At 46.4% G+C, this 72,089-nt stretch overlaps 1 protein-coding gene across 1 annotated transcript; it reads left to right on the forward strand.

The window, feature by feature from the left end:
• The first annotated feature begins 19,165 nt into the window (after positions 1–19,165).
• On the forward strand, positions 19,166–29,618 carry LOC144103560 (uncharacterized). Its single transcript, XM_077636247.1, has 4 exons — positions 19,166–19,184; positions 24,327–24,452; positions 26,951–27,180; positions 29,014–29,618. Exons 1-4 carry the CDS (start codon positions 19,166–19,168, stop codon positions 29,197–29,199), a joined length of 561 nt encoding a protein of 186 aa, XP_077492373.1. The 3' UTR covers positions 29,200–29,618.
• The last annotated feature ends 42,471 nt before the right edge of the window (positions 29,619–72,089 follow it).

The raw sequence follows: 72,089 nt of genomic DNA on the forward strand, positions 1-72,089 counted from the left end.
GATTCTGATCCCGACAGGTAAACAACTAGAAGAATAAAAATGGGGTTGAGTGCATATGCAGGTTCTCTGAGATCATGAATGACAGTTTAGCAATATCCCTCAAGAGAAAAGTATGCAACCGTATCTCACCGGTAGCCACCTATGGGGCAGAAACTTGTAGGCTAACGAGAAGGGTTCCGCTGAAGTTAAGGACAACGCAGATACCATTTGAAAGAAAATTATAAGTATAACGTTAAGAGAGCGGAAGCTGGTAGAGTGGGTGAGGGAACAAACGGGGATTAATGACATCCGAGTCGAAGTCAAGGGGGAAGAAATATTCGCTTTGTGGGGTTTAACGTCCCAAAGCGGATGGGCTTGGAGAAAAAACGCATTGCAAAGGCAAGATAACCACTGGTCCTCAAGGGTGACTGACTAGATTCCAAGGTATAATTCAACTGTAGCAGAGGGTGGCCGAAAATTGGAGGGGGAGGGGGCGAATGAGATTAAGAAGCATGAAAGGATACGGTGCCCGCAGCCGGCAAAAGACAGGGTTAATTGGAGATACATGAGATGAACCTATCTATGCTCTGCAGAGGGCCTAGTCAGGCTGATTACGATAATGATTCGCACTGCACACAAAGGATCATTCCAATGATTTTTTGTTCAAAGTTCAGAAATAAAGTCATTGCAGATATGAAAACAGCAACAGAAGCAGCTTTACAAACACTCATCATACTCCTCGCGCTCATAGCCCCAGTCAGTTATTTATATAGGAACAAAGTAGTAGCTGCCCATAAATATAATATCGGGACATTAACAACTACAAAACAATAATAATATTGGATAGACTTATGTACATTTAGTTGCATAATTTTTTAGCAGTACACTGAATGGAAGTATTCAATATGTATTTCAAATGTACCAATCCAATATAGCATAGCGATGCTGATTGTAAACTACTGAGTACATGCCGTAAGCAACAAGAAATAATCATGGAATGGCAAAGTGCCATACTGCAAGTATGGAGCATGTGGTATGTTTTATCGGCTCAAATATTGCAGTCAGCTACTGCACTATGGTCTCGGGAACCTCTTTAAGATTTACCGCAATACACAACAGAACAGGGCACCACAAAAATTGGAGAATTATTGCATTTGCTCGCACCACTTACACACATGCGCCCATTACCTCAAGTATTGAACTTATCTCAAAAGCAGCTAAACATTGCACTTCAAGCACCTTTCAGTATATTAAAAAAATAACAAAACTGATGCCTCACACTGTCTCTAAGGAACTCTTTGGTATTATATTCAGACCTACCGCTGGTACACACAAGATTAGGACCACAGCACGAGAATGAAATTTCGACAGCCATTTTTAATAAACAGCATCAATTATCATATTGCCTTTTTCTGCGGAGCGTACATTTATATTTACTTCTTTCCTGGTTGTTTCTTTTGTTTACCTTATGGCCCTGTTGATGCTTTCCTTTTGTTATCCTGCGCCCTTTCTTTCTGCACATTATCCAATCGTGGCCCCAATCAAATAGAACTTGGCCTGTGTGCCAGGCTGTGTTGCAGAGATCATGCCATTTCGATGCAGGTACGTTAGGTTGCTTATTTTCTTTTGCGCGCTAGCTTTAATGTGTGTGGCTCCGTAAAAAATTCAGTTGAAATTCGGCACGGTCTCAAGTTGGTAGCGGTACAGTGAAGCGTCTGAGACCTGGGCAATGAGGCCCAGGGTTCAAGCGCCTCACGCTTGACACCAAAATGCGGTAATGAACGACCCCTGGATGGTAACTCCCCGGTTTTATGACGTAAGCCCTCAGGTGCTGGAGATAGGAATTTCTCGTCCCCCTTTTTGTTTTCTGCCGTTTGCTTCTTCCAAGTAGCTGCCACCATGTTAGGAGATCGCCTTTTCAAGTTGTCATGGATTTTCTTTTTCCTTCCTCCCCTTCCGAAGCCCCATTTGTTATGCCACGGTGCCAAGGGTATCCAAGTTTTTAAAATTCAATAAATTGATAATGATATCACCTGCAGTGGTCTACGCGCGTTCTTAAAAATTAAGGATTATGACAGTGACAGTAAAAAAGTTAACACTTTAGTATTAGTTAACATGCTTGCTAGTTACACGTCTTTGTTGAACTCTGATGAACTACACTGCTGACAATGCTATGCCGAAAAAGCACTCTCCTAACCTAAAAAGCCTATTTTTAAAAATTCTGCTAGTCCTACGTGTAGCACCTTGTATATTTCCGGGCGCTTCAGGGGAACTGTTGACAATTTTTTTTAAATAGGATTTTTTACTTAATGACATCTTTTTCTGCCATTGTATTACCAGTGTTCGCGGATGTCCAAAAACAGGCGAATCATGTTAACTAGTAAAACGATTAACTATATTCTAATAGATGATTTTTACACTAGTACCACTCGGTCCATGATTGCGACTTGAAATTCGTAGCCGGCCGTGAGCAACAGCCACATCCGTAATTTAGAATTTCGAAAATGCGATTACCTTCGCCGCTGTGGCTCAACAAATTCTGGATACATCCACCGTGCCAGAAAAACATGAGCTTTTCAAAAGCATGCAGGCAAAGCAACTCCTCCAGTGCACTTAAGTAGTAAAAATAGCCAATTGATGTCGACCCATAACGCCGAGGGTAATCGCATTTTCGAAATTCTAAAAATTTATATGGCAATCACTAACGGCCTGCTACAAACCTCTTATTGCGACTAGGTGTATACCGGTAATGCTAAGAAGTTTACTGTTAGAATGTAGTTAATGCCTTTACTAGATAAAATGGTATGCGCGTTCTTGACGTCCACCAATACTGGTATTTCTATGCCTCAAAAAATCTCTTTACCTAAAAAATAGTACATTTAAAAATTCTGATCAGCGTCAATGAAACATCGGTTATATATGTATTAAGTAATATATGTATTATCGGTTATATTTATAGTGTTGTGCTCGCGCTTCCTTCCTGCCGTGGAATTCGGCGAAGTGGACGTGACTTCAGGGCTGCCAGAGGTAACGACGACAGTTGCGTCCCCACGTGTTCGAACAGCAATGCCGGAAGCAGCGAGGATAGCGTCCCCACGTGTTCAACAGGAATGCCGGAAGCAGCGACGATAGCGTCTCCACGTGTTCGAACAGGAATGCGGAAGCAGCGACGACAGCGTCCCCACGTGTTCAACAGGAATGCCGGAAGCAGCGACGATAGCGTCCCCACGTGTTCAACAGGAATGCCGGAAGCAGCGACGATAGCGTCCCCACGTGTTCAACAGGAATGCCGGAAGCAGCGACGACAGCGTCCCCACGTGTTCAACAGGAATGCCGGAAGCAGCGACGACAGCGTCCCCACGTGTTCAACAGGAATGCCGGAAGCAGCGACGACAGCGTCCCCACGTGTTCAACAGGAATGCCGGAAGCAGCAAAGATAGCGTCCCCACGTGTTCAACAGGAATGCCGGAAGCAGCGACGATAGCGTCCCCACGTGTTCGAACAGGAATGCCGGAAGCGGCGACGATAGCGTCTCCACGTGTTCGAACAGGAATGCCGGAAGCAGCGACGACAGCGTCCCCACGTGTTCAACAGGAATGCCGGAAGCAGCGACGATAGCGTCCCCACGTGTTCAACAGGAATGCCGGAAGCAGCGACGACAGCGTCCCCACGTGTTCAACAGGAATGCCGGAAGCAACGACGATAGCGTCCCCGCGTGTTCAACAGGAATGCCGGAAGCAGCGACGATAGCGTCCCCACGTGTTCAACAGGAATGCCGGAAGCAGCGACGACAGCGTCCCCACGTGTTCAACAGGAATGCCGGAAGCAGCGACGACAGCGTCCCCACGTGTTCAACAGGAATGCCGGAAGCAGCGACGACAGCGTTCCCACGTGTTCAACAGGAATGCCGGAAGCAGCGACGATAGCGTCCCCACGTGTTCAACAGGAATGCCGGAAGCAGCGACGACAGCGTCCCCACGTGTTCAACAGGAATGCCGGAAGCAGCGACGATAGCGTCCCCACGTGTTCAACAGGAATGCCGGAAGCAGCGACGACAGCGTCCCCACGTGTTCAACAGGAATGCCGGAAGCAGCGACGACAGCGTCCCCACGTTTTCAACAGGAATGCCGGAAGCAGCGACGATAGCGTCCCCACGTGTTCGAACAGGAATGCCGGAAGCAGCGACGATAGCGTCCCCATAGCGACGATAGCGTTCAACAGGAATGCCAGCGACTGCCATAAGCGTATTCATTCCGGTCCTCGCCACGACGAAGTGCGGTATCAGTGTGGTATACTTCAGTCACGCTGGATTTGAACAATTGCCCGAGTGCCGCACCTGCGACAGAGCCTCCGCTTTCCGGTCACCTGTCAAGTTCTTTGGAAACCTGCAGGGAGACAACCAGCATTCCTGTGTCATGCAGCTGCCCTACGGACGCACTTGCGCGGCCACCTGGAAGCCGCGGAGACAACGTCACCGGGTCCTGTTCCCTTTCCCTCGACCGAGCTGCGAAGAAACATCAGGACCGCCCTGCCGTGGGTGGTACCATCAGTGCCATCGTATGATTGGACATCATTCTTCGAACTGTATTCCTCAGCTAGGGATCTGGGGAATACGAAGAGTATTTAAGGAGCTGCTGGTTTGATGCCAGAGAGCCCCCTTCTTGAGAGGTATCAGAGACTCCCGACTCCTTAGAATCTCTCTTCACTGAGAAGCACTCTCATTTGCCCGTACTTGTACATAATGTAAATAGTCCTTGTATTATGTTTTCCCAGTTTTCTTCCTCCGATCGTCCTCGTCTCTTCTCCAGGCCCAGTCACGCTACCTGAATCCCAACAACTGGTGGCAGCGGTGGGATGCTGCTACCTGAATCCCAACAATATATGTTCTAAGCTAAGTGATTTTCAAAAAAGAGCTTTTTGAGGTAAAACACGGCTTGGCGGACGCCAGTGTTGGCGGACACCAGAAAAATGGTGACTCGTTTTGTGTAGTACGGTTTGGTTTGGTATATGGTGGTTTAACGTTCCAAAGCGACTCAGGCTATGAGAGACGCCGTAGTAAAGGCCTCCGGAATAATTTTGACCACCTGGGGTTGTTTAACGTGCACTGACATCGCACAGTACACGGACCTCTAGAATTTCGCCTCAATCGGAATTTGACCGCCGCGGCCGGGTTCGAACCCGCGTCATTCGGCCAGCCGCCAAGCGCCATAACCACTCAGCCACCGCGGCGGCTTATGAGTACGCTATTTACCTTTTTTTAATAATGAACTTTTTAACTATTAGAGCTAGGCGCCCATTGGCAGTTATAGATTTCTTGCTTGTCGTTAGTAATAGCCATACCAAAATTGAGAATTTATAAGAAGCCGTTACTCTTGGTTCTGCGGATCAACGAAATTAGCTTCGTTTTTTACTCGTAACGTGCCCTGGAAAGGTTGAGCCGTGGCACCACTGCTCCACCAGCTGTGCGCTTGCGCCGTGACGTCATAGCCCGCAGCTGGTGTGAGCGCCTAAAGGTGGAGCAGACGCTGCCCACCTCGTCAGTTGTGCGTATGCGCGGAGTGACGTAAGAGCACGTAGCTGGTGTGCGCACCGCACGCCTACATTACGCTAGCATTTCGAGCCTTCAGCGTGGCGGTGCCGTGGCCGCCGGCGAAACCGAGTAGGGGAGGATTGGGGTGGGGTAGAGAATGAATCCACCTCCAGGGACGAAGATTGAAGATTATGAAGGAACACCCACCGAAACGCAGCGGCGAAAGACTGACTGCATTTCGACTGAGCGAGTTCCACTCGGCCAGCTGTCACTCCAGCTTTAACCAGAGCAAACCACCGCCATTTTTTTGTGTGAGCTGCACTGGCCGAGGTTCAGCAGTTTCGCATGGCTCGTGGATAGCCGTGCTGAGCAGGCACGAGGAGGAGTGACGTCACATGGTGCACAGCTGGCGCGCCGGAGCTGCCGCCTCCGCGCGCTCATCGCTGTCTGCGCATTCTAGAGTAGTTACATCATAGCCAGGCAGACGGACTGGCACCGGCACGTGCCGAGCTGTGCGCCTCCGTTGCGCAGTAGCCAAGTCTGACGCTGCGGCGGAGGCGCTTGATAGCGCCTATCATTTTGTGCGCATGCGCCGAGGTATCCGTGGGGGTATACATATAGCTGGGCGTTTGCCAGTGTGGTATAGCCATGGCGAAGGAGACCGAAATTGCTGCTCAGCGGCAATTGATGCTCACGGGCGCAGGACAGCTCATGCTACGTATATCCTGGCATAGCCCGAGATAAGCCACTGTTAATTTTTTCATTAGTAACAACATAAGCAATATTTTTGCGCTTTCCAAGTGAACAGCCTATAGATAATGCAGTTCAGCGTTAAAAAAATTTTCTGGTTAAAGCTGAGTTAGCCTGGTGCTTGCGGTCAAGAGTTGACGCGATCGGAAAAGCGCGCGCTTCGTCCGTGGCAAGACTAAGCGAGCAGCGTCGGAGAAGCAATGGTTAAACCCCGCTTGTCATGTGGTACTGCAGCAGAGAGGCTCCGATCGCCTCTGCGAGACGACTCTCCGCAGCGGGTCACGTGGCGTGACGTCATCGGACACGCCTCCGCTCCGCCGGCTGAAGGTAAACGCGCATAAGATTTGATCTTGGGAGTTTGCCTCGAGGAGTAGAGCTTTCGCTCCAAGAGAGAAATTCGTATGTTCTTCTGTCTCTCCGTGAATTCCTTCCGTGTTGGCACAGTTCAGGTTTCTAGAGCTGCGCAGACTCGGGTATTGATGTCAGCTGGTGGGCAGGAATATCCAGAACTGTTACAGTACGTTGCATTGCAGCGCGCTTAGGCTGCACTTATTTTTCAACCTTCCTGGGTAAAAGTGGCACACTATCAACAAAGCCACAACGAGGTTAAACACCCTACATCTGCTAAAGTGCAAACTCACAAAGCAGAGATACAGCATACCACTGGCCATCCAATATTAGAAATTGATGACTTCACTTTCACGGCTAATAACCATGTGCCAAACAGAAGACACCGACTAGAATCATATTACCGATATTGCAGCATTTCTATTCTCTAATTGCCGAGAGTAATTAAGAGCTTTATTGAACCATTGAAGGGTGCGTTTTAATTGGTTTATATTTCAACGATCAGGCTATGCAACGCGGCGTAAGGACCAAGTCCCGGAACAAAAATTTCAGCTTGCGACATGGCTTCTAATTTGCAACGGAGAAGTTTTTATTTTCAGCAGAAATAAAAACCATCGGGGTGTCACAAAAGGCTAGTGGCGTTTTGTTTCTCGCTCCCGTCACGGCGCAATCTCTGTTGAAGATGCAGTTCCTGAAAAAACAAAATGAAACACCGACAAGTGCTTAACAAAGCCCCAGAATCGAACCCTTTCTCTCTTTCGCGTTATGATCAAAATATCGGTGCTCAACCAGTTACCATTTTAGGAGTGTACATGCGCATGCCTGCGCATTAGTACTCAGCAAAGTGACCTGAAAGTGCTGACACCACGTAGCAAGGAACCGGAAGAGGTGTCTGCTGTGCCTATCAAACTAATCTTATCCTCCGCGACGGGCAAAAAACAAAACCGAATGAGAGGGGGAGAGACACAGATATAGCGGAACAAGCATTCACGGATGCACAGAGCATTTCCATCATCATTTAGCGCTAGCAAGACAGCAGGACAGAACGCCTCCCGGAAAAGTGACCTACACGCTGGTCGGGTTCACTGCTCAACTGGACTGGAGGCCTGTGCACTTCTTGAAGCCGCTTCTACGCGTCCGAGTGTGCAGTGCTTGCTGACTGGTGCGCACAACGACGGCGGTTCTTCCCTGCCCACACGTCCTTTGCAAGTCCTGTTACGAGCAGTGCACACAGGGCGGCGAGCGACTCTGTCCCCTGGATGGCCTGCTTTGTCCGGAAAACGACGTCAAGTGGATGGACTTTCCTGCCCAAGAACTGCTGAATAAATAGGTGAGCCACGAGGTCGAACAGTACAGTTGTCTCATGTCTGATACTTGTTGTTTGGGATGTAATAAGAGCTGCGTACGTGTGACAAAGTTTACGCGCAAGCAAACGATAGGACGATGCCCTCATATAATAAAAGTTGAATGCACAGTTATTCACTGATGCGATTAAACGGCGAGCCGTGAAGCAGTGACTGTTCGAGTATGTTCCTTTTACTCTTGCACTTTAAAGAAGCTTCCTGCCAATCAGAAGTGCTAATGTGAGGGCTGACTTGCCTATTGCTGTAGGTGAGAGGGTTCAGCGCTTCCTGTCCTCAGTCCAGCCCCGAGATAATAGTAAAAACTTAATCGAAGTCTCTCAATGTTTATTCTACGGATGGCTGCGACTATGAAGAAAATTGCAAATAAAAACTTGGCCGGCATCACAAAAAGTTTCATCCGCGGAATGCCACGACAGCTGAGAAGCCGTTTTATTGGGGTCGAAAATTGAATTCCATTCGTTCATCTATGCTTTATAAGTTTTTTTGTTTTTTTTGTGGTCTGTGCAGATAAAAAGCAATTCGTAGAGCCCGGAAGGTTTATTCGCTAAATTATTTTTTTCCGATAATCATATATACTGTCAAGCGCCGAAATGACTTATTCACCTTACGGAAGGCATCCGTGCGTGATGAATCTAAACAGCGACTTTTGGTATCGCCGGTGATTAAAAAGCGCTCCGTTATACTAAATTTGCAACACATGTAATCCAGTCTGTTTTGTGACGTATACCTTACCCACCACCCAGGCAGCACAAGCCATTGGCCCAATATTGGGATTGTGATGGCAAATGGTGGTCCTACATAAGACCACCATCACCACTATTACCCCAATATAGGCAATGCCTCTTTCCGACAGTTCCAATGATGGCCCTACATGATCTATGTGTCCCCGATATTGGCAGTGCCGCTTAGTTACATCGCCAGCAATGGCCCAAGCTGGGCAGTATTTTCCCGATATGGGCATTGCCACTCACTTACATTTCCAATAATGGCCGCAGTGAAACTGCCCACATTTAGGGCCACTGCACAGAATGCCTCCACGACAAAGTAGTCCGTTGTTAAAAGTTCTTTTAACGCAAGCTAGAAGCTAAGCACAGGAAACATTTATAAGGTCTGTATTCTAGAATTTTGGTGCCTGGCTGCATTCAGAATTCAATATAGTTGCACATTAGGAAGCTGATTTCACTTACTGTTCTGACTGGCCAGAGGAGAAATACAGGATTCTGTGCATTATGGCCCAGCGTTACAAACTGCCGTTTTTTTACGTTGTATCCTACTATAATTGAGTGCACAAGCTGTAGTTCGTAATGTAGTGGTACTTTTCGATCTGAGTCACTATCTTTCCAACATCTTCAGTGCTTGGCAACGGATTTGTTAAGGGGTTAAGCTAGTGAACTGATGAGTGAAACACTTTGCAAGACAATGAGGATTACATGAATGGAGTGTAGTGCTAACTGGCAACCCATTGCATGGTAGATGTCAGCAGACAGTAAGTGCAGTCCTCCTCGGTTGAGATGGTTCTGGCGCTTCACCCAAGTAATGTGCTGGAGTTAGGATTACGCCAGCTATTCGGAGCACCACGGACGTGAAATTTCATTACAATGGCCAGCATAGAATTAAGTTGCAGCAACATGTTTTCTGCTTGCCACCAACCACATATACCATATATATACATGGTGTCATAGTGTTTCGCACAATATGTGTACGTGGTCATTGCAAGCCCATGCGTGTACAGGGTTGTCCAATTGAAGTTTGAACACTGCTTCGGGCAGCCGGCGCTCTGCGCAGCGCCTCTCGCGTGCCTGTGTAACTAGCGCGCAGGTGCAGTGAAAAACATAGGCATGGCTTTCGCCGCGTCGTCTGCTACAGCATGCCAGCACTGCTGGATTAATCTCGCCTTGCAGCGAAGACCACTTTCGCATTGAGCGCAGAGCGCCCGGGGAATTACTGTTTCTGATGCAGCAGCTTAGAAACCCAGCACCTGCGCGTGGTTGAGAGCTGCATCCACAGGTGAAAAAGCTTTTGCTTATAGTTTCTTCTTGCGATCAACACATAATGAAAGGCTGATACGAAGAAAAACTTCATCCAAGTGTGATTTACAGCAGTTTACTTGGAGCCTTCCGCCACTTAGCTGCGATATTTTATAATTTGAAGCACTTCGTGCCGAGCGGCCCGAATAGGCCGATTCATGGGTGCTTTCATCTGCTCAAAGTGCCGCACCCCAGTACAATGCCAGTGCTGAATTTATTGGCTGGTAATACAGGTGCAGGTTCGGCGAAATGTTTTATTTGCTTATTTACCTTAACACACAATGGACTAGGCTGCTAGGGAGCTTCACAATTTTGATCAAATAATGCCTGATGAATTCACACACCGGAGCATTCTTGTGGAAATGATTTTCAGTGGTCTCAAAGCCGGCCTTGGTTGCTGCTCATACGCGGCCACTGTTTTGCCGTAGATGAGCAAAACATGCCCATGTTTTTCATTCTCTTTTTTTTACCATTTTTACGGTGCAGTGTTGGTGTTCATACTAGCTTTGTATTAATCTCCCTCCATGGCAGCACACCATATATTAAGCACTAACATTGCCGAGCGGCGCTTAGAAAGGATGAATGCACTCGTGAGTAACCGGCTTATTCTGGCTGCTGGGCAAGAAGTGCTTGAAATTATAAAATATTTCAGCTAAGTGGTGGCGCTAGCCTCCAAGTCAACCACTTGAACTCACACTTGGACAAAGTTTTTCTCTGTATCTGCCTTTTATTATCTGTTGATTGCAAGGAAAAAAACGATAACGAAAAGCCTTTGCTACCAGGGATGCAGATCTCAAACACGCGCAGGTGCTGGACTTCTAAGTTGATGTGTTGAAAACAGTAATTCCCTGGGCGCTCTGCGCTGAATGCGAAAGTGGTCTTCACTGCAAGGCGAGCTCAATCTAGCGGTGCTGCGCGCTGCAGCAGAGGACGCGGCGAAAGCCACGCCTGTGGTTTTCACTGCACCTGCACGCTAGTTACCCAGGCACTGAAGAGGCACTGCGCAGAGCACCGGTTGCCCGGAGCAGTGTTCAAACTGGAGGTCGACGAATCTGCACTTCATGTGAAATTACTAAGCTCGAAGCACCTACCGCTCTTGTGAAGCCAATAAACTTAAATTGCACCTTAAGGTCCCAAAATACGTAATCAAAACCTCACCACTGTTTGGCTTCCTGGCCTTTTGCCTGCTGTGAGGCTGCTAGCCACTGCAGCACCACCTCGTTATTTTGGAAATATGGCGGAGGCCTATTCCAGGAAGGGCACCACTTTAGCGATGTCTTGGCCCTTGGCACCTGCTTTCATTCTGTCAGGTTAATCATATATCATGCTTGCTCCCTTCAGCTTCGGACACATGTGACAATGCAATTGAAGAAATGGGCATGACTATTGTGATGACCCCCATAATGCGCAGGTCCACACGGGACGGAGAGGCAAAGAGACACCGTATGGCTCAGTTTAAACAAACAGGTATATTCAATAATTACACATGGTTAAGGTTATACATCAGAGGCTGGGGCGTCCGAGCTTACGTGCCGACGACTTCATGGGGGCGATGGAGTGGCTCCGGAGTTGGGCTCGAGCGGTTGCTGGCAGAAGCTGCACGCTGACGGGTTTCGGCGCTGAAGGCCCTCTTGGCAAACGATGTCGTCCTGAGCGTGCTTGCAGTAGAATTTCAATAGTCGTCCGTTTCTTCGAGGATGGTTCACAAACCCTTCCTCTAGTGTCGTTCGGCTTGGAAGATGAACAGGAGGCGAGCTTGTAGATGATGACAGCAGAGCATAATTTTACAACAGAACAAACTTTGCACTTCTTTACTCATCGACCGGGCAGGTTAGTGCCTAAGTAGCATCACATTACATGCTAAGCATGGAGCCCCAGCTCAGACTGAACTGCATCCGTTTACATGCGCTTTTAAGCACTTGATTAACAAAGGACTAAGGGCGGTCATTTCCAGTGGCCCGCCCAAAGCATCAATTCTCCAATCCAAAATAACATGCGAGATGGGGACCACCCCTTGGGCTGGGCTTAGCCTCGACCCCAGAGTCTGTTAACAATACAAACTAAATAAACAACAAAAACGCCACCACTCTCTCTCAAGTGAGAGTATACACAGGCTCTCTCTTCGGAGCTAATTCACTAGCGCCTGTCTTTCCACATTCTTGGCGAGTACTGCCTGTCCGCCATGACAGGTGTCCGTCGCGGCCCTTCTGGGAAGCTGTGGGTGCCTTCCCGGCGATAGCCCACGACAAAGGGGGGGGGGGGGGGGGGGGGGGGAGGGAAAGAATGTCGTCTTCGCGGTTTCGCATAGCGTCGGCTGTGGTACGGCGCGCTCTGGCCCGCTGACAGCTCCCTTGTCCTGGAATGTAACCGGAAATTGGGGAGGACAAAGCCCGTTTCCCCGGGGCGGCGGCGGGACCGGTTTTTCTGGTCGTCACCCAAAGAGCATGGCTGGGCAATTGATGATGCCGCTGTCACGGGTCTCCGTCTACGCCGCGCCGTCGAACGTGGACCCTCGCAGCACACACGGAATGTCACACTCGCTCACCCTCCAGAAGAATGTTCTCCGAACATTTGAGTCCACGCAGCTCCCCTTGTCTTTCTGAATCGCCTCGCACAGTGCGTCCGACAAAACACTTTTCGCTGCACTCAACACCACTGCACAACACCATATGCCTCCGCTGTCAATACTGGCGTCTCCAGGGGCAGCACTGATCTTCTTTTACAGATAAACATGAAACTCAGCACCCAAGCCTCTCCTTTCTAGTCCAAACTGGACGAAATAAATTTACCACAGTTACAAAGGAGCTCCCACTTCTAGCACGATCACGGCACAGACAAAAATATAGATAACGAAAGGAAGTAGGGCAGGTTCTGCATGCGCTCCGCATGCTCTCCTGTGCAGGTGTTACTTAATGGCAGAAAGGTTTTACTACCAACTCCGATAACTTAACACATAAGCACATAGCAATGTTATGAGCTGTGGCATTACACAATTCTAACCAGTTCAAAACTCCGCTCTGTTTACGCCATTAGTCCGACTTAGCTTTCCGATTTCGCAGCGGATATCGGTCTTCATGAGTCATACTAAGTAAGTCTGTACCCCTTTGTCTGCTTTGGGACTCGCGAGGGCTCGTGGCAGGAGCCCCTCCTGGCGTTATCTGCGCGGCAACCTCGCGCGCTTCTTCTTCTAGCAATGCATGAAGTAAATCCGGTGGCATTCCGGCCGTCACCTCGGGCGCCTGCCGAACAAATGCAGGAGAGGGCGTTTCTTGCGAACTATCTGCGCGCTCCGCTTCACTTCTGTCCCCATCAAAATCCGCGCTTTCCCTTTCCTCATTTCGTGAATACTGAACCGGTGCCGACTTGAGGCGATTTGCGTGTATCCTTATCAAACGCCGGTTCACGTCTCGGACTCTGAAGTTTACCGGAGAAAGCTTCTCGACAACCTCGCACGGTCCTCTCCACTTCGTCTGGAACTTACGAGCTAGCCCAATCTGCCTTTGGCAGTTTTCAATGTACACGCTGTCCCCCACATCAAACGGCGCGTCTCTAGCACTGCGATCGTGCACCTCCTTCCTGCGCTTCGCCGCTTTCTTTAAGGACTCCTTTGCGATGTCCCTCGCCACTTGCAAGCGCGATTCTAGCTCAACCTTATAGTCGTCCAGTGAAGCGTATGGGACACGACGGGGTCCCTCTGGCACTTCACTAGGCTGGTCCGGGTCTCGGCCGTAGAGAAGAAAGAATGGCGATTCGCCCGTGCTCTCGTGTGCTGCGGAATTGTAGGCAAACATTGCATACGGGAGCCACAAGTCCCAGTCCCGCTGGTCGCGCGAAACAAAATGCGACAGGAACCCGGCCACGGTTTGGTTCAGTCGCTCCACCGCGCCGTTGCAAGCCGGATGGTACGGTGTTGTCTGCTTCTTAGCGATCTTAAGCAGCTCGCAAACTCTCCTCATTAGCTGCGACACGAAGTTCGTTCCCCGATCTGTCAAGAGTTGCCTCGGGGGTCCATGTCGGAGCACGATCTGTTCGACAAATGCTCTTGCAACCGTGTCTGCCTTCTGATCGGGGAGTGCTACCGCTTCCGCGTATTTTGAAAGGTGGTCGACAAATACTAAAATGTACTTGTTTCCGGAAATGGTCGTGGGCAATGGGCCCATTATGTCCATACCTGTCCGCTCGAAGGGAGCCGAAACCTCAGGGAACGGCTGAATTGGAGCTGGTCTTCGTCCCTTGGGTGTTTTTCTTTCGAGACAGGAATGACACTTCGCACAGTAGTCTCTAACATCCTGTCGCATGCCCCTCCAAAAGTACAAACGCTCCACACGCCTGCGTGTCTTCGCTACGCCAAAATGACCGGCGCATGGCGCATCGTGAAACGCGCGAAGAACCCTTTCTGTCCACGACCGAGGTATGACGACTCTCTCCCAAGCGGTTTTCTCTGGTCTCCCTTTCCTGGTTGGCCTCGTGCGCCGACACAGGGTGCCGTCTTTGCCAATGAAATAACCTAGCTGTTCGGGGTGAGACGGTGCGTCCTCTAAGCTTTCGATTATTCGCTTCAGGTCCGGATCTTTGCACTGCTCTGTGCGTAATTCGGCGGGGTCGACTACGGGGACAAACTCATCTATAGCTGCCACGGCAGCTGTGCGGCTGAGTGCATCAGCATTCAGATGCGTCTTTCCTGACTTGTGCTCAACTTCAAAGCAGTATTCCTGCAGGTGTAGATTCCATCTAGCGAGTCGCGAGCTAGGGTCCCTGACACTCATCACCCATTTCAGAGGATGGCAGTCTGTGACTAGCTTGAATTTGCGGCCGTAAAGGTAGCATCTGAAGTGCTTTACTGCCCAGACAACGGCGAGGCACTCCCTTTCCGTAGCTCCGTACTTTTGCTCTGTGGGGCTCAGCTGTCGGCTAGCAAAAGCAACGGGATGTTCTTTGCCCTCGATAACCTGAGATAGCACGGCACCCACTGCGAACTTTGACGCATCTGTGGCCATAACGAAGGGCAAATTAAAATCCGGGTGGCGCAACAGCGGTGCACTCATTAGCTTCCCTTTCAGGGCCCCAAAAGCATTCTCCGCGTTTTCGTCCCAGCGAAAGGCGACATTTTTGGCTGTTAAGGCGGTGAGCGGCTTAGCGAGCTTGGCGAACTCCTCTATGTGCCTTCGGTAGTAACCGATCAGGCCGAGAAACTGCCGGACCTGGCGGACGCTAGTCGGGGATGGAAAATCCGAGACACACCTTAGTTTCTCAGGGTCCGGTCGCACGCCGTCAGCTGAAACAACGTGCCCGAGGTATTTCACCTCGTTTTTGAGGAATTGGCACTTAGAGGGCTTCAGCTTGAGACCCGCTGCTCTTAGTCGCACCAAAACCTGCTCAATATCGCGCAAATGGTTATCAAAACTGCCACTGTATATGATAATGTCATCCATATACACAAAGCACAGCCTCCCCAGAAGACCTGCCAGGATAACATCAGCGGTTCTCTGCCAGACAGCAGGGCTGTTGGCCAGACCCATCGGCATTCTTTTCCATTCATAGTGCCCTGAGGGCGTGTTGAATGCCGTTTTCTCGGCATCTGCCGGATCCATTGCTATCTGCCAGAATCCCGCCGCCATGTCCACTACCGTGAAGTACCTGGCAGAGCCCAGCTGAGATAGCGTCTCCTGTATATTGGGGATGGGGTATGGATCGATGCGAGTTACGGCATTTAGTTTGCGGTAGTCCACTACCAATCGATACGAGCCATCTGGCTTTTCCACCAATAGTGCTGGTGCTCCCCAGGGTGACTTTGAGTGTTCGACAATGCCGCGATCAATCAGGTCCTGCACCTGCCGCTCCATCTCCTCACGTTGGGAGTAAGGAATCCTGTACGCACGCTGGTAAACGGGCGATGAAGTTCCGGTTTCTATCCTGTGCTTTATAACGCCACAGCAGCCCAAATCCAGGTTGGACGCGGCGAATACCTCCGAGTAGTCGTTCAGCAAACCAGCCAGAGCCTCCCTCTCCCTGGATTTTACGTGAGAAAGATCGAACGACACCTTTGGAGCAGCCGAAGGACTAGCATGCTCTACAGTTGCGAGTACCGTATCGGTGGGCTCACGTTGCTCTATCGCAGAGGTGAAGAAAGCCAATGTTTTGTTCTTGGGAAGGCTCAGTGGCTGCTGGCTACAGTTAACCACCCGTAGGGGCACTCTGTGGGCGTCATTAACTGTCACGAGGCACGCGGCTGCCTTCAGGCCATTGCTGAGAGAGTCGACCGGCTCAAGCACTCCCACGGCGCCGCTCTCTACATCTGAAGGCACAAACGCGTACAAAATGTGCTCCGACCAAGGAAGGACGACCGCCTCATCGACCAGCCTGACGGCAACCCGCGAATATACCTTCTCCAATGATCCCACTGTTTGACGGGTGTCAATATCGGTAATGCGAATCTCAGCCCCTCTCCTGTTCAAAAACGGAACTTTTGATCCGCCCGCATTAACCTCTTCCTCAGAGAATGAAACTACTACCTTCCCTTTTCTCAAAAAATCCTGCCCTAATATACCTGACACTCCGTTTGGCAGAGACACCGTGTCCGGGCATACGTAGCAGGGGTGCTCCAATGCAATTCCGCCGAGAGAGAAGTGTAACCGGTAGAGTCCACTTATGCCAAGAGGATCCCCCGTTATGCCTACAAATTTGGTTGCCATACCACCAGACGCTTCCAACACCTCGCGGTCCCCCTTCCTTCGAAGCGTGTTAAAACTGCTCTCCTTAAGCAATGTCACCTTTGACCCCGTATCTATCAACAATTCCATACAACAACCATTTAACTTGCAACGCACAACAGGGCATGCCTCGTCGGCCACACAAACTACCACCACCTCATCATCTACTGCTCCCTCCCCACGCTCCTCAGGCTGGGGAGGACTAACTAGTTTTTTGACTCGGTATCTGGAGCCCCGCTGTAGGCTTGCTTAGGGCGTGTCTCGCCTGCTTCTCTTTGTGGCTCCCCACGGCGCACGTTTTGGCAGAACCTGGCGATGTGTCCGCGACCCTGGCAAGCGAAGCATACGATTTCTTCAAAATCTCGCATACCGCGCCTGTAGCTTTGTGGCGGTCTCCGGTTTCCAGCGAATGGGCGCTGTTGAGCGCGCGCTTCAACCTGGCGTTCTACCTGCTGAGTTAGCAGCTGTTCCAAGCGATCTAACCGCTCTGTCAAGAGAGCAACCTCAGGGTTGAGCACCGCTCTCTCTATGACGCGTACTCTCGCTGCGGCTGTCGTTAACGCCTCATTTCGTTCCTCATCCAATGCGGCCTCCACGGCTTGGTCGAAATTGCTCGGCTTGCGCGAGAGCACGAACCGGCGCACGGGGTCTTGCAGACCAGCCACGAACAAAGCGGTCATTTCCTCTTTAAGTATATCCTCCGCGTATTTCTTCCTTAACTGGTCTCCTTCCTCCTCCCTGCTTAACGTATCGCGTGCTAGGCGCTGAAGCCGCGACGCAAATGTTCGCACGTCCTCCCCTACCATCTGTCCGGCGTCACGGAACCTCTGTACCCGCACGTGACGTGGTTCAGTGTCGAAATGCTCAAACGCGAGCTTCTTAAATTCCGCAAATGATTTTGTGGATTTTACTTTTTCGTCTCGCCAGGCAAAATCATGAGCAGCTCCTGCCATCTTACACCTCGCCATTCCCAGCATTTGAGCATCGGACCATCCCCCCATTTTCCCAATCTCTTCTAGCATGGAAAAGAAATCGCAGATTGGAACCCCTGTCTTATCTCCCGTAAACGTCGGAATGACGCTTCCTAATGCCAGCATGCTTGCTCCGAGCGACGGCTGTGGAGTGGGAGCTCCCTCAGATACAGTCATTTCTTTTTTCAAGCCCTCCAGTGCCTCAAGCCTCTCAAATGGGGGTAAAAGTCCCACAATCAGTCCCGTGATTCCCTTTTGATTACAATTTTGAAGTCATGAATGTCACAGCATTCAGAGGACATTTGCTTTTGAGACCCCACTTCTGACACCAGTGTGATGACCCCCATAATGCGCAGGTCCACACGGGACGGAGAGGCAAAGAGACACCGTATGGCTCAGTTTAAACAAACAGGTATATTCAATAATTACACATGGTTAAGGTTATACATCAGAGGCTGGGGCGTCCGAGCTTACGTGCCGACGACTTCATGGGGGCGATGGAGTGGCTCCGGAGTTGGGCTCGAGCGGTTGCTGGCAGAAGCTGCACGCTGACGGGTTTCGGCGCTGAAGGCCCTCTTGGCAAACGATGTCGTCCTGAGCGTGCTTGCAGTAGAATTTCAATAGTCGTCCGTTTCTTCGAGGATGGTTCACAAACCCTTCCTCTAGTGTCGTTCGGCTTGGAAGATGAACAGGAGGCGAGCTTGTAGATGATGACAGCAGAGCATAATTTTACAACAGAACAAACTTTGCACTTCTTTACTCATCGACCGGGCAGGTTAGTGCCTAAGTAGCATCACATTACATGCTAAGCATGGAGCCCCAGCTCAGACTGAACTGCATCCGTTTACATGCGCTTTTAAGCACTTGATTAACAAAGGACTAAGGGCGGTCATTTCCAGTGGCCCGCCCAAAGCATCAATTCTCCAATCCAAAATAACATGCGAGATGGGGACCACCCCTTGGGCTGGGCTTAGCCTCGACCCCAGAGTCTGTTAACAATACAAACTAAATAAACAACAAAAACGCCACCACTCTCTCTCAAGTGAGAGTATACACAGGCTCTCTCTTCGGAGCTAATTCACTAGCGCCTGTCTTTCCACATTCTTGGCGAGTACTGCCTGTCCGCCATGACAGGTGTCCGTCGCGGCCCTTCTGGGAAGCTGTGGGTGCCTTCCCGGCGATAGCCCACGACAAAGGGGGGGGGGGGGGGGGGGAGGGAAAGAATGTCGTCTTCGCGGTTTCGCATAGCGTCGGCTGTGGTACGGCGCGCTCTGGCCCGCTGACAGCTCCCTTGTCCTGGAATGTAACCGGAAATTGGGGAGGACAAAGCCCGTTTCCCCGGGGCGGCGGCGGGACCGGTTTTTCTGGTCGTCACCCAAAGAGCATGGCTGGGCAATTGATGATGCCGCTGTCACGGGTCTCCGTCTACGCCGCGCCGTCGAACGTGGACCCTCGCAGCACACACGGAATGTCACACTATGCTGACATGTACTACGACTTTGGAGGTACACTTTGAAGGCCTACAGGCTCTGGTGCAACAGATAGGGCTAGCAGTGGGGCGTATGTGTGCACCCAAGTTTATATCCTCCAAATACTTAAGCTGCCTCTTGCCTCTGTGGCACATGCACAAGGAATGGTGCTATTAATAGCTTGTTTCTTCAGACTTCTTTAGCATGTGCATTCTACCTTGTAGCAACCCGGACCTCTACTGCTGCATGTAAATAACAGGCCAGTGATAGAGGCATCACAGAAGGATGCATACTGAGCATAAACTAATTGCAAAATAGCATATCATTGTCAATCAGAGAAAACTTGTAGTAATAGTGCTGACCACGCAAACGGCATCATTATTTAGCATGCATGACACTTTATATACTACGATCAAAACTGCCGCACTTCAGGTTTTTGTTCACATACTCATATGTTATCGGCACACTGCCCAGATATAAAAACAGGAAATATTTGTGCCACTGATCGGTATCGATGCAGAAAATTTCTTTACATATGTAGTTGTCATTATCAGTCTAATTACATTGACTGCAGAACAAAGGCCTTTCCCATGTCCCTCCAGTTGACCCTGCCCTTTACCAGCTGTGGCACCTTGTGCGTACAAATTCTAGTGGAAAACTGTCGTGCATCATCGTTTACCACCTTCTAGCCTAGCAGGAAATAAACCACATATGCAGCAAAGGCCACTGATGCTACCACAGAGGCTGTGTGCTTGGCCACCAAGGTCACATGATAATCTACATCCCTTCCCTACATTTCCTTTCATAGTCCACAGGCTGCTTCAAGATGTTCAACCCCAGATGCCTACTGTAAAGTGTTTGTGTTTGTAATAGCCAGGAATTATTGCTTTAAAAGTAATATCGAGGAATTGTTGCATTAAAAGTTTGCCTTATTTTCATGTGAAGCAGCAATTTTAGGTTGGACTTCACTTTAGTTGGATGTTTGATCTCTAATCTTTTGTAGCATCATACAAGAATGCGGAAAAAAAAAAGCTAGAAAATATGAGATCAGCTCTGCAGTCGAAAGCTCTGCAATTTCTGGTAAGTGGAAAATCCTAAATTTTTAAACATTTGTAAAATAATGCATATTCAAAATATGCTTGCATTTTTCTAGTTAGGCAATGAAGGTCCGGATGGCCTGAAGTCCGGCTCCCATCGCCGCTGAGGCTGCCATCCCCACCACCCCAGCTGCCATCGCCACCCCGGCGGATATCACCATCCTGTAAGCCTTTATCTGTGTCTAGTCTTTAGATTTGCATTGTTTCAGTTATGGCTTAGTGAATTTATGGTAATATCACATGGGAGAAAGGGGCGACACCCACCCTCTAGCCGTGCCTGCTTTTTAGTGATCGCAAAAAATGCATATGGGTGACTCATGAATTTGAGCTCAATTAAGACCCTGTTGCAAAACTGCATTAAGTCTGCTTTCCTGCATAGCAAAAACCCCTTTACCACAGAGTCCATGCGAGTCCTTGAAAACCTTTAAAGAGGGAGAAGTTATTTTCAAGGGCTGAAGAACAATTTGAGGTGAAGGCAACGGAACAGATTCTTTCAGTTGTCAACACGTGTGCCTTATCCTTAGACGATGTCATGGCCAGTTGATACAGAGTGTTAGGCGGTAGCTTTAGTGATCACTTCTTGGTTTTTATCGTTGTTACAATGTTCTTTTGGGTCCCTTTAAAATCACCAGTCACACCTGTGTAGGCATGCGCTGTACCCTCAGAAGACTGAAGCATGCGCTGGTTGATGTCAGACGTTCTTTCTGAGAAAAATGTACCCTGGCGTTGTTTACGGCGTCCCGTGTTCCGAATGTGACAGTGTTTACATTGGCGACACTGGCAATTTTAAAAGGCACCTAAAAGAACATTGCAACGATAGGTTTGCCGAGAAAAGCAATTGTAGTGAGGTACTGTAAAAATTGAGTCATTAAGTTTAGCATTTCACGGTTTTCAAGGAAAGGATGGAAGGTAGAATATAGTTTTTGTACTGAAAATTTAAAAGTGCACAGAAGACAGGGACAAGAGGACTGGATGGGACAAACGCTGCTCATAACTGGGTTTATTCAGAAACATTTTTCATTAACAGCCCACATGTGAAGTCATAGTCAGCATTGACTTGCACAATGTAACTGCCAAAGGCAGGAGAGAATTTAAAAATTGTAATTCATCAGAATGTAATCAAAGGATAGTGCTACGTGTGTACAATGCTTGCTGACACCAAAGCATGTACTATAATAACCATATGCGACTTGCCCATGAACAGCAGCTCTTTTTGAAGCATGGTCACAGAGCTTTCGCTCACACACTTGACACACAAATTGCCGCAATGGCTTTGTGGTTAAGGTGCTTGGCTGCTGACGCGAAAGGTGCCGGCTCAATCCCGACTGCAGTGGTCTCACTTCAGTGGAGGTGGAATGCTAGATGCTCGCCCGTGTACTGTGCAATGTCTGTGCACGTTAAAGAACACTAGGTGGCTGAAACTATCGGAGCTCTCTACTGAGTTGCTGCAGCTAAGGTGGTTTGGGACATTAAGCCTCGTAAGTCATGACTAAGAGACACTTTCGGTATCTCCCTTTCAGTTTTTTTTTGCCATATGCAATCCTGTGCACTTCAGGGAAGCATCTGTGGCATTCCCCACAATGAAGTGGCAGATTCAATCCACCGCCTGTTCCAAAGGGCGTGGGCGCTCTCTGAGGCGGTCGTTAATACACCAGCCAATTTGGCTGATGAACACTGCCACACCTGTGTGGTATTCGATAGATGACACCAGTGCAGCAAGGAACATGCACGTTTTGGTGCTTCTTCCGGCAGTCAGTATGGCGATCCGGCCTTTCATCTACAAGTCTAGCATAGCTGCGACAGCTTACATGGCGTACAAAAATCCCAGCTGTATGCCATACTTAAAGGCAATTTTCTTCGGGCTATGAAAGCTTTGTGCTGTAGGGCGTAACCTAATACCTTTTTTTCTTGGAACCTCATATATTTTGATCTCGAAAAGTATGAGGTTATGTCCTAACTGCACAGTCTCATAAGCTGAGGATAATTGCTTCTCAGTATGGCATACGGTTGGTGCCACGTAAGCTGTTAGTTATGAAGACTTGTATAGGAAAAGCCATATTATCGTACTAGCTGCCAGAATAAGCACCAAAACATGTACGTTCTTCCTGCGCTGGTGTAGCCTATAGGACACCACTCAACTATAGCAAAGTGTGCATCAGTAAAACTGGCCGGTGTATTAAGAATATAGATACCTTCCTTTTGGGTAGTGTTTTCATCTTTAAAATATTGTGTAAGGCATTGTTACACATGGATTACCGTGTGGTATTTTTGCTATATACTTTACAATCCATTTTCTTGTGCTGTTTTGGCTTCAGTTTAAGCAGCTAAACAATGACCGCGACGTCAACATGTGGTTACAGGTCACGTGAGGCAGGAAAAAAATGGCAGTATAATCGCTACTCCTACATTTGTTATAATTCAGGCTCTTAGGGTGAAAGTGCATATTTCGCTTCTTTCCTTGTGATGCATCAGTAATCACGGTTTCCTTTTTTCAAAGGTCCCATGCCTGCCCCACTCCCAAGTTTTGCAGTCCTGCAAAACCATATATATACAATTTTTTTGTGTTATCTATGCGTTTCTGTCCTGCATTGTTGCAAGTGTTTGGTTTGGACGCGTTTCTGAACATCACTGCACGTATGACAACGTATTACTCCCCCGATAACAGAGCAGCAAGCTTCCACACAACCGACTGAAAGGCACTTCTAGCATTACTTTTTTTCGAACTGAGCTCAGAGAGGAGGTGAAGCCTTAGAGAAAGGCGCATGCCGTGATCACCGACGCACCACAAGGAAAGAAGTGAAGTGTGTGCTTCCGGCAGAGCAGGCGGATTGGTGCATCACCCGTTCGCAGCAGTCTCACAGAAGCAAAGACTCCTTGGGTACTTTTATTTGTTTGGGCTTAACTTACAGCTGTGCTGTGTCGACTGCAAGGACATTTTAAAGGAAATCCCAGGGCCAAAGTAAAAACAAAAATGAAGTTTTCCAGAATACTCTTTTGGAACAGACAGCGGATCAAAACTTCCTTGTGGTAACTGCCTTGAATGCTTTCCTGGACTGCACAGGATTGTAATCGTGGGATGAGGCAAAAAAAATGAACTTGAGAAGGAGGTACTGGAAGCATCTCTTTTTATGGCTTGGGTGATAAGTGCGTGAGCGAAAGCTCTGTGACCGTGCTTCAGAAATTGTCCACGTGCAAGTAAAATATGGTAACTATTTAGTACATGTTTTGGTGTCATCGTACATTGTACACACGTGGCACCATCCTTTGATTGTATGCTGATGAGTTGTAATTTTCTTGTTCGGCATTTGGCGATTACCTTATGCAAGTCGATGCTGGCTACAGCTGCGCTGGTGGGCTGCTATCAGAAATGTCTGAATAAACTGCTATGAGTAGCGCTTGTCCTCTCCGGTTCTACTATAGTAGTTCTATGACTATAGTAGACCATAGTCCGTTTCCGGACTATAGTCTACAGTGATTGAATGTGTGCGTAGATGGTGCCTTCTGGAGTGGACTATTTTATACTGTGAGTGAGTGCGTACATAGATGGTGACTGCGGGAGAGGAATATGTACTATTATAAGTGACTGTGTGCATAGTGGGGAAGATCCGACAGGTTTTAGGTCGTTGTTAACATATAAGTGACGCTACGGTGGATCAATTGCCAGCAGAATAAGCAAGGCTAATCCCACCTGTAGCATACAACTCAACTCTCCTGTTCTCTCATTCAAGTTGTTCTTGTGCTTTCAAATTTGCAGCATGATACCAGCTGGGGCAGCATACAGCTTCGTTAAGGCTTTTTGTGTTTTTGAGGGTCTGCCAGAATAAAGGAGCAGTTTAAATTATTAAATCTGGTAGAATGAGATGACACCCTGAACAAGCATTGTCTTAATGAATGGGAGCTCATAAATGCTTAATGCTCATTCTGTACGAGGCAGTTACGGTGTATATGTATGTGTCCTTTCAGCAGAAGTGCTGATGTAGCATTTTGGCATTATCTTTGTAGCATTACCTGTGTTGTACTGAGTAATTTTTCCGTTCTTCCTGCATCAACACTAATGCTTCATGTTCGTGTGCAACTTCAGCCCTGCTTAGCCACTCAACGGAGGCGGCCACAACACCAGCTGGTGCAGATTTCACTGCGGGCTGCCCGGCTAATTCGGCCTCCACTGCAGGCGACCTTGAGGATGTGGAGGAAGCGACTAGCGATCGTAAGGCTTTTCGCTTTCTTTACTTGTATATGAAGAGCCTGAAAAGACGAGAATGCAGTGAGAAAATAGGATGAGAATCTATTTTTTTTGAAGCATGAGCCTGAACAGGCCTTGGTAGAAGTTCTGTTTTGCCTTAAAGGAGACTTAGCTGGTGGATATTTCAAAACGTGTGCTTTGAAAATGACCACTGTTTGTATAAATATGCCTGCTGCTAGTAATTCCCAATAGAAGTCGTACTGAACCTAAGCGGTGATAAAATTTGCTACTTGACACTTCCACAGCTCTATCTCATTCCTACTAACTAGTTGCAGTGTGTCTTCCCGGCGAGCAGCAGTTTGTTTCCTTTAATTTCTTTCTTTTGGTTCTGGATTGTGGTTTTGGTCCTGTTATTGTTGTTTCTCTTGGCCTACTAGAAAGCCACAACCTTTTAAAGACAGACCAATAGAAATAAAACAAAACATTACAGATTGTGGCTCAGGACTGCAAAGTGGTCACTGTACTCTATACAGTTTCTCTAGTTTTTGTGCATATATTTTTTATGTGCCCAACCTGCTGTGCTTTCTCACTACCAATGGCAGCTGTTGTCACAATGGAAGAATACACTTAATTATGGCTGTTTTCATCCTTGCCATGATGTGACAGCAATCAAAAAGGCAACCAAGCTGAATAGAAAACGGGTGGTACATAGAAGGAACAGTATTCAGAGCGGCTATTTTTAACTAAGGCATTATCAGTGCATGGTGCATTTGTGATATTTAGATCTGCAAGGGATAGAGCAGTTTTACAGAACAAATACCTTTGTGTTTAGCTGTGCCTTGTGGTGGAATCAATGGCAATTTAGTAGCTTAATGCAGAGTACGTTGACGCCCAGTGTTGGCTTACATTACCATCATCGATGCTGCAGTCCCAGAGGGTGTTAATTGTTCTGACGTCCAGTGAAATCCTCCACAGCAGTTCATCGTCCTGCAAAATCTCGCACACTTCACAAACAACCTCACCATGACATCGTGTAGAACAGCCACAAATATGTTTCCTCGAGGCAGCCACCACATTTGCATTACCCTTTCTGATATGTCAAACTTGCGGCCAGGTGCGCAGTTGTTCTGTGAAGGATGGCAGCCATCTTGAACATATTCGTGAAGAAGCACCGAATGCTTATGGGGCATTCACTCTTGGACACTCGTCGGAGAGAGCAAGCGAAATCTTCTGCCACCGAAAAAACTGCATCGTTCACACTTCCCGGCCACCTCGTCTGCGCTCATCGTCTGTGTGTCGTCTGCTCAAGGCGTACACAGATATGGCAAGAGGTTAATCCATGCTGTCTACGTACGATAACTGTATGCACGCTTACTTACGCTAAATGCAGCTATTTTGCCAGACGTTACGCCATTTCTAGCATTGTCGCTTCTAAATACATAAGATTAGCCTAGTTGCGCCATCTGGTGGTCACTATCAAGCCTTTTTTAAAAAAGGAAAGGATCGTCACCTAAAATAAAAAAAGAACACATTTATCACTCACACTTTTTTTATGGGTGAGATGAGACGAAGCGAAAGAGCTTTGGCGCTTTTATGGGCATTGAACGCGCTCAAAAAGGCAGTAACAGCGACGAATTCAGTCCCAAACGAGGCGTCCCGCACCGAAGGGCGTCACCATGTTTGTTGCCGAACTTCGTACTCTCCTTCCTATTGGCTGACGGGATTCGGCGGATTTTTTTTCCGGTGGCAGAATTCGGTCCTGGACCGATCAGGCTTACCGCTGGGTATTTCGGCGGAATCTCTGCCGCGGCAGCGGATTCCGCTCGTTCTCGCTGCCGAATGTCCAAGTGTGAACGCGCCGTTACTTGGCCCTGAGCACAATTGATGAAGCGCCGCATTAAAAACTGGTAAAATATGTGGCCAGGAGACATTACATGCATCACACAGCCACAGAGAAACTCTGTGCGGGGCATCGGCTCTTTTGTCAGCTGCAGAAGAACCAACAACAGAGTGAGCTGGTGCATCATTGAAGAACCAAAAACAGCGCTCGCCCATCTTCTCGTCTGTCGTTATGGCGCTGTTTTTAGTTTTTCATCAGTTACCGGCACTCCCTGCAAGCGTTGCTGTTCTGAGTGGCAGTTCCACTGCAATTGGAACAGTGCCCCCTTTCATCAACTATCAACACTCCCAATAGTGCTGAGCATACAGCTAAAAGTAAAAAGGAAAATGAAAAATCCTTCTCAAGAACCATGCATAAAATTCTGGGCAGAGCTGTGGAGCAAACATAAAATTTCAATTACCGCATCATCCCTGATACTAGTTTGTCTCCCCTTTATTTATGGTACCATGCTCTGATTTCCTATTGCAAGCCAACACCCTCATTTCGGATTTTCAAATTTGAAAACAATAGGTCGACTTGCAAGCGTGTAAATGCAGTATATTGCTCATACTGCGTCAATGAGGTGTAAATATATACATCTGCTGTGAAAGCCTGCCCTCACTGGAAACCTTGCTCGTTTCAGCGACAATGCTCAAGGTGCTGCAGCTGCTGCCAGAGATACGGCAGCAGCAGCGGGAAATCCTGCAGAGGCTGAGTCGGTTGAAGCAAGCTCGGCAAGAGCCGAGGACACGGTCACCATCTCCTCCCGTGAGCTCCCTCCCGCCACAGTGCCCTCAGCTGCCAGCCTTCACTATTGAAGACTTTGAGGCGGCAGAAGCTGCTCTCAGAGATGACAGAGTAGCAGCTGCCCTGGTAATTTAATTTTTCATTCACTGTTTTATTACAGTAGTCTATTGGGTGCCTAATGTAGTTGAGATATTTATTGAAAAATATGACCCCCAGAAATAGATGCTTGCCATGCCTAAGCCATAATCATGCTGTTCTTGTATAAGTTTTCAGCTAATATAGTGGTAATGGATGAATTTTGAAAAGTCCGCACATAGTAGGGTTACTGTGACATTGTTAATAGTCTGTTTTATTACAACTGAAAATTCCGGAAACAGTCGCGCCCACTTATACCGAACATGACAGTTGTATAAATTACTTTATACTAAGTCTAATTCCTGTATTACAGTGAAAAATCCAAACTCCCTTACAGAATTAACATTTGCTTCTTTTTGATTCGAAATGAGTGCCTTAATTGTTTTTGCTTCTTTTACATTCGAAATCAATGCATTGTTTGATTGATTGATTACAAACGTCTTTATTTCTTCAATGTTCTCCGAACATGTGGGTGGACCGCCTAGTCCGGTAGTCCACTGGCTGCTGCTGCTGCGCTGGCCCTCCCCACCAGCCAGTGCTGACGGTCAGGATCATCGCTGAGCAGAATAGCCCCTATTTAATGCACTTTCTAAGCTCCCAAGCGCAGTCGTGTGCTCCTTATCAAGATCCTTGGCGATAAGCTGACTGCAGGCACTATGCAATTAATCCCCATTGCCGCTTTCACGGCAGGCAGTGGTAGGTCAGGCCTCTTGTCATTAGCTTCCTACTAGTTCAGTGCTTGTAGTTCACATTGCATATTCGTTTAAAAGTATCAACTAGGGTTCATGACCTCTGCAACAAAGCGCACAAGATGGTGCAAAGGAAAGAAATTAACACGGACAGCACAGCTGCATCTCGGGGTATATAGCACAATTTCAGCTGATGGAAAAGGTGCAAAGGAAACAGGGCGAGAATTAACAAGAGTAATTAACATTGTGATTAGTAATTATATGCTGTCATTGACATATAGCACATGCTTGGCAACATGACCAAGTTCTTCATTGATACTGATGGGGTACTAAGGCAAGGTTTACCTGCTTGGATATATGAGGGCGCAACTCTGATGATTCAGACGAAAATCTCTGTTACCTTTAAGTTTGAATTACAGAGTTCTGTATCTGTGCTGCTAACAATGCTTTCAAGAGATATTTTAAGGCTGTCTTGATTTATTTAATCACAGGACTATGTTATGCTTTACTACTATTTGTGGCACATTCCATCAAAGTATTGAGCATCATGAAGGTAGTGTAGTGTAATGTTAATTGTATTTTTGGTCTATATTTTGTTCACAAAGCTTGGCTGAGTCAAGGTGGCACACAAATTATTTTAATTATTGGTTTGAGACGACTGACTGGCAGTGCTGTTTCGGAGCTAATTTTTTACATTATTCGTTGTTCTCCAATTAAGGAGACAGCTTTGATCAGCCTTTTGCCAGGCTATTGCTTTTTATTCCTTTCATTAATTGAAGTGCAGTACTCCACTCCGACCAGGACAGTTTCAAGAACTGTACATGCTAATTTTAGTTGCATAATTTTCCTGTAGTGATGCATAAGACATGAATCTCCGTGGAGTATTCCCTTACGAGTGCTAAACAATTTAATATTGAACTTCTTGATGCTGTTACGGTGGTCAAAATGTAAGAAGTGTTTTTCACGTGAGATGTAAAAAAACCACTAAATTGCTGCTGTGTTGTAGCAGGAATGCTACGATTACTTTGGAAGTCGCACCGTTTTCTTTGCTATTGCGTTCTACAAGTTAAGTGGTTATAGAATGTGATTTTTTATGTGAAATTACCGTTGGGCAACTGCAAATTTTTCCTTTCAGAGGAAGCAGCTTCTCCGCCTGGGCGGCAACAATCTGAAAGAGGTGGCGGCGAATGTGATGAGTGCTGTGATGGGGGTGGCTGTGCAGAGACTATTCAGCCTGCGGGGGAGAAAAGGAAAACGGCCATTCGTTGGCACAAAGCTGTGCAGGGTGGCAACAGGTATATCTGATTTTGAATTGCTGTAGCTTTTAACTTAGAAATATTGAGATTCCTGCTTTTAAACATGTACAAGTTTTTCCAAGCTATTTTCTTGCTGCATCTTACTGTAATTTTTTATAACAGCTGATGAATATTCTGTTGCTGTGTTTATGTGATTAGTTTGGGGGTCTTAGTCATATAAAACTCCATAAAGAAGCAGCAGATGCCCTCAATCAAACCAATCATTTCCATTTGTCGTATTGTAATCCGTTGTCATAAACTTCCCTGCAATGGCCGCTTTGACGTTGACTGCAGTGTCTTCATGATAGCTAATTTTTTGCATTTCACTACTGTACAGTCCTTGTGTTGTTTGTTGGGATACCTTGTGTGTCAGTAACTTGTGGTTTTCATGTGTCAAATCATGAACTTGGATTTCCATATGCTTGCAGGAAGTGTATCGTTTTAAAAGTTGCATTTCTTGGTCTTAATGCGCACTCACCTTGCACAGATGCCATCTGCGAGAGGCAGGGTGTGGACATACTGACAGCACAGGGTTTTATTGGCAGGTGGCTGCCCGGTGCGTGCGACCGAGGGGGCGGCCGAAAGAGGCGCTATGCCCAAGCTTTCGAGCCTCCTAAGTCGCACACTCCTTCTGAGAAGCCACAAACTCCTTCGGGCTCAGCGCCACCTGTTAACCCCTGTGCTGGGTCAATACCCCACCCAGGCGCGCCCTCAGCCTCCTGCCCTGCAACCCTTCCAGGCATGGCTATCATGTCCCCCTCAGTGGTCCACTCAAGCTCTGCACCTTCCCCTGACCCCCCCCCCCCCCTCCCCACCGCCTCCTCCTCACGCCCAGCCACCCCACGCAGCACCCTTGCCACATTGATCGTTGCCCCACGGGCACATGAAAAATAAAAAACAATATTTTTTCTGAAATTCCTGTTTGCTTTTTTCATTTGGTAGCTGCTGGACATTAAGTAAAAAATGTGCATGAAATATTGTTTGCAAATCAAAATACATATGCAATGAAAATACTGCATGCAGTTTTGAAATTTCAATGGGAGTTCGAACCAATTGCATAAACAGCTAGAAGTCCCACGGTATTGAAAACCACGGACGGGACCTCTAAATGCATGCGATAATTCTGCACTGGTCTCGGAAAATACTGGAAATGCCTAGAGGTAGCCAAGAAATGCCGGTATCCGAAAGGCCACTATTCGGCCATATTGGAGCCACTATTCTGCCATATTGGGGCCACTATTCGGCCATATAGGGCCCTATATTGGCAGTGATGTTCGGGCCATTCTTGGCATTCAGATTGGTTGAACATCAGCCCAATCTTGGCGGGAATGTTGGGCCATGCTTGGAAAGAGTTGCGATTTGCCTAAATGCCAACGAATGGCCGATATTCGCGTCAATTTTCGCCAATGATATGCCATTGGTGGCCCGTTATTGGCGTGCTGCTTGGGCAGATTCATGTGGTCCATGCACAGTGGTCGGTTTGCAAATGTGAACACTGCAAGTAATCAATAGAGACAGGCGAGCTCAGAAATTCAATAGAGCAAATCATCTCATGCCATCAGCAGCCTCACGACACCCACTGCAGGGCAAAGGCCTCTCCCACGTCTCTCCAAATAACGCTGTCTTTTCCCAGCTGCGCCCTCCCTATGCCTGCAAACTTCCGAATCTCATCCCCCCCCCCCCCCTAACCTTCTGCCGCCCTCTGCTACGCTTGCCTTCTCTTGGAGTCCACGGCGTTACCCTTAAGGACCACCGGTTATCTGGCCTTCGCAGTACATGCCTTGCCCAAGCCCATTTCTTCTTCTTGATTTCTATTAGGATGTTATTAACACGCGATTGTTTCCTTACCCACTCTGCCCGCTTGCGGTCTCTTAACGTTACTGCCATCATTTTTCTTTCCATGGGTCGCTGTGTTGTCCTTAATTTAAGCTGAACCCTTTTCGTTAGCCTCCACATTTCTGCCCCGAGGGTGAGCACCAACAACATACAGCTTTTGTACACTTTTCTCTTGACTGATATTGGTAAACTGCTATTATTGACCAGAGAGCCCGCCACATGCGCTCCACCCCATTCTTATTCTCCTAGTTATTTCCCTCTCATGATCCGGATCACCGGTCACTCCCTGCCCTAAGTAGATCGTTACCAATTTCAGCTCCTCGCGTCCAATTGTGAACTGCTGTTCCCTTGCTAGGCTGTTAAACATTACTTTGGCTTTCTGCATGTCAATGTTGCTCTTCCTGTCTAAATCATTGATCATGCTTTGCAGTTCATCTCCCGAGTGACACAGCAGGGCAATGTCATCAGCGAATCGCAGATTATTTAAATATTTTTCATTAACTCTTATCCCCAACAGCTCCCAACCTGATTTAGTATTCATTTTTACTCGTTCGTCCAATTACATGAGACCTTATTTAGTTTTTACAAGCGTCTCCCTTTTTCTACCACATGCGGAGCTCTCCAGCATTCGTCACACTTTTCTGCCTGCCTTCGATCAGGCGGCAAAGATGTTCTATTAGTGGAACAACTCGACCGCCATGGCAATTTGTGTATCATTGCGCCTTTAATTCCAAGCAAACAGTCTTTGCAACCAAGTATCTGCTAAAAATTTCGCTTTGTTTTCGCTACGTCGAGACGTTCGTTCACTCTAGAGAATTCTGCTGACGACTGGACGAAATTTCGTTCGTCATGCAGTGTTTATACAGAAACGAGATACCATTTTAAGAAATAAGGAAAAAAACTTATTAAAGTGGGCTTCTGTGCACATCACTGTAAAGTCAAATGGAAATTATGTAAAATCTTGGCAGTTCAAAGTGAATTGCCTGAATTGATAATTATACCAAAAAAAACGTGTACAGATAATGAGCACCAAAGACTCGGTGCAGCGGCTGATGCCGTCTCACGGCATGCTTCCTCCCACTGTACGCATCGCGTGGACCGTTAGTAAATAGACAACTTTAGCATATCGTGCAGCATGTTACTGTTACCGCAGTTAATAATATTAATAATAATAATTGGTTTTTCGGGAAAGGTAATGGCGCAGTATCTGTCTCATATATCGTTGTACACCCGAACCACGCCGTAAGGGAAGGGATAAAGGAGGGAGTGAAAGAAGAAAAGAAGAGGAGGTGCCGTAGTGGAAGGCTCCGGAATAATTTCGACCACCTGGGGATCTTTAACGTGCACTGCTGTGCGATGTCAGTGCACGTTAAAGGTCCCCAGGTGGTCGAAATTATTCCGGAACCCTCCACGTTCCAGGAGCCCGCCCACCGCCAATTAGCAGGCGCCAGTTTGTGCAGATGCTGCCAACGCGTGCTCAGCTGTTCAGATCTTGGCGCCATCTGGCGTTCCCAAAGCGATTTGCGCTCGGACATGGCAGTGCGCGGCCTCCAGTTACTCCGTTAAAGGTGACACTGTGCAGGTTATGCTAAAGGTGTCTAGAAGTTAGCGCCCAGTCAGCTGAACCCGATTTTAAGTGCCGCAGTAGCTGCACAGTTGCGCAATAAGCCAAATTTAAAGGCTCGTCGATAGGGCCCTTTCCCAAGCAGTACAGGTAATCGTCCCATTAATTGTCCCAAGTCCTTTGTAGGACCGGCCTTTGCCAATACATTTCCAATATTGGCCCGATTACATGCACTGCTTCATTTGCCAGTGTAAAGTACAAAGCCTGAGCAGCATCCTAAAAAATGCAGTCTCGGAAGCATTCACTAATGAGAAATGCCTTTCCAAGGCAAATATTAATGCGAAACCGTTAAGGGGTCCTGTTCAGCGGCGAACCGGGCATCGGCTACGGCGTGTCGAGACAATTAGGATTGGTCGAGAGGGTCATGACCTCAAAACCAAGCACATAACCCCGCGGGTAATTCAAACCACGCACAACGATCACACAATGAAACAGGGATGACATCACTAACGTTTCCACATTACTCTAGAGGGTGGTGACGCAATTCCATCAGCCTTAAGCAGCGCCTTTGAAGAAAGAAATGCAATTGCGCTGAAATGAACAATGCTCGAGCTGTGGCTGGATCCGCTACTCGTCGACTACTGAATAACGTTCGTTCAACTCTGCTGAGAGGAGGCCTTGTGTGCCTTGTGGCAGAATAAAAAAAATTGAGCGAAGTTCGGTGCCGATCAATTACTGTTGCGGAGGAAATGCGGCAACATTCCATTCTCTTGTTACACCTCTGACTCCTCTGACATTGTGATCTCTCCGTTTATTAATTTTTGTTGTGCCGGTCTTTGTCATATTCATATAACGTGAGTCATTTATAATTCGGCGTCTGTCTCCTTCCTCAAACAAGGGTGGTGGAGACACTTATTTATATTTTATCTTGCATCATCAATATACCATTGGTGACAACGAAATCCCATCTTGATGTTTTATTGTTCTTCTCACGTGTATCTTTTGTAATTTCAATAACTAATGTTTAGCTCTTTGAATGCAGGACTGCTGCTGGAATGAAGAAAATGGTTGTACTGCCATAATGCCTGCTTCGAACATCGTCCGACACTTCCAGCGTAACTGTGGACGTCACTCTGCTCGATGCCCCGACTGCTTGGCATCAGTTCTTCGCAACAACGTGTGCGCGCACCTCAGATCGGGCTGTTCAGGCTTGACAAGTCCTCCCCCTCCCCCTCCAGAACGAGGAGGGCAGACTGGGCAACCTGACGAGTCACTTTTGACAGGTTTGAGAAGAGTCCTAGATCAGCACACAGGCGAAATGAGGGCACTTCTGGAGCTGCTGCTTAGAAATGGCAACACACGAGCCGACCGACCAAACGAAATCTCCCAAGGCGTAAACGCCGTCAGTATGGCTGTAAATCAGGAAAACTCTCAGGGATTCCGAGAAGGCCAAGGTACATCAAACGGAAGTGTCCACCAAACAACCGCTTCTAAGCAGGAGCTGGAAGCATCCTTGATCTCTAGAAGTGAGGCAGTCGGCAGTCTCTTGAGTAGAATAAGTTCATTGCAACGAGAAATTTTTTTTTATTTATTTATTTATTTATTTACAAATACTGCAGGCCCTATCGGGCCCAAGCAGGAGTGGGTACATACAACAATTTAAATTACCATTGCCAATTAGCAATTAAGAACACAATAAACATGTACATACATCATTGTAACACTATACGTAACAGAAATAAACATGAACGTACAATAGTGCAATACGTAAACAAAATAACAATGAAAAAGCGTAACGCAAAAGAAACTGCTCTCATTGCGGCAATTTTAGAGGTCAAAGAAAAGGTTATTTGAAAGCTGAACGAACGATTCTATTGTATTAGCGTTAACTACTTCTTCGGGTAATTTATTCCATAGTGAAATTGCATGGGGAAAAAGAGAATATTGATGGATGTTAAGGTTACTTAATGGTTGCTTAATTGTTTTGTTGTGGTTTGTACGAGCAGAGCGCATGGGGGGCTCGGGTAAATAACATTCACGCGCTATTTTGTAGTGACCATGGTACAGCTGATATAAAAATTTGATGCGAGATACAATTCTGCGATGAACTAGTTTTTTCAATTTCGCCCTGTCGCGAAGAACGGACACGCTTGAAAAACGCGAGTATGTGGAGTATATAAACCGCAAAGCTAAATTTTGCACTCTTTCTATTTTCTTGATTAAATATTTTTGATGAGGGCTCCAGATTAAATCCGCATATTCTAATTTTGGTCTGACAAGAGCTTTGTATGCTGTTAACTTAACGGTTGATGAAGTACGGCGCAATTTTCGTTTCAAAAATGCCAGCTTTTTTAGCGCGTTGCTGCAAACGTTTTCTATATGGGGTTCCCAACTTAAATTGCTTGTGAGTGTAACACCTAAATACTTCACTCGCTGGGTTTTATGAATATAACAATTATTAATAATATAAGCAAAATCTAAGGGTTCTTTCTTGTTGGTAAATGTAATAGCTGCCGTCTTCAAAGTGTTTAGCTTCAGTCCCCATGTTTCACACCATACGCTAATTGAGTGCAACGCGTCATTAAGTCTTACTTGGTCGGAGTGATGATTTACATTAGTATAAATAACACAATCGTCCGCAAACAACCGGATCTTCACAGGCGATTGAACAGATAAATAGATGTCATTGATATAAACTAAGAACAACAAGGGACCGAGAACTGACCCCTGTGGCACCCCTGAGTGCACTTTCAGTGTGCCAGAAACGCAGTCTTTAACAGCAACGTATTGTTTTCTTGAGGACAAATAAGATTCTATCCAACGGATGATATTGCGTTCAATGCCCATTGAGAGCAGTTTAGTTACTAAATCGGCATGCGGAACTACATCGAACGCTTTGGAAAAGTCCAGAAACACTGCATCGATTTGACCCCTCATATTCAGCTCATTCATAAAATCATCCGTTATCTCAGCTAACTGTGTTATTGTGGATAAACCAGCCCTAAATCCATGTTGATTTGCATGAAGTAAATGGTTATTCTCTAAATGTGTTATAATCGCTTTAAATAAAATATGTTCTAGCAGTTTACAAGTTGTGGATGTTAAGGAAACTGGTCTGTAATTATTTAGTTCTAGAGGGGATCCAGATTTGTGAATCGGAACTATCCTTGCAAGGCGCCAGTCATCTGGTATCACACAGGATTCTAACGATGTTTTATATATTACATATAAGTACTCTGCTACCCAGATTGCGTATCTGTTAAGGAAAACATTAGATATTTTGTCCGGACCTGATGACTTTTTTATGTCTAGATTACGTAAAAGACTAAGGATGCCGTTTTTGCTTAAATCTACTTCGGGCATCGGATTACGAAGCGTGTAAGGTTGCAAGTGCGCGTGCGATGCGTTTATGGTAAACACCGATTGAAAAAAGGCATTAAATTCATTAGCAATGGTCAAAGGATCGTCAATGCCTGTGCCAGATGTTCTGATCTCTGTGATGCCGCTTTTATCTTTAGATAAATATTGCCAGAATTTCCTTGGTTGCTCTGACATGAAAGAAGTCAATGTGGAAGAAAAGAACTGATCTCTTGCAGCGCGCACTTTATCTTTGAAAGTGCGTACTAGACTTGCAAGTTGTTTCCTGTCACCCCGTTTTCGAGAGCGTTTTATTTTGCGTTTCTGATGTATCAGATTACGATCCATCCACGGGCACTCCCTGTTGATGCGCTTTTTCTTCAAAGGCACGTAGGTGCTTTCACAGTGCATGACTATGTCTTTAAACTTTGTCCACAGCACATTAACGTCATTTGTCTCATTAAAGGAAGGGAATAAAGATTCCATACAACTAATAATTCCGTCATCATCAGCATGCGTATAGTCTCTTACAAATGTGTCAGAAGGTTTAACATACGATCGCAAGCCCGAAATAGGACACTCAAGAACAAGTAACTGATGATCAGATATACCGTCCTTGACACTGACTGAGCAGTCTGGAAGCGAGCTACTTGCAAACGCAAGGTCAAGTACAGCAGAGCTGGAAATTCTTGTAGCATCCAAAACCAACTGGGTTAACGAAAACGTAAATGCAGTTAGTAGTAATGACTCAGCATTTTTGTAATCTTTGCCGTCATGTGAAAGGCTGCACCAGTTAATTCCTGGAAGGTTAAAATCTCCTGTTATAAGGATGTTGGAACGCGAATTTGTATTTTGCAGCAGATAATCATATAAGGAATCTAAGTATTCCTGAGGAGCATTCGGAGGCCGATAGACCCCTCCTAGTAATATAGTTTTTCCAAAAAACTTTATTTTGCACCATATGCTTTCATGATCACTGATGCCGTTTAAGCGTGTGAATTTATAGTTATTCTTTATTGCAATTGCAAATCCGCCACCCCTTGATCCTCTGTCCTTACGGATAAGCGTGTACGAAGGAGGCATTATTTCTGAATTTTGCACATCGGAATGCAGCCAGGTTTCAGTTACCACTAGGACGTGTGGATGATAGGTCAGAATTATATCTTCAAGGCTCTGGATCTTATTCAGTACACTGCGTGCGTTCAACGAAACAAGCCGTAGCGTCTTGACGGATTCCCGTCATTTGTTATCTAGCTTACGCGTGTTCGCACGTGTGGGTCGATGAGAGGAAGTTTCGGGTTGGGCAGGCGCAGATGATTTGGACAACTCTATTCTGCGATTGCGCGTTGCGTCCCATACGTACAGCCTGTCATCAACTTTGAGCTTATCGAAACGAAGGGAAACCTTAGAACCATTGTTCTTTTCTTCAGCCGCTGAACGCCATAATTTTGCACGAATATCCCGAATGCTTTTTGAAAAATCTTCCGATATAGCTACTTTTGTGTCCTTTAATTTGAAGCAGGATGACATAACCTTTGTTTTGTCTACGTAGTTAAAAAACCTCAAAATGATCGGACGATGTCGCTGTGCATGTTTTAGGCCAATTCGGTGAATACGCTCTATTGAGTTTACTTCAACACCTAGAATCTTTTTAAAAATTTCTTCGTTAACTTTCCGCTCCAGTTCTACTGAGTCCTCCTCTGGATCTTCCTTTACTCCATATATTACGATATTGTTGCGACGACTTCTGTTTTCGAGATCATCTACCTTTTTGGTTAACTCAAGAACTAGTTTGTTCGTGTTATTGCAAGCTTCGTCCACTTTCTGCAACCTTTGCTCACAATTCTCAATTCGGCACAGTTCTTTCTCAATTTTGGTAATCCTGGTTTGAATATTCTCGACTGTCGATTCTACCTGTTTCAGATTATTAGTCAGCGTAGCCAGAGTCTTATTAGTCTTTGTTTGCTCTTTCAAAATTTTCTTAAGTAATTGGTTGTTTAACTGTGTCTCAGACTCTGAATCAGAAGTAGGACCAGGATTTAGCTCTATGTCTCCGGATGTTAGTAGCAATAACCTGATCACATGTAAACAGTCACATAATAGACCAAACAAACACTGTGGGCTTGGCAACACCGTCAATATGACTGTATCATCTCTAATAGAAGAAGTTAGATACTTGTCACCAACCTGGGCAAAAAGAATCGGGATCAGCATCCTTCTGTAACCGGTGTCACCAAGCCCACTGAAGGAATCTTGCAAGAGCGTCCAGTATTTATGCCTGAAGTGGTCGCTATCCGATGATGTCACCGAGCTGATACGCTGACAGGCTTGATGCACGTAGGGCGTTGTTTCTTGGGTCAGCCGTGGCGATGGCATGATGACCAGGTCAGTCGGCGCATTCTCCTCAGGAGTCCTTTCGAACGGAGGGTCCGTTGATCCCACGGCGAAGTGCGCCCGGCAGGCGATCTGGGCAAAAAGAATCGGGATCAGCATCCTTCTGTAACCGGTGTCACCAAAGCTGACTTAGGGAGAGCGACCGGACAGATCAATTACTACTTTCCACGGTTTGATGCAGCCATCGATGAAATTTTATCATGGAGATAAAGAAATAAGGAAAGCATAGGGCTCCCTGAACACACTGAATCGCCGCACAGAGCACGGAAGATCACTGAGCGATTTTTGTGTCAAAGGCTTTCAAATGCTTTACGGTAGGGCTGTGGCGCACGGATCCGCTCCCTATGAAACCGAGCGAGTGTACCTGCGCGGCTACTGCATGTCTCCTGCGGTTCTGTTTGCGAAAAGTGGTCAGTCTCTGTCGCTTTATTTGGGGCTGCGGCTACACAAGGGCAACATGGACGATGTTGTACAAAGGCCATTCCAACACAGATTTAGGCTTAGTGTAGTGCACCCGAAGGAATTTACAAAACGGCAGCTGGAATTTAAACCCTCCCCTTTATGTGCATTCACACGAAGGCCCACAGAGACATCGAACGAGCCGTTTTATCATACTGAAGGGTCCCTTAATCTGTTTGACCTTGTACGTGACGGCTACGTGCATCAAGACCAGCTCCGGATGACATTGGAGTTGATTTTGTGAGTCGTACTTGCATGATGGGGCAACAAGGACGTCGTGAAAACGCCTGAAGGCCAGTGTTCTTTTTGGAACAAATCTTACCTCAAGGAATTTTATGTACATCGTGACCGTTGTTTATATCGACTGACCCCTGCTCACCACTTAATTCGTCCTGAGCAGATTTATTGCGAAATGAAATTGTTTTTGTCTCGTACAGATTCACATATGTGAGACTATGAACAATCAAGTAACTTTTTGTGAGGCCGAAATTAAATAAGAAAAAGCGCAATTATTTTGATGAGCTTACATAATACTGCAAAGCCTCTTATCGCTTTGGTTTAGCCCCTCAGATATCCTTTCATGAAATGTACGCGTCGGCTATGAAGGCTTAAATTCTTAATGAGTTTTCGAACTTAACTCAAAACAATGCAATTCAATTTAAATCAACAACCACCTTCAAATTGAATTCAATATGTCACCTTTAGACCCAACCGCGGCAAGTTTTAAAGAGGTCATTCCATGCCAAACGAACCAGAGTTCGTGCTCGACGGTACCCCTCCGATCTTTTCCATAAAATTTATGGCTCTCAAGTGTACCGTCTAAACGAACTAATCTTAACGACTTTGCGAAAAAAAATTACAGGTCATGTTACAGACCTGTGATATTTTCAGACGAGTGCAAAATTTGGTTCCCCTATGGAGCGCACGACGTAACTTTGTCGTCTCCGCATAGATTGAGGCACAGTTGGAGATATATATAATCCAGTCAACACTAAACGTCCTTATCTAACACTAAATGCTCGGTACGTCCTTATCTGGAAAAAGACATTCTTAGCCCCTTTCGACTGCACCAATGGGTTAATGTCTACCTGTGGATGTCCTCAGTTTGTACGTTGCAGGAAAATTAGAGGATTAGAATTCCTCAAACGTGCTATCCCAGGACAACATTGTAGAATTTCACATAGAACAAACCAGCTTTATCTCTCGCGATCGTATCTCATTCATCAAAATTTGTAGGTTCATTAAAACCTGTGTACACGAAGATATAATGAATTAAACCATTGTGTCGATTCAGGGAACAGACTACAACTTCAGAGAGAGCTCTGCGGCCTTCGGCGTGATAACCCAGTGCTGTGCCTTTTTTTTTTGCAGCGTATGTGCAATAAACGGGCAAACGGATCCAGTTAAACTGCTTGAAGAACAGTTGGACAATTTGAGGTCGTATGTAGAAGCATGTAACAGTTCAGCTGTTCGCTCCGCAAGAGATCTAAACAATTTAATGACGCACGGACGGGCTTCATCACGGGATGAAAATCAATTCTAAATGCTTATTTATGCGAGTCAAGATTTCAGTAAAGTAGAAAGTTGGGGCAGTTGGTAACGATCCACATAAAAACGGCGTACAAAAAAACACGAAAACACAGGGAGAGCAGGAGAGACGAGAGAGCATTAACAACTGATGCGTGATCGAAGAAACGCGTCTCCGTGCGCCAGGAAATGGACGATGGATGGATGGATGGATGGATGGATGGATGGATGGATGGATGGATGGATGGATGGATGGATGGATGGATGGATGGACGGACGGACGGACGGACGGACGGACGGACGGACGGACGGACGGACGGACGGACGGACGGATGGACGGATGGACGGATGGATGGATGGATGGATGGATGGATGGATGGATGGATGGATGGATGGATGGATGGATGGATGGATGGATGGATGGATGGATGGATGGATGGATGGATGGATGGATGGATGGACGGACGGACGGACGGACGGACAGACGGACGGACGGACGGACGGACGGATGGATGGATGGATGGATGGATGGATGGATGGATGGATGGATGGATGGATGGATGGATGGATGGATGGATGGATGGATGGATGGATGGATGGATGGATGGATGGATGGATGGATGGATGGATGGATGGATGGATGTGGCTGAACCCCTTTAAATCAGACGGTGGCTCAAGCCACCTAGCCATGTCTTGTGAAATTTTACTCCTGTCTTGCTTTTAGCCACCAATCGTATAACCTTCGCTTGGTTACTTCTAACCTCTTAAAATCCACTTTCCCTTCACTGTCCTTAAACCCCAATGCCTTGGATAAATCAGCCCCGCTGCATTCCACTGTAGGGTATGTGAAGCCCTTTACAGAAAAATATCAAGTGTTCAGCCGTTTCCTCCTCCTCTCCGCACGCAATGCACAAAGTGTCTATCTCATGGTACCTGACTCTATACGTCTTAGTCCGCAAAACTCCAGTTCTGGCCTCAAACAACAAAGAGCTTACCCTACAATTATCATAGATCTTTTCTTTGAGAATTTCCTGTTTAAAGGTCTGGTGTGTTCCCCGTGCCGATTTCGTCAGCATCCCTGTTTTCCACAGAGCTCTCTCTGTTTCTTTAACCTTTTTCTTAACCGATAAATGCTGATTTGCCCCCTTACTGCTGTACAGATATTTGCTTGTCAATTTTCTAGTTCGCTTTCTCCATTTCGTGTCAACATTCTTTATATACAGGTATCTGAAAACTTTCCTAGCCTCTCTGCTCTCGAAAGACGCCCATCCCATATCCCCCTGTACCCCCTGATTTGGTGTATTGCCATGTGCTCCCAAAGCTAACCTCCCTACTCCCCGTTGCCTAATTTCCAGCCTTGCTTGAACATCTGGCCTCATACACAGGACCGCATTCCCGAAGGTCAGGCTAGGGACCATCACCCCTTTCCAGATCCCTCTTACCACCTCATACCTATTGTAATTCCACAGTGCCCTATTTTTCATGACAGCTGCATTCCTACTAGCTTTATTCATTACATATTTTTCATGCTCTGTCAGATACTCAACACTGTTATTTATCCATCGACCACATCGCCAGCGCCGCCTCGTGGCACTCGCCACGTTAACCGGACGCTCAGTCACGGCCGGTCTCTCGAAGGGAGAGCGCGCGCCCCCCTCCATGGTGTCCCTGCGCCTTCCTTCATGGCCGATTCGTTCGCGTCAGCTTGGCCGCATAGCAGATGCGCACTGACCGCGATGCCAATCTAAGTCAAAGCCTGCTTCTCTGCTGATTTCAACGCATTGCAAGCCTTGCCGCCACCGCTGCTACGTTTAGTTTCAATTGCTTTCAGGTTGTGCTGATCACCGATTCCGAGCAACCATGATTGTGTTGCAGTCCCGACGGCACTGCAATATCCGGCAGCGTAGTTGAGCTTATTGAGATTAATTAACAAGTCACTGACTCAGATAATGAAATCAGCTATGCAGTTTACATCCACTATGTGAATGGTCGGCCAGAATTGCGAAAAACGCAAACTTACTACACATAACACTTGATAATGCTCTGCATCCTGCAGGATTGACCCTGCTTTACTTTATGCATTTCCCTCAGAGAACAATGGCTCTAAGCATACAAAAAAAACGATGGGTTTCTTGCTAAGTATCTTCCACAGTTAGAGGACTTTCATATCAGGAATTTCATGAAGGCACCAATTACATGAATTATTTTGGTCGTATTTTTCTTTTGGTAAATACTTGACTCTTGAAAGGCCGCCGCAGTGGCTCAGTGGTAATGGTGCTCAGCTGCTGACCCGAATGACGGGTTCAACCCTGGTGGCGGCGGTCGCATTTCGATGAAGGCAAAATTCAAGAGGCCCGCGTACTGCGCGTTGTCAGTGCACGTTAAAGAACCCCAAGTAGTTGAAGTCATCTGGAGCCTCCTACTATGGCGCCCCTAATAGTCTGAGTTGCGTTGAGACGATAAAACCCCATTAAAATCAAAAGATTAATTCGAAAAATTAAGGGTTTAGCGATGTTGTGAAATCTAAGATAAATATATAGGGAAATTTGAAACACTCTCTATTTTTCATTTTATTCGTCCACAACAGGATTTGAGATCTCAGAAATGCAACACATAAAGATACAAAATTTTAACCCACTGTAGGAAATGATTGGTTTTTGGTTTTTAGGGGGTTTAACGTCCCAAAGAGATTCAGGCTATGAGGGACGCCGTAGTGAATGAAGGGCTCCGGATATTTCGACCACCTGGGGTTCTTTAACGTGCACTGACATCGCACAGGACACAGGCCTCTAGAATTTCGCCTCCATCGAAATGCGACCGCCGCGGCCGGGATAAACCCGCGTCTTTCGGGCCAGCAGCCGAGCACCATAACCACTCAGCTACCGCGGCGGCACTATAGGAAATGAAATGATGCAAACACATACACAAAAGCTTAGGTGAAACAATGTGAAAAACGACATAAGCACTCTAAGAAGTACCACGTCGCTCCCACTGTATATACACACGCACGAAAAAAAACTAGAAACAAAATTGACACGCTGAACCACAGAGGAGCATAACAAACGAAGACTTAAGCTTCAGATGCTAGCTCCAAGAACTTCACCGTAGACCATTTCCTGTGACTGACCGAGCGCATTCCTTCCCTCTACACAAAGACATAAGCAACTCCTACCAATGCTGACACGTTCAAAACACCCCAGTCAGTGTAAACCCTTTTCCAGTTCACACTCATGAATTTAATTCCACAGTGCACTCATTTCCAGCATAAACTCTGTGCATGAGCTAGCATGCACGATGTCAAAGAAAAGAGTTAAAGTGAACCCGGTACCTTCACTGCAGTGTTTTTATAGCTCTTATGACATTGGTAAAGACAGCAGTTGGTCGAGCACACATAATTACCTAAGTTTGTTTTCGCGTTAGGAGGAAAAACCTCGCCGCTCGTCTCGCTCACTGCAAACTGAACCAGAGAGCTGCGTTGGCTGCGTCCACATTTCGCCACCGCTGTTAACCAGGTGGCGCCACTCGCGCGCTTCAAACTGCAGCGCACGGAGCCTATACCTGCCTGCCGCGTTGTCAGACAAAGCATGCTGAACAACGGCTCCAACCGCCTTGCTGTAAGCCTCGGTCGGCCTTCAACGGACGAGCACGAGGGAAGGAAAACTCGTTGGAAAACTATTGTGACAAACCCCTCCTTCCCCAACTCCCCGCGAGCGCTAAACTTTCCAGGAAGCGCCGTTCGCACTGTCTTCCTCCTCCTCACTCTCTCCGCAGCGGTGCTTGAAGACTTTCTGTTCTCTCTCTGCTTCGACGCCACCCCCGCTCTATGCCAGTTGAGGCTCCTGCTGTTCAGGTATCTTTCTTTTTTCCTCTTTTTGCCGCCTCTGCCCTCCGTCTTTAATGTTCTTCTGACTGTGCGTTTCTTTATTTCCATGCCTTGTACCCACCTTTTTATCCTTTCAGGATGTTTACTCCCTCCCTGGTTCCTTCTTGCTTTTCCTCCGGGATGCTGTGGTGGTGGTGGTTCTTGCTATGAGGGGGGGGGGGGATACTGGTCCCGGCGTATGTTGGCCCTTTGGGCCAGTGGAGGGGGTAGGGGATTAGGGGGGCAGAGGGGAGGGCCGCCCCCGTCGTTTCCGTGGAAGTCCTTACCCGTTCTGGAGTCGCACCGCCGCAGTTGTCGCTCTAGATGGAGCAAATGATACGGAGAGGGTGAAAGAGAGCGAGAGGGAAACGAGGAAGGGACACGGGAGGAGAACGCTTATGCTGGCCGCCTCAGCAGACCAGCAGACTCGTTGAGCACAGGGCAGCAGTGAGCGAACCCAGAAAAATGGCTGTGAAAAGTGGTGCCTACACGTTGGCCGGATTTTGCGGTCAACTCGACTGGAGGCCATTGCAGTTCGTCCCCCCGATTCCCAGGAATCGAGTATGCAGAGCCTGTGGGCTGGTTCGGAAGAGGATGGCGCTTCATCCTTGCATGCACTTGTTGTGCGAGTCATGCTACGACCACTGCACACAAGATGGCGCTAGTATCTGCCCTCTGGACGGAGACCGGTGCCAGGAAGGCGACGTCGATTGGAAGGAATTCTCCAACGAAGATCTGCTTAAACGAAAGGTAAGCGAAGAGGGCACTGACACTTGGTTGTTGGAAGAGTTCGATGATTAACAATTTACCGCCGATAGAATAATGCTATGAGCCCTTATATGGAAAATCCGACTGGTGGTTCCGGAGCCGCTTTTTTAAATCGTGGAGGCTAATTCGAGTTCCACTTGCTGATCTGGGCTTGGTTCGCCAGTTCCAGTGGCGAATTTGTTGCAACTCGGTCGCTCTGGCGCGGATTCAACACCCCGCTCCGATTCGACCAGTTGAATTCCCTTTAAGTATTGCACGAAAAAAAGCAAGTGGCTAAGGCGATGATGATGATGATGTGATGGCTAGCCTCTTTCTAGCGGATGGACACCGTGCTAGTGTCCCAGTCGGGAAGAGAAAGAAAACTCAAAGGGAAAAAAAAGAAGACACGGAAATCGATGTGATTAGGCAAGCGATCTATGCGTGTACGCAATTCGCATAAATGCAAGCGCATGTGCACACAAAAAGGTTGGGTTCCAGTTCTCTAGACGTGAGATAAGACGTCTGGTGCGACGTTTAAAAAGCCGTCTACATGTCGCCATACTTCAAGCGCCTACTTGGGGCATACAAATTAAGCTAAAACTCACGTATAAATTCACTGTCACCTTTTAAGATTTTGTAACCAAATCAAGTTAAAAACGTGCCGTTCACAGCTCGCTTACTTTTTGCTGCAATAGAGTGTTTTAGCCGAGCTTGTTTACGCCTCAGTTACGCTCACGGAACACGCTTTTCAGCTATGTGCAGCAAGACAGGCGAACTGCACAAAGAGCTCCCTGGTGAAAAAAAAAGTGGAACCAGACCGAAGAAAAACAGATTTATGTCGAAATTAACCCTTGTGAGGAAAAGAGGAATCTGAGTTTCGGTGCAGGGGCACATAAGGAGATATTGCTGTATAAACATTACGACGGATGGCGATTTGCTGTGGAAAGTACGATATTTTTTCTGCTTGCGCAACGGTAGTCCACATCAAAAGAGTTATACCAGACTCTCCTGTCATTAGATTCCTTATTTGATAATTATGCAGGGAAGTATTTGAAGGCAATGTTTTTGTTTTGTCTAAAAGAAAGAGGCGCAAAATATAAAAGTTTGGCCAGTGTCTTGGCGAGAATGATCATCCGGAGGAACGAACCTCACTGCATGTTTCTAATGCAATTGCGCACTTAATGGTTTGCAACTTTGCTGAAATATGTTACTGCGACAATAGTCGTTATAATCCGGCATAGTGACAGGTTTCTTTACTTGACAGGGCAGAGGTCCGCGCTGCTGCCTAACATAGAGATCAATACCCCTTATGTACCTCCACAATCAGGAGGTGGATTTCAATCATTGGTTTAAGATCACTCGAGTGTCCTTCCGAGAAATGATGCATCTGCTTTCGGCGGACCAACCTATAAGCACCCACGGATCGAGTAGAGAGGTGTACTAGCTCCTGGTCTTCCTGTTCTGAATCGCATGCGGAACCTGCTATCATGTGGTAGAGGCTTGTTTTAATGTTCCAAGGACTACCACTTCTCGTATCGTCACCCCTCCACTTAACCAGGCAGCTGAACTGAATGGTGTTCGTTCCAAAACAAAAGGAACTGCCACAAATTGAGGCAGGATTTAAAGGCCGTTCTGGGAACGCCCGCTTTGATGGACTTATGGGAGCAATTGGTAACGGTCAAGTGAGGATTGAAGCGCCTGAGTCAATCCCCCCAGACTATTTCTGTCTGAAACAGTTTTATTGTATTCAAATACAAGCAATGTGTGACCATCGTGGCGTATTCTTAGGTACTTTCACTGGGTACCCTGGCAGCGTCCATAACGCCAGTCTTGATAAACAGTGCGGTGTACAACGGAAGCTGGCTGACTTACCCAAGGCATTGGGGTTTAGGGATAGTGAAGGGAAAGTGGATTTTAAGAGGTTAGAAGTAACCAAGCGAAGGTTATCTGATTGGTGGCTAAAAGCAAGACAGGAGTAAAATTTCACAAGACATGGCTAGGTGGCTTGAGCCACCGCCCGATGTAAAGGGTTCAGCCGTATCCATCCATCCATCCATCCAGCGACCTTTGGGATATGCCTTCTTAGGGGACTCGGGCTATAATCATCACAACGCCCTACAAGGACACACGCAGCCCTGCCGAGATTCGATTTAACAAAGGTCATGTAAAAGCGCGCCGCATTCTTGAGCGAGCTCTTGGTTTAATCAAGGGCCACTGGAGGTCTATATTGACTAAGGCCGTTGAAGTCATGGGGCGCAAAGCGCCAGATGTCGTGGCTGATGGCGCTGCAATGCACAACGTATGCATCAGAATACACGTTCAAGCTCCGGAGGAGCTCGCAGACAAGGATATTGATGATTACATTGAGGAAACGTGCCATAAACAGGATGCCTCACATTTTAGGGATGACCTAGCTGCCAGGATTTCCTCTTGAATAGCAGCTGGCGTTCGTGACTATCAGTTGTGATTTAAATCAGATTATTCACACTAATTGGTTCGTTCACATTAATGTTCAACAGTATCTCAAGGAAATATCAGTTCACAAATGGTAGAGAGGTGCTGGAAGTGGTAAATGGAGGGCAGGCAGTAGCCACTGATAAGGATCATTAGAGGGAAACAACTAGAAGAATAAGAATAAGGTTGATTACATATGCAGGTTCTCTCCGATCATGAATGGAAGTTTAGCTATATCCCTCGAGAGAAAAGTATACAACCGTATCTTACCGGTACCCACCTATGGGGCATAAACTTGGAGGCTAACAAAGAGGGTTCAGCTCAAGTTAAGGACAACGCAGCTAGCTTTTGAAAGAAAAATGACAGGTACAACGTTAAGAGAGAGGAAGCGGACCGAGTGCGTCAGAGAACAAACGGGGATTAATGACATCCGAGTCGAAATCAAGGGGGAAATAATATTCGGTTTATGGGGTTTGACGTCCCAAAGCGAATGGGCTGTGACAAGACATGTAATGCAAAGGCAAGATAACCCGTGGTCCTTAAGGGTAACGGACTAGATTTCAAGGTATAGGGCAAGCGTAGCAGGGCTTGGCAGAAGATTGGAGAGGGAGGGGGCGAATGAGATTAAGAAGCATGCGAGGATACGGTGGCCGCAACTGGCAAAGGACAGGGTTAATTAGAGAGACATGGGATGAACCTTTGCCCTGCTGTGGGCCTAGTCAGGCTGATTATAATGATTATTCACACTGCACACAAAGAGTCATTCCAATTATTTATTTTACTTTTTTCAAAATTCAGAAATAAAGTATTTGCAGATTTGAAAACAGCAAGAAAAACAGCATTACAAACACTCATCTCACTCCTTGCGCGCATAGCCCCAGGCAGTAATTTGCATAGGAAAACAGTAGTAGCTGCCCATAAATATAATATCGGGATATTAAGAGCAGCAAAACAATAATAATATTGGAGAGACCTATGTACATTTAGTTGCATAAATTTATTAGCAGTCCAGTGAACGGAGACATTCAATATGCATATTGAAAGGTACCAATCAACGATAGCATATCCATACTGATTGTACAGCACTGAGTGTATACCGTAAAAAGGAAATAATGCTGGAATGGCAGAGTGCCAATCTGCAAGTATGGAACATGTTGTTCGTTTTATCGGCTCAACTATTGCACTCAGCTGCGGCACTACGGTCTCAAGGAACCTCTTTAAGATTTACTGCAATATATAAGAGAACAGCGTACCACAAAAATTGTAGAATTATTGCATTTGTTCGCACTACTTACACACAAACACCCATTACATCAAGTATTCAACAAATCTTAAAAGCAGCTCGACATTTTACTTCGAGCCACTTTCACTATATAAAAAAAAATAACATAACTGATGCCTCACACTGTCACTAAGCAACTGTTTGGTACTGTCTTCAGATCTACAGCTGGTAAGCACAAGATGAAGACTACAGCACGATGTACTTACGCATTTCCTGGTCGTTTCTTTTGTTTACCTTATGCCCCTTTTGCTGCTTTTCTTTTGTTATACCGCATCCTTTCTTTCTGCACAATATCCATTCGTGATCCTCCTCAAGTGCAACAAGGCCTGTGTGCCAGACTGTGTTGTAGAGATCATGTAATTTCGATGCAGATGCATTATAATTCTTTTTTTTTTGTTTTTTGCGCCCGCTTGATCGTGTATTCCTCCGTGATAGAGTAAAAAAAAATCAGTTGAAAGTCAGCACTGCCTACTGTCCCTGTCTCAAGTTGGTATCGGTTTAGTGAAGAGCTTGACCCCTGGGCAATGAGGCCCGGAATTCAAGTGCTTCACGCTTGACACCAAAATGCTGCTATGAGCGACACATCGATGGTCACTCCCCTCTCTTAAAACGCAAGCCCCGAGGTGGTGGAGAAAGGAATTTCTCGTCCTCCTTTTTATTTTTGTCGTTCGCTTCTTCCAAGCGGCTGCCACCATGTTAGGAGATGGCCTTTTCATGTTGTCATGGCTTTTCTTTTTCCTTGCTCCCCTACCCCTCATTTCTTGCGCCAGAATTTGTTGCACCGCACCGCCAAGGGTATCCATGTTTTCTAAATTCAATAAATCGATAGTGCTATCACCTACCGTGGCTACACGGGTTCTAAAAAAATTAAGGATTATATCAGTAACAGTAACACGGTGAACTCTTTAGTGTTAGTTAACTTGCTTGCTAGTTAGACGTGTCTGCTGAATTCTGATGCACTACACAGGTAATGAACTGCAGATCTCTAACCAAAAACTTTAATTTTAACCCAAAGTTTCGAAGCCGACTCGGCTCCTTCATCAGGTGTGACTGAGGGCAGTAGCTAGCGTCTTTAAGTATGGAAAGGAGGGGGGGGGGGTCAAATGAGTGAGAGATGCGATGGGAAATGCGTGGGGGAGGGGGTAGAACAGGGGGTTTAGGCTGTTATACCCCTGTCACACGGACACTGTAAAGGTACTTTGAACTAATGCTCCATTACTCTAAGGACGAACGCGCGCTGACACACGGACGCGCCAAAGGACACCTAGCTCAAAGGAGCTTCGAAACAAGGCAGCTCGAGTTCGTCCTTTGAGGCTTCAAGGGAGTACTCTCTCTCCCAGCGAGTTAACAGCATAAATAAATTGAAAAAATAAACGTTCAATTTTCATTTTATAAATTCACTTCATAAGATTAGTGGTGTTTTAAAATATATGATCATTTGTTTTGTGGCAGTCTCACCACGCCATACTCTCGTTCCAGATATACGAGCGTCACGGTAACCACGGCTCAGTGTGGCCAGCACTGTGATGTTATGCTCTGTACTTAGAAAATCATGCCATTATTGCAGTTAAAATTGCGTTGCTTTAACATAATACGGTTATAAAACTAATTTACTAAAAAAAATGTGACATTTCTGTATTTACATGTGCAGTGAGGTTTGCAATTTTAATAACGCTTTTCGCCGATGAGGGCGCTAAAAACTTCTTGCGAAGGTCGTTCCGCGACCGTGTAGCACGGAAGAACTCCCTTGAAGTAGTGCTCCTTTCGGAGCGTAAAGGAGCATTAGTTCAAAGTGCCTTTAGAGTGCCCGTGTGACAGGGGTATTAGTCACGTTGTCGCACTGGCGGGAGGCGGTCAGTGGCGACTTTTTTTCGTTGATTTGAAGAGCGAAGTCCCTGGGCATATACTGGGGGCAGGCTTCCTTTTGTGCGGTTGATGTTGTTCCGGTTGGTGCGGTTGTGCAAGGAATCCAATAGGAGCCTTTTGTGGTAATTTGTTTTGGTTCCCAGGATGCGTGTTTCTTCGAAGTTGATTCTATGGTCTGAGTCCTCGGAATGTTCGGCTACAGGACTGCGCTCTCTTGCGAACTTGAGGACGTCGGTTTTATGTTGCCGAACTTTTCCTTTGATATTTTTGGTTTCGCCGATGTAGCTTGTGTCGCAGTCGGCACAAGGAACATCTAAACAATGCCTTGAGCTCTTTCTTTCTGCGGCCGGTTGCAAAAAAGCGCGATCCTGTAGCCGAACATTCCGCGGACTCAGACCATAGAATCAACTTCGAAGAAACCCGCATCCTCGGAACCGAAACAAATTACCACAAAAGGCTCCTTCTGGCATCCTGGCACATCCAAACCACCCCGAACATCAACCACACAAAAGGAAAACCTGCCCCAAGTATATGCCCAGGAACTTTGCTCTTCAACTCAACAAAAAAAAGTCGCCTTTGACCTCATCCCCACAGTGTGACAGCGTGACTAACAGTCTTAACCCCCTCTTCACGACTTTCGCATCACAGCTGTCATTCCTTTCACCCCCTCCTCCCCTCCATACTTAAAAGACGCTAGCTACTGCCCTCAGTCACCCTTGATGAAGGAGCCGAGTCGGCTTTGAAACGTTGGGTTAAAATTTTTGGGATAAAGTTTTTGGTTGGAGATGTGCAGTTTATAAGTCTTCAAACCCAACGAGACAGGCAAATCTGTCAAAATGTTTAGTTTTCAAACTACAATGCTGACAATGCTATGCCGAAAAAAGCGCTCTTGTAACCTAAGAAGCCTAGATTTAAAAATTCTGGAAAGTCCTATGTGAAGCACACTGTATATTACAAGGCACTTCGGGGGAACTGATCACAATTTTTTTAAGATGGTTTTTTACCTGACGTGATGTTTTTGGGCCATTGTAATACCAGTGTTGGCGGATGTCAAAAAAACCGAATCATGTTAACTAGTAAAACGATTAACTATATTCTAATAGACTATTTTTAGACTGATACCGCTAGGTGCCTGACTGCAACCTGAGATTTACAGCCGCCTGTGAGCAACAGCCACATCAGTTCTTAAAATTTCGAAAACGCCATTACCTTCTTCGCCGCTGTGGCTCAACATTTTTCCGTTACATCGACCGTGCCAGAAAAACGTGCGCTTTTGAAAAGCATGCAGGCAAAGACCAGTCTCCAGTGCTTGTAAGTAGTTGAAATGGCCAGTATATGTCGAGCCGTAGCACCAAGGTTAATCGCGTTTTCGAAATTCTAAAAATTCATATGGCCATTTCTAAAGGTCTGCTACAAGCCTCTAATTGCAACTACGTGTATATCAGTAATACTAATGAGCTAACTGTTAGAATTTAGTTAATGCCTTTACTAGATAAAATGATTTGCGTGTTCTTGACGTCTGCCAATGCTGGTATTACTACGCCACAAAAAGCTTCCCTTTACCTCAAAAATAGTATTTTCAAAAATTAGTGATCAGCTTCCCTGAAACACCGGTTATAAGTATTTAGTATTTAACAGAAAGCTAAATAGTTTAAAAAAACGGCTTTTTGAGGTAAAAATACGGCATGGCGGACGCCAGTGTTGGCGGTCACCAGAATACTGGTGACCCATTTTATGTAGTACGCTAGTTACCTTTTTTCATAATGAACTTTCTAACTATTACAGTTAGGCGCCTAGTGGCAATTATAAACTTATCAACGGTCGTTAGTAATAGCGATATCAAGATTTAGAATTTAGGAAAAGCGGTTACCCTTGGCGCTGCGGATCGAGAAAATTTTTTTTTTTTACTTGCTACGCACCCTGGAAAGGTTGCTTTTCCTTCACGCTTTTAGAAATCGCTTGTATTTTGGCATAATGCAGCCAAATTTTTTCTAGCCACAGCGCAGGGAATATTCACGTTTTCGAAATTCTAAAAACTGATATGGCTATTACTAGCGACCGGCTACGAATCTCTAATTACAACTAGGCACCTAACACTAATACTTAAAAAGTTAATTAATAAAAATAGATATATAACTTATTACATGCACGAGTCACCAGTTTTGTGGCCTCCGCGAACAATGGTAACATTATGCCACTAAAGTCATATTTCTAGCCCAAAAAGCCTCTTTTAGAAAAATTACTTATATTCTTCCATGTACCACGTGGTATATGCAAGAAGAAACTGGACAAGTTGAACACTTTTTCCCTTTCACTTACGGCAAGCGTAACTGAAGAAACGCCTTGCGCAACAGCTTCGAGTAACCTTAGAACAGAGTTACATCATTGTCTCCTTTTTGCGCGCATATTGGCTTGGATTGAATTGGAAATTTGGGAGCGATAATCTCGGTACGCTGGTGTGCTATAATTCTTCCAAATGGAACAGTTATGAATTGTGCCCACCTCTAAGCATTCAACACAAGCACACACACTATATTTAGTGAATGAAGGTTGGTTGGTTAACTGATTATATATCAGTGTTTGGTTAAGAATAGAAATATGCACTCAGTTTCTTTTGGCCTGGTCGCGTAATGAATCTGCTTTTAAACATCTTGTGCGCATGTTCCCTCGTTCATTTTTAATGTCCTGAAAGCCTAACTTGGAACAAAGTGTATAGTGTTTATTTTTTGCACATTTTTTATACGCAGGTCAAGTGCTGGAACGCTGCAAATGGCTGCAAGGCTGTGGTGGCCACGTCGGAGATCATCCACCATTTTCATAAAGAATGTAGACACCACTCTGCCAGCTGCCCCAGGTGCTCGGCCACGGTTCTCTGCACCGACGTGTGCGGGCATCTGCAGTCGGGCTGCTGGGTGTCACCTGCTTCTCCAGAATGTGACGGGAAGACTAGCAGCAGTGGCGATAGAATGTATTTGGCATCGTCCAGCCGAGCCTCAGAACAACAGGCATGTGAAACGATGGCATGTGTGGAGCAGTTGGCCAGAAACCTTGCAGCACAGAGCGAGGCACTCAAAGAACTCTCTGACAGCATGAACGCCTTCGGTAAAACACTTGGACGGCAGCTCCAGGCAGCATCGGGGCAGAACGATAACAGAATAACGGAGGATGACACGAAAACTGCCACGCCTAATGAGGGAAACAGGGCGAAGCTGACCGCACTGAGCGACGCAGTTGGCAACCTCTCGAGCACCACAGGGACATCAGGTGCAGCACCGAAATGTGAACAAGTCAACGCAGAAAAAGGGAGAAATGTGATCTCATCCCCTGCCCTCGACGTAGCTGAATCCGGAGCGCCGCAAAACAGCCGGATGGCACCGAAGCACTTCAGCCAGGTGCTCCCAACCGAAGAACCGGGAAGGGCTGTCCACCGGCTTTACATATCAAGAATAGACGCACTGAGAGTGAGATGCCGGGATTGCCGTGACACTCATTTTAGGTGCGAGGATCTACGGCTCATAGGCCTCTCCGACCCAGCTGAAGCTCTGCGTACAGACAAAGACGGAACGTGCCAGCTGTATGTGACGGTGAAACAAGGGCCGTTCGATCACGTTAAAAACAAGGATCGCCTGCCTGTTTTCGATGGACTGCTCAGGCTCAGTATCAAGCACCCAACTGGATCGTAAAGAAGCTCAGACGAAAGCAGACTCTCTGCGTTAGTTCCCCGAAGGAATAAATAATTTCAGACCGTAAGAATCTTTTGCTGTTTTTCATCGCATTGCCTAAGGTTTCTCAGGAATGAAGGTTTTTATGTGTGCGAGAACATAATTGGGATGAAACTAAGGTGGCTGTTGTGAGACTCATGCGCTCGAGCCGAGAATCGTGGACTCATTATTCCTACGCGTACTATTCTTAATTCTTTGTCTTTCCTGTTCTTTCGGCTGGCAGGCTCGAAGGCTTCAGTTAATTAACACGATGAAGCAGCAAATAAATCACCGGTACTTTATGCCTCACACTGGTCTGTAGTAAACTCTGACCGCACAACAACCGTCTACAAAGCATTACTACACGAAAAGAGCATGTAACAAAGAATTTTTTGCATTTGCACACTAATAAATCCTTTAAACGATCAGCAAGCGTTGGACGCAAGAAGACCATTCAGAAGGGACGGGATATGTATATACTCAGCTGATATTTCCGTGCCATAACTTTCTCTTTTACAACAAATCGAAGCAAAGAGATCAAATAGCGTAGATCTATCGCAGGCAGTTTCAATAGAATGCACATGGGCCATCTCTTTCAATGTTCCACCGCACATGTAATTAGATCCACCAGCTGAAGCGAGCTCACACTTACGCGAGCTCACATTGCAGCTCTGACTTGTGAAAGTTGCCAAACTGCACATGTTTTCCTCACATATGTTCTCGAGATGGCTTGCAGTTATTAGGTAAAATGCGTCACCATCAGTACAATCTACAACAACGGAAGACTACTGGCTCCAAGTAGCAGCCACTCATAGTGTGATCGTGATCGATACCCTACATACTATATCTATACAGAGGCTTTCATGCTTTGGTGTATCATAATTATAGAGCTTACCAGTATTCTGTTTCGATATCGTACCTCCTACTTCTACAGCGCACTCTATAGTGATATGTAAGATTATCGTTCATGTCCTGAACAAAGGCAATCGTCCTTCATTAGAGCGCAACATCTGTTCTCCAGCGACATACTAAATTATTCTGCTTTCTCTTCTCACGCTAACTTGTTGACGGGCTTCTTCGTTTCAGTTTCCTCTGCAAGATTGCGCTCAATCGAGACTGCATTATCCTATCGTCAACACATATCACCTTGTACAGCGCTTCCGCATACTTCAGGATGCCAGGATGCGCAGACAGTATGAGGTCTATCTCATGAAGCGTAGCCGTTCGGGTTGTTCCACGTTCAGTGACGGTTCTCCCATTTGGGGAAGTAGGTGTTCATGAGCAAGAACACCCGCCTGCTATTCCCGGATCTGCTGCCGCTGCCTGCTGTAATGCCTGCTTTGGTGCGCGTTGATTATTTCGTGCCCCAAGTACTGAGGTGGCGATTGCGTGGTAACAGCTGATCCGCCTTTCCTGTTACATCATCTGAGTTGAAAGTGTTTTGAGGATTACATCAGTTATTTTTCTGTGGCAGTGAATACATCAAAACTGTGCTGTAAATCCTTGGGATTTATATAAAGCTGCTCAAAATCATGCAGAACGGCAGCGGTTGGCGGAATGTGCGCTATCACTTCCACACTAAACATGATACGAGGTGGGAGTGGCGACGTTATTATATATGTTTTTTAAATATCATTCAACGCACCCGTCACAATCCGCAGCTGTGATGAGCCAACGTCACCGATGTGTCAGTATAACGTCAGTGCGTCACTGGAAGTCGGCGTCTCAATGTAGTGAGGATGGTTCCCGCACATTTAGTGGTTCCCTAGAGACTGCTTCTGAAAAGGAAACGTAGAAATTGGCGACGCTCTGCCATTGCTGCGGACGTTCATGAAACACATCGGGACTCGTAGCTGGTGTGTTGTTTGACGTCACCTCTTGCGCACTGCTGCACAGACAGGGCGTCTCAGTTGGAGATGCCCACAATGAATTTCTATTCATGGAGATGATTACTCCGAACGAGGTATGCTGCTTCCTTCACCGAATGATATTGTGGGGCAATTTCCAGTACAACATTTTCCAGTATTTTCCAGCAAAATATTTAGTTTGACAATCTAGTGCACTCCGAAGAAACTTCTCCGCGGATCGAAAATGAGAACACCGGCAGCTCTCGGCCGGGTTCTGTTTAGTGAAAGCAGCCAATTTTTGAGATAAGAAGCCCGAACATAGAAGAAGCCGTTTGGCCGGGGTGCATTAATTCCAAATACGTGTTCCGCGTAGCCTCAAGGACAAAATAAAAATGTCTTGCGATGCATCCAGAAAACAACAAACGAACAAAAAAAAACATTTGTGCCAAATTTATCATATCCGCCTTGATAATGAAACTGAAACGCTCGTTCTACGGCCCTGTGACTTTGGCAAATGTTCGCAAAAATGCAAAGCCTGAAAAGGTAATGTTGGCCCAGGGCAAAAAAAGAACGGCTGGAAACTTGGTGGTTCGGATGGAAAACGAGGCCATCGGAGGGGGAAGGCGTTTCAGATTGACCCAAAATCAATTTTTATGTCACGGTCTCCACTTCATTATTATCGCAATTTAACAACGTAATCAAAATCCGCAAAGTTCCAACATTGATCACATCAATGTTTTGCAGCAAAATCTTGTAAAGCAGTTTTCTGACCGACAGCCAGTGTCATTAATTTCTTGTGGCCTAATTATATGCACCGATTGTGAAGCTGTAATCTTGAGTGTTATTTCTTTTCTAGTTTATCACTGCTTTTTAAAACGCCATGTACTTCCGACGCAGTTCTTTTTAACGTGTGCATGTTCCTTTTGCTTATGTCTGCGGAAAATGCAGAAGCATTTTTTTGGCCTCAATTTTTTATGTTGGATTAATGGCATTCGATTGTTTTCCGTTTCGCAAGATAATTCTGTTTATATTTCCTTCTTTCAAGCTTTGCACGATTACCTCCATTTATGAGGTTTTTTTCATTAATAATAATCGTTTTTTGGGGAAAGGAAATGGCGCAGTATCTGTCTCATATATCGTTCGACACCTGAAACGCGCCGTAAGGGAAGGGATAAAGGAGGGAGTGAAAGAAGAAAGGAAGATAGAAGGGCCGTAGTGCAGTGCTCCGGAATAATTTAGACCACCTGGGGATATTTAACATGCACTGACATCTCACAGCCCACGGGCGCCTTAGCGTTTCGCCTCCATAAAAACGCAGCCGCCGCGGTCGGGTTCAAACCCGGGAACTCCGGATCAGTGCCCTAACCACTGAGCCACCGCGGCGGGTTTAGTAACAACATAAAGCAATATTTTCCCGCTCTCCACGTGAACAGCCTATAGCTAGTGCGGTGAAGAGTTTTAAAAAAAATTGGCTGATTTAAGCGTGGTTAGCCAGCGCGCGTCAGCGAAACAATGGTAAAATCCCTCCTAATCGCGTGGTACTGCAGCGGACAGGCTCCGATCGCCTTTGTGCGACGACTCTCCGCAGCGGGTCACGTGGCGTGACGTCACAGGACACGTCACCGCTCCGCCGGCTGAAGGTCAAAAGCGCGCCACCTTTGATTTTGGGAGTTTGCCTCGAGGAGTACAGCTTGCGCTCCAAAACAGAAATTCGCATGGTCTCCCTTCTTCCACCCCATTAATTCCTTATTCTCGCCTCTCTAAAGATTTAGTTAACAGGTCCATCCCCCCCGCAACAACCACGCCATCCCAACACACATCAAGGACAGGCTCATAGTTCACCGTCTGCCCAAAAAAGTATACCCAGTTCACAACCAGGCCAGACGCGAAGCTCATGCCAAGGCTTTACATAAAGCTCATGCAAACGACAAAGACGCGGGCTACGTGGACGTGGCAGAGTACATCCACAATTCGGCCTACGCCATCACTGTAGCATCGCGTGACCTCAAACACAGAACCTCGAGCTCGATCAAGACAACAACCTCACTTGAAGCCGAAGAAGCAGCCATAGTGGCTGTTCGGGCTAGTTGGTTTGCCACGATAGAACACAAAGCGCTAAGACACTAGGACGAACAAAGACAGAGGCACCACGAGCGCTCGGGGTGTCTCTTTCTTTGTTCGTCCTGGTGTCTTGCCCGTATATGTTCCGTCAAAGCAGCCATAGCGCTTGCCATTTCCTCCTCCACTGCCAAACTTACTCTAAAACAACAATCACGAATTTTGCACGCGGACAGGTTCATTCTACCACCCGATAAATTCTCAATTCTTGCTCCACAGAACCCCTATCAGTTCAAATAATTTGGGTGCCAGCCGACGCAGGTAACTCCGGCAACGAAGTGGCGCACTCTGTTGCTCGAGCGTAAGGCAAGCGAGCAGGGCACACCGTAGACCGGGGTAGCGCTAGGGACCGGCTCGTCACCCATCATGAAATAACCCTCCATTACATGGAGCAAAGACTCGTCTATCCCCCACCACACATCTCCCTCTCCAAAGAACAACAAACTACCTGGAGACAGCTCCAGGCTTGCACGTTCCCCTCACCGGCTTTGTTAGCCCTTATCCACCCAGGGCAATACACACCCGAATGCTCTCCTTGTGGGGCTCCAACAGCCAACTTTGACCACATTTTATATCTCTGCCTAGAATTCCAACCACCATCTCGCCGGAACCTCACGGACAAAGAGGGTTGGGAGATAGCGGTCTCCAGCTCCGAACCGGCCTCACAAAGGTGGCTGGTAGAGTGGGCTGGACAGGTTGCCGCGCGTCATGGACTGCTGCCCACCACCCGGGATCAAGAGCCACACCAACCCTAGGCAGTAACTCATCCATAAGGCTCATCCATAAAGTTTTCACCTACCTACTAATTCCTTCCCTGCTGCACGGTTCAGGTTTCCAGAGCAGCACAGACTCGGGTGTTGACCTCAGCTGATGCGCAAGAATATTAAGTACTGTAAACGTTTATTGCAGCCCAGCGCGTGGAGGCTGTATTTATTTTCCAACATCCCTGGGCAGAAGCGCCACAGTATGAATAAAGACTAAACGGGGCAAAACAACCGTGACTTGCCGAAGTGACAAGATAGTAAGGGGAACTACACGAGACCGCTGTCCACCCCATATTAGAAATCGATGATTTCACTTTGACGGCTATCATTCATGCGTAAAATCAAAATGCACCGACGGCAATCATATTACCAATGCTGCGCCACTTCCATTCCCTAGTTCTAGAGAAGAGCTGAAAACTTTATTGAAAGAGCTGATGAAGGATGGGATTTAACACATTTATATTTTAAGGGTCATGCTAAGAAACGCAGCGCAAGGACCCTATCACGCAAAGCAATGTTGACATGCAACATCACTCCTAATTTGCGATGGCAAAGTTTCTTTTTTTGCATGAAAATGAACAGTCCAGCATCCCCGTGCGGGTGTCACAAACCGGCAGTGACGTCCTACTTTTTGCTCCCGTCACCACCATTTCAGCAGTGGACGCCTGCGCAGAAGCAATCAAAAGAGTGATTTGGAAGTGCTGCTACTTTAAAAGTGCTGACACCCCGCAGCAAGGAACCGAAAGAGGTGTACGCGGTGGCTATCACAGCCATCGGAATCATGACGACGAAAAAAAAACAAACCCGAAGGACAGGGGGAGAGACAGAGGTATAGCAGAAGAAGCATTCGCGGAAGAAGCATTCGCGGGCGGGCAGAGCATTTGCATCGTTGTTTAGCACTAGGACGACAACAGGGCAGGATGCCTACTGGAAAGGTGACCTGCACGCTGGTGGGGTTTACCACCGAGCTAGACTGGAGGCCTGTGCACTTCGTGAAGCCGCTTCCACGCGTGCAAGTGTGCAGTGCTTGCGGACTGGTGCGCACAACGACGGTGGTTCTTACCTGCCTTCACGTCCTTTGCGAGTCCTGTTGCGAGCAGTGCACACAGGGCGGCGAGCGACTCTGTCCCCTGGATGGTCTGGTGTGCCTGGAAAAAGACATCAAGTGGATGGACTTCCCCGCCGAAGAACTGCTGAGTAATGAGGTGAGCGACGAGGGAGAACAGTTGGGGTTGTAGCGGTCTGATGCTTGGTGTTTAAGATGCAATAAGGGCTGCGTGCGCAAATTTTTCGTATAAGCAGACGATAGGTCGATCGATGCCCTCATATAACGAAAGGTGGTTGCCTCGCTATTCAGAGATACGATTAAACGGTGCGCAGTGACATGGTGACTGTTCGAGTACGTTTCTTTCTGCTCTCGGTCTATTAAGCAAACTTAGTGGATCTGCGAAGTGCGCATGTGAACGACTTGTTTATTTCTATAGGTGGGCGGTTTCACGCTCCCTAATTTCATACGAACCGCGAGATTAAACTAACAACTTCGCCAGCATTTCTGAAATTTTAGCCTTCCGAAAGCTACGACAGCAGCAAGATTATTATCATGAGCCTGACTGCGCCCACTGCTGGGCAAAGGCCTCTCCCACGTCTCTCCTATTATCTTTTTGTTTTGCCAGCGGCGCCCACCGTATCCCCACAAACTACTTAATCTCATCCGCCCGCCTAACTTTCTGCCGCCCCCTGCTACGCTTGCCGTCTCTTCGAATCCAATCCGTTACCATTAAAGACCAGCGGCTATATTGCCTCCGCATTACAGACCCTGCCCAAGCCCATTTCTTCCTCTTGTTTTCAGCTAGGATGTCATATGGTCGTCACATGACAAAAAAATTGCAAAGAAAAACTTAGCCGGCATCATGCAAAGTTTAATCCGTGGAATGCCACGACAACTGAGAAATCGTAATTAAGGCGAAATTTGAAGGCCATTTGACGGCCACAGATCTATTTCGGCTGCTGTCCACAGAAAAACACTAAAGTCCGGAAGCATTATTCGCTAAATTCTTTTCTTTCCTTATTGATACTGTCAGCCCTGTTTTACCCGATACTAAAAGTCCTGTTGATTACACGAGTGGAAACCACAAAAATAACCAAAGGAAAAACATGCCATTCCAACAAATCAAATAAGGCTAACGCACGATGCGTGCAAACAAACATGTCACACTGGATAACAGAAGTGTGCAGTTATACGTATTAATTAACACTGATTATAGCGATAAACAGCAATGTATGCAATCCACACAGCACACTCATGGCACCCAAAGACACAATGCGAAACTCAAGTGTCCGTAAGGATATTTGAAGAATAATGCTATAACAGACAAACGATAAGTGCAAACTGGTTAGAACATTGCACTTCCTGATTATATAACACTGTATAAATTATTCAAGAAAGCACTGACGGAATCAGACTTAACTAGTGAATCGGGAAGCATATTCCATTCCTTTATAGTTTTAAGAAAGCAACTATACTTAAATGCATTGTTACGGGTTCCTGGTTACGGGTTACATGTTGTAGCGGTGTCTAGATGTTTCAATAGTGAGCATATCAAAATAGTTGGTCCTCTTTATGTTTACTTCATTATTTGTAAGAAGAAACGAAAATTTCAGCATGTCATACTTGGCTGAGATTCGCTGAATTATCTCTTCCCATAAGTACGTACATACACTCGCAAGCGCTGGAGCTGGCCCTTTAATAACAGTGCGTAAAGGATCGATGTGCGGGAAATCCAGATAACAACGTTTGCTATTGCCGAAGGTTGAAAAGCGCTTCGTTACCGCAAAATTCGAACAATCGAATCTGCTTTCCGATGTAGATGCCCCACAAGGTTCATGTGGTCCACTGCGCATGTCGGCCTAGGTGGAAGGCTTACACGGGCGGGAACGAGAATTTAATACAGCAAGTCGTGTCGTTCAGTGTTCGCTTTTACTCGTTCCTGCTATTCCCCGGCGCATTGCCGCTGCAGCGCCGCATTTTTCTGTCTGGCTTGCCTCAGGCGGCAATGATGCTCTATTAGTTGCACGACGCAACAGCCAGGGCGATTTGTAGGGTACAACTACTAACTACGATCCCACAACGCAACAATGATGACACCACTACACAATTTCTCATTCTTCTACAGGGTCGTCACGTCATTTCACTAACATTACGAAGTGCCTCTGAAGAAAGGAAAGCACTTGCGCAGAAAAGGAAATTGGTTGAGCTGTAACTCGAACCCTTCCCTTTGGTTCGTGAGCCGGCTCGATTCCCCTCTACAACCCAGGAATTTTTTCCGTTACTGCATGGAAATAGTGCCGAAAAGAAAAGTCTAAGCATGCTTACGCCACAAAACACCAGGCCACCATACCCCTGTGTGGAGTTCGCTGACCATTCCGCGAACTCGTTGGTCTTGTGTTCGCAAGGAAGGCCGCTCCAGCGGGGTCGGAAGTCCCCAACAAAGGGGCCCGTCCCGTCCCTGCCTCCCCTTCGTGCAGCGGACGTCCTCGTTTACGCCGCGCCGTCACGGGGATGACCCGCCGGGAAAAACGATAACCATGTACAACTGTCGACATGTGGTTGTTAAGGGGTTAACGAGGTTTCGGGGGTGCACGAGATACGGCTGAGTATTAGCCGAGTGACCGGAAACCCACTATTCCCGTAACGAGTGTGTTCGTCTCGTGCGGTGTATTCAGTAAACACTTTAGCCGAGCGATCGGAAACCCACTATTCCCGTAACGACTGTGTTCGTCTCGTGCGGTGTATTCAGTAAACACTTTAGGAATCATTTTGTCGCGTGTGCGAAAGAGATAGGAAAGTGGTAACGGCTGTGCCGTGGGTGCAGTGAGAGAGGGTGGTCGCGTTTGTGCTGTTCGTGTATTTGATTGCAACCTCTCCTTTCCCAAATGTTTAATCAGCAGTCTTTCCCCAATCTGTGATTAGTTGGCGGAAACCTTATTTTCCTTTCCCTGGCCACTGATTGGTGAGGGGTGTCGTTTGTTATCTTATTGGTTGCTGTCCCCGCTAAGGGCGGAGACAGAGGGTTTAAAACCAAGCGCTCTGGGTTGAGCGGGGGCTGAATTCGTCTGATCCACGATTTAGTCATGTAAATAGTTTTATCCTTGCTTTGTTTCTTCTCGTTTTTTTACCTATGTTGTAAATAAATAGTTAACCTTCTCCTTTCCTTGAGTAATGTGAATGTTTGCGAGTAGAACCACCGGGTCATGAAGAAACCCCGATTTCATCATCAAGTAGTTTCCTCTCATCGCCACCTGAAGGCGGAAATTCAACTGGCGCAGTCGAGACAGGATCGCAACTGGCGCAGTCGACACAGGAAACTCAACTCCCTGCATGAACCCTCCTTCCAAAACATCAAAAGTCTGGGAGGCACACACATGCATCCAGATAGGGGAGCCAGCTAGGCAGCTCTTGCAGGGCAGCATATACTCCCCGCACCAAAGCGCATTGTTCACGAAGCAATGATTTCGACGACCGTGGTGTTTCGGCGTGGCGCTCCATCATGCGGCTCTTCCAGAGACTAAATAGTCCCAGCAGCATTAATAGATCTTATGGCACAGCACTGTTTTTCTCCACAGGCAAAAAACGGATACTGTGCACGCACTTCTGTACGCACTGCGTACGAAGCGCTTTTTTTCGGCTTACCATTGTGAGTGGTATAGTAAAGGAGCAACCAGCCAAGACGTGCTGACTAGCAAGCTGGTTAACTAATATTGAATAGTTAACTTTTAATTATTACTGCCTGGCTTCTTAATTATTGAAGGACCTGTATTCCATCGAAAGTTATATCCATATCAGTTTTTACGATTTTGAAAACGCGGTCGCCCTCGGAGCTGGAACTCAACAAATTTTGACTATTTCGATGAGGTATGCGCAAAGGAGAGGTTGCTTTGCCTGCAAGCTTCTCAAAATATCTTGTATTTTTGAGCGATGTAGACAAAATTTGTTGGGCCACAGTGCTGAGGGTAACAGTGTATTCGAAATTCTAAAAACTGATATGGATATTACTCACGGTGGGCTGCACACCTCTCAATAATTAGAGAATCTAACAGTAATAGTTAAAAACTTAACTCTGCAATATTGAGTGCTAGTTCTCACGCCTTAGTTGTATTCTGATGTACTAAACCAAAGACAATTCTATGGCAAAAAAAGTGTTCTTCTAATTCAAAAAGTCTATTTTTAAAATTGTAGAATATCTTAGATGAAATACTCTCTACAAATACACCCCGGATACCCGAAGGAAGTCCAGAAAGATCCGATGGTGCGGTTCAAATATCCAGTCGTCTACATCAGGCGGCCGACCTGGGGGTGGTCCACATCGGTGTAGGTGTTTCAGCCGAACGACGTGCAGAAGGGGGCAGGTGCAGGGCAGGTGTCTAGTGTCCGCCTCACAGACAGGAGCGGTACAGAAGGGGCGGCAGGAATCACCGAAAGGGGCATTGTACTGTACCGGCCACGAGCAGTTTGACATTCGTGCGATGGCGACACGGAGGCATAATTTGCAAAGAAAAACCTCTTCCCAGCCCTCAAAGCAGAGGTCGGTATACCACACGGTGAGCGAAATGCTCGCGTGGCACACCGGAGGTTCTCTTTTTCTAGGAGGGGGTCTTGTCTCGGGAGAGGTTGGGGACAAGTGAAGAGTCATGACTTGCTCCATGCACCAAGGCCTATCGAGCGATGGTGGACGTGGCACCACCTGGGTTCTAAGAAATTTGACGAATGTAGTGCAGCATTTGGGACACCTTGTGCCGTGCTGTGCGAAGCCAGAGGCTTGCGGAGCAGGAATTGTACAAGCCAAGGCTAAGGACTCGGAGTGTGGTGACAACGGGAATTCTTTACCGCGCAAAATGAGGGGCCAATAGGTGTGTTTTTAAGCACATGGTGGCCACACGCATTCGCGATGGGAAGTAAAGCCGTCTTGTGAAGCGACAGCGTGAGTCCTACAAAAGAATATCATTGATATGCTATCGTCAAAGAGGGCTGCAAACTTCTGGCTTGAGTTCGGAGACCAGGATGTACTGACCAGACTGCACTGTCATCCGCATAAATGAGTGCGCACAGGTAAGCAGTTTCGTCCAACCTCCATGCAAAGGGTTGGAGGCTAATCCTGGAAACTTATGGGGCTAGCACTGACCTTTTTGGTACGCCAATGAGTAAGCGATGGGATCCCGAATTTTGTTTGTTACGAATGGGGCATTGCCGATAAGCATAATAGTTCATGCAGTTTTTATTTTTAATAGTTACGGTATATCTATGTGTTTGGGAACGACGGATTTCACCAATTAGATTCAATCGCAGTTTCGTTCTACATTTCTTTAATACTGATCCAAGTGCGGCACCGGAACAAACTAATGCCCCCATTTTGTGCCTGTGAACTTCGGAAATGAAACACCTAAGCTCATTCGATTTGACATTCACTATTTTTCTCTACGCGATTACTTGTTTTCCTAGTGAAAGTCTCGAATAAAAAGGGCACAAAAATTTAGCGCCTCCTTAAATATGAATGAAAAAATCCTAAACATATCAAAGTGGCGGCCCTGCTAAAATGCGCATCTTTTTCAACCAAAATAAGTTGAAGTGCGTGAGTATAACAATACGTAGTCTCTTTCTTTTTGCGCTCAATCTATTTCGCAGCTACTGAATAATAAAAGCCTGAGGAGGCGTGGAGAGTCAGACTTGCGTGCGTCTGCAGACCGGTGAAATCACTCAAAGATTCAACGGCCAGAGTGAGCACGCGCCGCGGAAAGTGGTCGAATATGGGCAGAGTGAGTTCCCACAAAGCGAATAATATACAGCACACATAAGCCACCCAGAATGAGCTTCAACTTTGGACAGCACTTTCAGGTTGTTTGGAAGAACTTTATTTTATTTCTCGGGTCGGGAGGCACAAGAGTCCAATGTTCTATCTCACAGCTTCTGAAGATCAATAATACCGTCTTGTGCTTTGTGTAACCAGAAGCGCATGTGTCACGCTGATTTCTTTTCTGATAATAATTTAGGAGTATCTGCACTGTTGCACTGTGTGCGGTGAGCAAAAGCAAGAATACTTTCCTCGTGAAATATGAAGATTAAGCCGCAGTCAGTCCCCTTCCATCTCCACAAACGAGGAAAAAAAGTAGGCATAGAAACGTGGCTTCCTTATATTGTCATAAATAGTTGAAAGAAATGGCAAAACTACTTTCTGGACAAATCGAAAGGAGCAGAGCGGGATCTCAGTTTAAAACATAGCGTCGCTATAAAGAGCCTTCCTATGTCACTGCAGCCAGCAGTAGCGGTAGCTAAGCGCAAGACAGATATTGTGGTTTGTGTTTGCTTAACACTCTCAGAAACAAGGTAAGCGGCAGGAATTTTTAAGGTTGTGATTTAAGACAACCTGCATTTCAGTGTCTTGACTAGTCGACAGAGGTATTTTTTTCTTTGTGCTTTCAGTAGATAGCGCAATTATTTCTGGCGTCGGATTTGGGAGGTGCTCTTGAATTACATTCAGCCTGTTACTACGTTTTTCCTTCCAGAAACCTCATAGTAAGCGATTATTTGTGAAGCATTTCCTCATCGGATAATTCATATTTCATCGTATACGAAACCACACAGCAAACGCCTTTGCAACACTATCAACGCAGCAGACATTTGCTTTAGTACTTTTTTCCTTACAGTGCCAGCAGGAGTTCACAAAACGGTTTGATTAATTTTTGCGTAGGTTTTGCTCTCTTTCATATGCGCCTTTCGCTTGATTCTGATCATTGCATTACAGAATAGCAGTTGTAGTTCTGGGTAGATATTGTCCGCTTTTTGAGTTGCCATTTTAATGGCTGAACAATCAAGCGCTGAAAATGCAGCTCTAAATTACGAAAATCATCTTCGCCAGTACGATTATCTCAATGTATACATGTATGCTATCCTCCATCTAACACATTCCACCATTCAGACTTCTCTAAACGCGCACACGAATATCGGGCCACCTTCACACATTGCCTCAGCAGGTCATGGCTTTCCTTCGGGTGGAATATACGGCACCTTCCTTTTCACTGCACGACGTAGTAACAAAGAGCAGTATCTGAAATTACTTGTTTTCAGGAGAGTAGAATTGTTGTTAGGCTCATTGTTTTCCCACTGTCTCCACATTTTATGTTGCTTCCTTAAGGGTGACGAATGATTTCATAAATGTTACATGAACCCGAAACTGAGCGACCAAGTACATGTATCCCGTAAGGCCTGCGATGTGCCGCTGCATTCACATCCTTCAGCTGTGTTACATAAGGGTCGTCCAAGGACTTAAGCTGTATAGTTCTGATCGAGACAACTGCCATGAGTTTCTTGCTTTTCGTAGTGCCAGTACTTTCTCGAAAAAATGCAGTTAGCTCTGATTGCCTTCGCCCCTATCAGACCTCAAATTTCACAATGTTGCCATTGCCGCCACGTGACACTTTTTTTTAAATCTAGAGATGTACGATTAAATTGAGAAATATCAGCTCTCATGGCAGCGTAGCAGCAGTAAAAGAGTAAAGCCTTTCATGTTTTCGCGCATGCATATAAGCGACCTAAAGGATTCTCCAACATCTCCAATGAGGGAGGACAAAATTAGCACAAAGCTTTCTTCTTTCTCATAACACGGAAGGTGGGCTCTACAGGGAAGAAAATAAGCTTTCCCATTCATACGTTTCCGGGAGTAACGATCTCGAGGAATAACGGGTGATGTCATCCTAAAATTTGTTCTGTTAACTCTTCTTGATTAGAACTTAAACGTTAGACGATTAGATGTTAACTGGTAGATTTTAGCGCTTCGTTACATAGTTTCAAAAACGAGCTGACCCCGTTGCTACAAGCCGATGTTTCCATTTCTTGATCAGTGTCATACTGTTCTTTTTCCATTTGTTTGTATGTATATCCGTTCACAAAATGAATACATAGAATGCAGTTGTCCTATGTGTGTATTGTGGCTGTGTAATATGTAATACTTCTGTAAATTTTGTACTCTTGGATTTTATATGTATTTTATTCAGTTATTACTGCTGTCGAAACTGATTATTGTAGGGGGCTGGGACCTTTCGTCAGGTCCTTGGTTCCTTTAGTCCCAGTCTCCACTCGCTATGACAAGAAATAAAGTTCAATCATTCATTCAGATAACAATAATGCTCATGAAATCATCACAGAAAAAGCACATAATCTTGCGACTGACTGTTGAAAATGTCCGATTTTTTTACAGCAACTCACTATGTATAAAAAGAGTAGAGACTCTACACCCTGTTTTTGAAGTATACTGGGAGAGTTCCAGCAACAGTGACCTTTGCTCCAGCTTCAGAAAATGTTGGAACAGGACAAAAAAGGCGACCGTTGCTTCATGATAAGATACTTCGCACCCTGTCGCGTCTTCTGTCGGCTCTTTGGATGCCTTTACGTTCAAAATTTGAGCGAAAAATCTTTACATAAAGCTAAAGTGACATGGAAGAGTCCCTATACCCTATACTCTCTCTTATGGCTACTGGCAATGACTTATGCACATGGCAGCTACATCCTATACAGGGCCGCCACCTTGGACTTCTCAGACAACTTCACCGATTCACTGGTTACCATCCTTGTGGTCAGCTCGACCGCCAAAGTGGTGGTGAACTTGTTTTGTTTGCTGCCTGCGTCTGAGAAACTTCTTGTGTTCTTCCGCCAGAGCACAGCGTTCGAAACGTCTTCGTCATTCCAGCCCCCTTCGCTGCGAGAAATGTGGAAGCGCAACTGGCTCGTCTACCTCATTCGAATCGTTTTTTTCGTATTCAAAATTGCGATGCTGTTTTTGAAGATTTTCTTCTACATCAAGATGTATCAAGCAAAGGCTGGTGCAAAGACAAACTACGGCGTTTTGACCGCAGTCGTTATATCTACACTGTGCTTCGCGTTCTACGATGCGGTGATGTATCTCGTGACAATGTCTACCTTCGAGGTGCTGTTGTGGTACGTCCGAGCCCAACAGCAAGGTTTCAAAAAAATCGTGGCAGACGTAGCAAAAGAAATTATGAATACAAGTATTTCCTCGGCTTGTGAGCTCCCAGCCTTTCGTAGGGTGGAAGCAGTGCGGGTCAACCTGAGCAAGATAAGGGAAATGAAGAATTACATGAACGCCGTATGGAGTCCGGCTATCTGCGTTTCTTCAGCGGTGATTCTGTGGGTAGACGCCATGAGCGCGTACGGATTCCTGGCCGGAAACGCCTATGGCAACAGCGCACTCCTGACATACCTCTACGCCGTTCACAGCTCGCTGAATTTCATGGAACTGGCCACGATCAGCCAGATGTTTCACGATGAAGTGAGTATTGGCTGAGCAGTAAGTAGCCGATTTTGCGCGTAACTGGATGGTGACTGATACTTGATGGAGAGTCCTGTTTCCTTTAGTAGCGTCACAGGAAGGCATGTAATATAGACTCCTGCCACTTCATGTGGCGCGCCCTAGCCCTGCTCTCCTCTAGCAGAACAATTACCAGGTCTCCAATAATAGACATCTTCAGTCATATGCGGAAAATAATACTACTTGCGATTAGACAATTATTTCTTCTGCAATCAAAACAGACCATCACTGGGACGATAGCTTTAAGGCGGCGTTGTGGGGTAACTTTGTCAGAGCAAGACCGCCAAGCCTAAGTTCCATTACTGATATAAGTGTGTGTATTCACCCAGGATATTGCAATATATTACAACCTGGTGAATTATCGTTGCGTTCACCATCTCTAACGGCACCTGTCAAATAAAGTAATACATGACATCTTTGAGCTACAGCGTGGACGTCCGTCAAAATTTGGGCCTCGATCGACTGGATTATTTAATACCACTGTCACACGGTCAATTCGAAGGCCTCGAATCAATAGCCAATTGATTCAAAGGCCAGTTGAGCGCGGCTTCATGCCGCCTCCTAAAACCTTTCGATATAATGGTCTACAAAGTCACAGCATCCAGCGCAGAACTCTATCGAGCCTTCGAGGGCCTTTCAGCGGCGGCTGCGCGCACTCTCGCACGCAAAACTATCTCAGTAACTCGCCAAGGAGCAAAATCATGTCTGAAAAATGTTGAACTTCAAAATACTAAATTTATTTCGTGCAAAAATAAAGAATCCGGGCTGCAAAACACTGCAGCAAGTATAATGCGGTTGTTGCCAGCGATATCATTACAACCATACAAGCTTCCTGGGAAGTGTATGAACGCCACTACATGAAGGAATGGGCATGGTGCACCTACCACATGGTGTGGGCCTGCCAGCCGATCCCATTCTTACCCCCTCTCCCAAACCCCACCCGACAGGACTGGGAGGCCACCCTGTCTGGCTGCTGCACCCTCGGGGCCCAAAGGGCGTTAACGCAGCGCGCCCGGGCTGCGGCAATCGCCAACGGGGTGCCTGACTAGGCATCTCACCTAGTGATCGTATGGGCGGGACCCTTCAGGTCGCGACCCTGAACATACTCTCTATGATTCATAAATGTTTTCACCACCACCACCATGAACACTTGTCGAAGACATCGAAGTTCATTTCAAGAGTGGTTAATATTACTGCAACGAATAAAGTTTTCTTTGTAACCTTTCGAGGTTAAACTTGCTGGTTGACTGCTAGCTTGCCTGGCGGCGACGGTGGCGCCACAACTCCGCAGTGTGAAATGATGGAATCTCTCGGCGGCAATCAAATTTGCCGTGTAGCAGTGGCCCAGCTCCGCTCAGGTTGATAGTGATTGAGAATCTCGAAAACTCTCCACTCAGTAAGCTTTGGAAGTGCCCGTGTGACCAGGGTATCACTCTCCTTTTGTGCTGGGCCTCGAGAATGGTAGTTGCCGTGATTTCATGACAGTGGTCTAGTTCACTTGTTCTGTCACAATGTGGCACATGTCAGGAAGCTAACTGTGGTAGTTCGCCTGAACACAAAATTACAGATCAGCATCCAATGCACCATCGGGTCATTTCGATGTATGTGGGGGGTAGCCTTGGACCAATAAGCTACGGTGCGCTGTGTTTGTGTGCACGGAGTCTTTGACTGATAGCTCTTGAGCGAGTGATGGGGTAACCATGTTGTGAGAATATCAGCTTTGCAAAAGTTTTCTGGTAGTTTCGACAAACAAAATAGTCAGTATTGAAAAGCTCAGCACTCGAAATCAAGAAGAAATTGGCATGCAGTGACCGCTAATGTGAAACCAAAAGCGATGGTCGCTAAAGTTAATTTACTGGATTCCGAGAGAACGCAAGCGTAGCAGGGGATGGCAGAAGGTAGGATGGCAGTATGAGATTAGGAGGTCTGCGGGCTTACGATGGCCCCAAACTGCACAGGACAGGTGTAATTGGTGTGATATGGGAGAGGTGTCTTTCTGTGCGCGTGGTTGCGCTGATAATAATAAGATACTGAATTGTCTCTCTTCTGTTTGGTATTGCTGAAAAAAGCCACTCGAGTGCATATTTTCAAAAGTCATATTTTGTCTCTAAAAGAACAGTAGTTTTTCACCATTTTAATAGACACCCATTGTTTAAAACCTTAATCATTTCAAATCGAAAGTTAGGCGAGGAATTGAAACCTCTCTGACATTAAATGTGCTGGATATCACCCAGAACCTAAACCTTTTGGAAGCACCTTTTCGTCCGTACATTCACTTATGCCATACAGAAAAAGTGGCACAGGCTCAAGGATTACCGGCACTACCTTCCAGTTGCCTGAAACTCCTAAACCGGTATTTTTAATATGCGACTGCGACAGGAAACATTTGTATACATTTGCAATGCCAGAAATATTCAGCATGCGGGTATAATGAGTTATAGGGATTTGGAAGATACCCTCCAAGCACGGACTTTTATATGTGTTTTTCTGTGTTCTCTCTCAATCTGTAACTCGATGTTGCCGCTAGAAAATGCGCACTGGTTTAAACGATCAATTGTTCGTGTTAGACGCTGACAAATCTGCTCCTAGTTCTCTTTGTTTTCGCATAAAGTCGAAATTCCCGCTTAAGAGGAGCGCAAAACCTGCAAGAAGAAATTAAAATTGGAAACGGCCGATTTCATTCCATTGAATCCACAATGTTCCGCAGATCTGTATTTCGCGGAGAGAGATATTGTTTCAACTTTAGGGAAGGCAGTGGGTAA

The sequence above is a fragment of the Amblyomma americanum genome, chromosome 9 (genome assembly GCF_052857255.1).
Source record: "Amblyomma americanum isolate KBUSLIRL-KWMA chromosome 9, ASM5285725v1, whole genome shotgun sequence".
NCBI lineage: Eukaryota > Metazoa > Arthropoda > Arachnida > Ixodida > Ixodidae > Amblyomma > Amblyomma americanum.

Excerpts from the sequence above, each read along its gene's own strand:
- LOC144103560 (XM_077636247.1), top strand. Across the intron at positions 24,453-26,950 it reads GGAGGAAGCGACTAGCGATC|CGACAATGCTCAAGGTGCTG; the intron begins GTAAGGCTTTTC and ends TGCTCGTTTCAG. Across the intron at positions 27,181-29,013 it reads ACAGAGTAGCAGCTGCCCTG|AGGAAGCAGCTTCTCCGCCT; the intron begins GTAATTTAATTT and ends TTTTCCTTTCAG.